Consider the following 72089-nt stretch of genomic DNA (forward strand, 5'->3'; position numbering starts at 1 on the left):
CTTGTAAGCTGAACACAGAATAAAGAAAACTGAGAACTACAACTGCTTATCGTGTCTTGCCTTTCCGCGAAGGACTCAACACTGGCGATGAAGGTGGGATGCCTTACATCGCCTGGAAAGGAAGAAGTGTAAGCTTACCCAAGTGAGTCCTGAGCGGCGGAACGGCGTTGACTCGGCAGCTACTCGCCAATCCAGTGCGCATTCGGGGGTAGGCTGGCTGATAGACCCGTCTCCTGAAGATGGCAAAGGTTGGAAGGCTTTCGGAGTTCGACGTCTCACATCCAGAGCGGTGGGAGTCCTACGTAGCCAGGGTGGAGAACTACTTCAAGGCAAACCAAGTGAGGGAAGAGAGCTTGAAGGCTGCCACCCTGCTTTGTGTTTGCGGTCAAGACGCCTTCGAAATCGCAGAAAACCTTGCAGCACCTGTTCCAGTAGAGTCTGTCAGCTATGCAGATCTAAAGAAGCTACTGAAGGAGCACTTCCAGCCCAAGATGTCCGTCATCGCATGGCGCCACACCTTCGAGCAGAGGGATCAACGATCCGGTGAGTCGGCCAAAGAGTACATCGCTGCATTAAGGAAGGCCGCCAAGCACTGCGAGTTCAAGGACCTCGAAGAACGACTGAGGGACCAATTCGTGTGCGGGTTAAGGCATCGAGATCTACAACAGAGGCTTTTCGCTAAAGAAGAATTGTCCTTCCAAGATGCCTTAAGAGAAGTCACCGCAGAAGAAGCAGCAGGCGGCGCCGTCAAGAACATGCGGCCGATCAGAAACAGTCCAGAAGTTGCATCCGTGCACCAGGAAGACGTCCAAGGAAACTCCGAGGAGGATCCGGACGAGGAAGTCGACCGTCTCCACCCCACGAAGGAAGGAAATCAGAAGGGAAGCTCTTCAGCTCCACTCAAGTGCATCGGCTGTGGAGGTCGCCACAGGAGAACCGACTGCAAGTTCCGCTCCGCTACCTGCCGGGCATGCGGCAAACAAGGACACATTGCAGCTGTGTGTCTGGGCCGACGAAAGGTACAACCTCAGGAAGAACTGCGCCTGAAAGGTACCAGGGTCCCCAGCCAGAATAGGGTAGGTTTTTGCGCTTCGCGAAGGAGCATCCTCAGGACAGGCACACACAAGCCCATTAAGAAAAAGCTGTCACTCAAGGTGAAGCTACAAGGGGTTCCATTAACTATGGAACTAGACACAGGGTCTGCCCTTTCAATCATCTCCTTGCATACATTTAGGAAGATTTGTTCCGATAGTGGAACTCAGGCCAAGTTAAGGCCTTCTGACATTGTGTTAACAGATTTTCAAAATTCAAGAGTGTGTGTTAAGGGGGAGGCCACCCTTAACGTGCAATACAAGAATTTTGAAGGTCCACTAGACTTATTAGTAGTAGGGGGTGAACGAACGAGTCTCATAGGACTCGATTGGTTTGAGGCCCTGGGGATACACGTCACAGGACTCAACAGCTTACAAACACTCGACCTACAGGAAGTCTGCAAAGAATTTGCAGATGTTTTCAGCCCCCAGCTGGGCACATTCAAAGGACCCCCTGTGTCCTTAAAGCTAGACCCCACTGTCACTCCCATTAGAATTAAAGCAAGAAGGGTCCCTTTTGCTTTAAAGAGTAAAATTGACACTGAGTTAGACAAACTGATCCAACAGGGAATTCTAGAACCTGTTGATTCCAGCCCTGGGAGACCCCCATTGTCACGCCTCTAAAGGCAAATGGGGACATTCGCATTGTGCTGATTACAAATGCACTCTTGAATAAGGCATTGCAGCAACATGCCTATCCTGTTCCTGTGGTCAGTCATATCCTGGCCTCCCTCAAGGGGGGGGCGTGTTTTTGCAAAGCTTGACCTAGCTCAAGCATATCAACAGCTGCCTGTTGATGATGATGCTGCTACAGCTCAGACTATTGTGACCCACAGAGGGGCCTTTAAGGTAAAAAGGCTACAGTTTGGAGTGAATGTCGCTCCTGGGATTTTCCAAAGCATAATGGAAAACACACTACGGGGTATACCAGGGGTTTGCCCCTACTTTGATGATGTCTTGATTGCAGGAGACTCCACACACATTCTAGCTGAAAGGCTAAGGGCTGTTCTGTTAAGATTCAGGAAAACAGGCCTCAAGCTCAAAAAAGACAAATGCAAGATTGGGATGCCTTCTACTGAATTTCTGGGGTTCAAAATTGATGCTGCTGGGATTCACCCTGCTGAATCCAAACTAACTGCTATTTTAGAAGCACCTAGGCCAAAGTCTAAGGCCGAACTTCAGGCCTTCCTGGGCCTCCTGAATTTCTACAATTCCTTCCTTCCACATAAAGCCAGTGTAGCTGAGCCTCTTCACAGGCTACTAGACAAGCAAGCAGTGTGGCACTGGTCACAAACACATGAGGCTTGTTTTAACAAAGTCAAGGCCTTGCTCACTTCTAACAGTGTACTTGCACATTTCAATGAGTCCCTTCCTGTGTGCATCGCTTGTGATGCATCCCCTTACGGGGTAGGAGCTGTCCTGAGCCACCTCAGGTCTGATGGAACTCAGGTTCCTGTTACATATTACTCCAGAACATTGTCTTCTGCTGAGCGCAACTACGCTCAGATAGACAGGGAGGCTCTGGCTGTTGTTGCTGGAATTAAAAAATTCCACGATTTTCTATATGGCAGGCATTTCACGGTCTTCATTGACCATAAGCCTCTGCTGGGACTGTTTACCACACGTAAGCAGACTCCCCACATCATTTCCCCTAGACTGCTTAGGTGGTCTATTTTCTTGTCTGCATATGATTTTTCATTACTCCACAAGCCTGGGAAAGAAATGGGCCATGCTGATGGCCTCAGTAGATTGCCTCTGCCAGTAGTAGAAGCTGACCCTGCGCCAGCTGTCAACATTCTATCAATCCAAGCCTTGCCCGAGCTCCCTCATAGTGCCAGGGATGTTGCCGCTGAAACAGGTACAGATCACACACTTTCACGTGTCCGTTCCTGGGTTTTGTCTGGTTGGCCTGAGCACTGCCCTAGTCCTGAGTTTCAGAGGTTCTGGTCCAAAAGGAACGAGCTGTCCCTTTCTCAGGGTTGTCTGCTTTGGGGAAACAGAGTTGTCATTCCCACCTCAATGAGGACTAGGGTCTTAGAATCCCTCCACGAGGGTCATCCTGGCATTGTTCGTATGAAGGCTCTTGCGCGCAGCCACTTGTGGTGGCCTTGTTTAGATAAAGATATTGAGGCTAAGGTGCATGCATGCCACCTGTGCCAACGATCTCGCCCAGAGATGCCCCAAGCTCCCGTGCATAGATGGGAGGAAACACAGTCCCCATGGTCTGGGGTGCACATTGACTCCGCTGGACCCTTTCAGGGCCAGTTCTTCTTGGTCCTTGTTGACAGCCATTCAAAATGGCTTGAGGTTGTACCTGTCTCATCCACCACCACTGCAAAGACTATTCAGGTACTGAGGGGGATTTTTGCTGCACACGGGCTTCCAGATGTCATTGTGTCTGACAACGGCACTCAATTCACTTCCTCCGAATTCCAAGCTTTCTTACAGGCTAACATGATTCGTCATGCCACGTCTGCACCCTTCCACCCGTCCACCAACGGTATGGCTGAACGCATGGTTCGCATCACAAAGGACGCCTTGAAAAGACTCACCTACGGGGACTGGCATCACAGGTTGGCTGACTTTCTCCTTTCTTACCGCACCACACCGTCCACTTCTACAGGGAGAAGCCCAGCTGAACTTCGTTGGGGGCGTCAACTTACTACTAAACTTGACCGGTTGCATCCGGACAAGGTACAGAATCCCACACAAGCCCGGATACAGAACGGGACTTAAGGGATGGACAGCCCTCTGACAGGTCTTGGTTGGACTTAGGAGGGTCTGCAGAAACGCCCAGCAGTGGCTATCACTTCAAGGGGCCCGAGGGCCTACAGCTAGGCAGGCCAACCAGGTCACAAAGTGACAGGAGCCCTGGCCTGACGAGCCCGGTGGGCAAGCAAGCAGGCCAGGCATTGGGGCAAAGTCCTTGGAAGGCACCAAGGCATGATAAGGGGAACAGGCTCTTGTCACCCCTCAGTCAGGGAACACCTGTCAGAAACCCAGAGCTGAAAAGGTCACAGAGAGCAAGGAAATCTCCTAAATACTTAGAAGATTACATAACATTGCTGGCTAAACAAAAGCCAGGTAACGATAGGAGCACTGGGAAGCAGAACACTGCATAAAATAAATGATTATATGTTGGTAGTAGTTTTAGCCCGGGGGAAAGGAGTGTTATGTCCCGAACCTTGCAAACGGCTCGGGGTGTTTACAGGCAGTCCCGGGCAGGTGCAAAGCTGCCCAGGACCAGACAGGCTGTCGCCAGCGCCGTACGCATGCGCGGGTGCTGGCGTGGGAAAAGTATCGCATTGACCCGGGAAATGCCTATATAAGAAGCTGGGAGGTTTTGGGAGCTGCTGAAGCCATCTACTTGTAAGCTGAACACAGAATAAAGAAAACTGAGAACTACAACTGCTTCTCGTGTCTTGCCTTTCTGCAAAGGACTCAACACTTATGATTGTGGGTCATATGGCAAAAGTATTCGGTTCTGCTGAGCTTCAAGCCTGCGCTTGGTTTCTGCCTTGCTTTCTGCCTTCATTCAGTGTGCAAAGAATTCTGGCCCAAGCTCTCAGACTTGTTTAGTCTTTGTTTTATAAACATATCAGTCCTAAATGTAAGATACCTTGGACACTCTTGATTAGAGCAGAACGTATTCACATCGCCAAAGAAAATGAATTGTAAGATGATCCCCCATCCCAAAGGCCAGAATTAGACAGAAAAAAACATACCTTTATTTCTGTTTTTTTACAGCTACATTATAGATGGGATATATTACATTTCCCTTCAGATAAATATAACTTTATAGTAAAATAGATCTACCTCCTTTATAATATGTCTACCATATTGTTTCTCGTTGAAAGATGTTGCCTCTTCTTTTTGCTTTGTTTAATGTCTACAAAGTGCACAACGTAGCTTCATCATTTATGCAGTGAATTTTTCCTAGTATGATCAGTTTCCTTGGCCAGATAAGCTTGCAACGATATCAAGTGTATTGGGAAATCTTAATGGGGACAAAGTGACAATAATGTGAGCTGCTGCTCCAGATAGTATAGTTTTGAGTTAAAAACAAAACAAAACAAGCTTGATATCATATTCTGTAGGAATACAGACAAGCCTCTTTTCAGTTCCTAATGCAATAGACCTTGGCTCTTTTATGACTCGTGGACTTCAACTCCCAGAATTCCTGAGCCAGCCATGCTGAGGAGAAATAGAGAGGTTTCCATGCTCAGCCATGCTGGCTCAGGAATTTTGGAAGTTGAAGTCCACAAGTCATAAAAGAGCCAAGGTTGCCTACCCCTGCAATAGACAGACAAAAACACTAATACCATACCCCACAAATGGACACCTAACTGTGTTACACAAAACTGGCTTACCATCATTAGTATGTCTGGTCTGAAAATTATTCCAACATAATATGTTCTGCTCTTTCAGGAGCCAATATATGACATGACTGATCTATTAAAAGAACCTTATTTGAGAGATGGAGGAAAGCAGCTAGCCACAAAAATAAGGACATTTGGATTAGGATCAATTTTTGTTTAATCCTGTTTATTTGATTTATATTTTGCATCTCTTGAGCTGCTATTTTCTTGCCAAGGCTGCATTTTCTCTACCATAGCAAACAAGAGCTCAGTGCATGTTTCCTCTCTCCCCTCCCCATCTTGGCAAGTTTAAGATGTGTGGACTTCAACTCCCATAATTCCCCAGCCAGCAAGACTGAAAAAAAACACTGACTTAGAGGATGTTGAATAATGTGCCAGTCTGCCTGCAATAGGATCAAAGAAGTCATGTCAAAGACTGAAGGAGAAACCATTAGGGATATTCTTTCTTTCTCTGATCATCAATTAATGAAATTTTCCATTCTTGCTTGTACTTCTTCACATGTATCAGTTTCCCAGATCTGATATCACTGGCATCCAATCAATTATAAACCCAGCAGGGTTGGGTTACTTGCACGTGGGATAAAGAATCTACTTCCCTAGCAACAATTGTTGAGTAAAGGCTAAAGGCCAGGAGAATTTTGAAAAAAAAAAAAAAGTTACAGGATCTGCTAAAATTTAACGCAAGTACTGTAATGATAACAAACATGTACGGTTTTAGAATATAGTAAAATAGTCTCTCAACCACTGAAAGGAATGAAAGAACTGACTAATCATTAGTAAGTAATGAGACAAAAAAAATAAACTTGGAATACTTTACCAATGCTCTTTGATTGTTAATTCAAGCAAGCTTTCTTGGAGGGACTTACACTGGTGAGAGGCACAGCACTGGAATTGTTTCTTTGAAATGCAACAGCTGTTCAGAAGATTGATGAAATATCTTCTGTATCTAAAAAATGCATATGGGAATACCTAACACTGTTTGTGCGAGAAAAGTAGGCAATGTTAGGAAAGCCACTTTTAAAATGTAACATTGGGACTGCGGTTATTTGCAGAAGCAAAGTTCAAACATTTGAAAATTAACTAATTAATTGGTTTGGGTCTTTAACTAGCATAAGTGATAAAATAGACAATACAGAATCATTAATCACCACAAAAAATCAGGTAATTCTTAAAGGGGACTGATAATATTAAATTTTAATGAAATTGTAAAATGCTTAAATCTGTAAAGCTATAAAGTAAGTCAATCTATGAACCAGGGACACAATAAAATTTATACTGTAAAATAAGAAGAATATATAAAACTAGAAAACAGAAATAAGCAAAGCTAGAAATGTAAAAGCTATAAGGTAATTTGTTAAAATGAACTAAAATATCCTAAAATAATAGTCAAATTAAAATAATGTATTTTTTTATTATAGATCTAAATGGCAAAGAAACTGAAATCAAAATAGTATTTCTAGCCCAATTGACATTTATAGGCTAAGAGAACCTGGCCAGTAGCTTTGGTTTGGCCATCCTCACAGGAATACAAGCACTCTATAAAAGAGATCTTCATGTATATTCTCTCTAGCACAACAAAGTGGAAGGTACTGAAATAAACAAAATGAAGGGCCTTCTGTGTTTAGAGGCCTCTAACATATTTAGCAGATATTATTGTGTATTTTCAATTTCACTAGTAGAAAGATTTGGGATTCCAACCAGTCAGACTGATGCTCCATATCCATTATAAATTGCATTTGGAGAGCTCTTACCTGGTCCTATCCCATGAATCATAGGCAGTAGATAACCCAAGTAAAGATAACTTCTTCAATAACAGCATTTTTTTTCTCATAAAGTTTGGCATCTACCTACAAATGTTACTGGAAATAATCTTAGCCAGATTAACCCTAACCCTTGCCTCCACCTTTATCACACCAACCTCCAAACATTATCTAGGACTTGGGACCAAACAAGTGACTGAAAGACCATCTCCAGGGAAGGAAAGTCAGAAAAAGAGCCTCCCTATGTTCCAAATAAAAGTTGTACCAAGGATCTGGCTTCAAAGTTTGAGAGTCATGGGTTCATAATGGCTTCCTTTATCCCCAAGGAAGTTTAAACAGCAGCATCAGTAGTATTCCTCTGATCGTTCTGGGTTACAAATTTTCTATGAGTCTCCCATGACCAGAAGCAGAGAAAAGCATCCCCAGATATTTGAAATGCGGCACTTGTTCAATTAAATTTCCATTGATCTGCCACCAGTAGATCTTTAGTCTCTTGGCAGTTACAACAGTTTTTGTCCCTTTATCATTTATCTCCAACTGATTCTCTTTGCTATACTGAGTGAGGGCCCCCAAGGCTCTTCTGGATCCTATGGGGATACTAGAAATAATTACCATATTGTCTGCATAGACCAAACTGGGAACACATTTTCCTAGTAATTTGGAGTTGTGGAAATTCAAATTATCCAGACTGTTCATTTAATCATTTAAATAAAAGTTAAAGTTAAATCAAAGATACAACCTTCTCCAACAACTTTCTGGGCTAGAGTAGTGTTTAATAAGTGCCCTTGAAGACTGTGTATGATTTTCAGGGAAGAACCACAATGTTGAGTTGTGCATAATATTAACCTCCTATAAATGTTGTTCAGGAAATAAAATCAATGCTGCTTTCATGTCTGAGTATAAAGAAACTCATATTCTTAGATAAAATGCTTCCCTACAATAATGGCTAATAAGGGAGTAACTCTCCCTAAAATCAGTCTTTTTCTCTGCAACAATATGTACTTGTTCTGGTTAGTCCTATTTCCAGCATAAATGCCTAGTACAGAATTTGCTGGGTGACAAAATAAGGGACAAGGATTGTTAACCCCCAAACCTTGAGGATTTGGTTGTATCAATTGATATTCATAAGTATAATGTTGCCGCATTATTTTAGCAACTTTGGTGGTATTAAATTGTTTCCAGGAACATTCCAAGTCCTCAACTAGAAAATCAAATCAAATCTCAATTGCTTTCACTGCTGGCCAATTAAGCTGAATAAATCTGAATCCAGTTCGATTCAGGCTATTATCCTTACAAAATTCACAAAAAGATCTGTCTTAGGCCTCTGGCAAAACACACCTATCCAACTGCTTTTAGCTATAGTTTGGAAGGTCTGAAATCATTTTATTTTTTTTGTCTGAATAAAACATGTCTTTCATACTTCCTGTCTTACACTGAAATAATTGCTTATATTGTCTCCTTTTGCTTAAGAATATTCCATGTAATCAATATTCTTATGTTCATTTTATAAGCATTATAACTGATAAGCCTTTTTGAAAAAATACTTCTGGAATCAAACCATGATTTGAAGTGATACTAAAGCCAATAGGGCTGAAAAATACCAGTACCAATTAATAGCATGGGCCAAGTCTTTAAAAAGGTACCAAGGAGGTTATTAATTTCCTGTGGAGTGTCTTCCCCACTCCTTGCCTTGAGAACACAGAGGAATGAATCTGTGGCAATCCTGACTGAGCTGGTTGAAGAAATTTCTTATTTTGCTATCTTGCTGACTCAGGAGCAATAAATTCAACAGAGGTCCACTAGCCCTCACAGTTAAGCTAAGCTTCATTCTGAAACACTCCATATCCAAAAAAGCAATAATAAAGTAATGAAGCAGAGTGTGGTCTGTAGCATATGGAACACACTAACATTATTTTAAATGTAATGTGGAGCCTCGAAATGTCAGTATTGACACCTTAAATTGTGCTCCTTGTGGGTTTGACAACCACTGCAGAGCTTTTCACCAGGTTTGCAATTTTCAAATACTTTTCAGAGCTAGAAAAGCACATTGCAGGAGTTAAGATACATTGTAACCTATGCCTGGAAATAAGATAAGATAAGATAACCTTTGTTGTCATTTTTTATACTGTGGGCACAATGGCACACATCAAAAATGAAATTTAGTTGCTCGCTCTCAAAGTGAAACACATACATGACATATACCTAAACATACTATGAACAACATATGTATAGACCCACATCCCTACATATACATAGCAATAAATATTAAATATTGTCCATCTTGAATATATAACAGAAGGAGGAAACTTGAGAGTTCGCAAGGTTAATGCTGTATCAAATGAAACTCTGGCTGAATCTGGATGTTCTGTTTCAGAAAATGTTGTAGTTAGTACACTAGCTGCAGTTGTGCAAATGTTTCCCTCACCATAACTAGCCTCTATACAGCCATTGACAGCTGGGGTCAAAAAGCTCTCCTCTCCCTCCTCCCCCCCCCCCCCCCGCAGACCAGCTGTTTCTGGGGGAGTGCAGCACTTCCAAAACTGGCTTTGTGTCAGTCCCTAAGCCCCGCTTCTCCAATATACTTATACATATTTCATCTTGTTCTCTCTCATCCAGCTTATTACTGAGATTAATCAACACACACGGGAACTGATGGTTTTCTTGGGATTAGATGGTAGGGGGCAATAAAGCTTAGTATCATCAGCGTACTGATAGAGCCTGCGCCAAAGATCAGGACAAGAGAATATAAAACCTTGTGGGATATCATGTACATCAATGATTTAGCTTTCAAGCAATAACCCCAGCACCATTTTTCCTTCTCTTTGTTGTTCTGTAGAAGAATGAAAAACTTATTTTAAGAAGTTAAAACAAAATTCAGAATGTAAATTACATAAACCCTGAAGCAAATTCTTAAGGTAAACTTTAGCCTCCAGATAAAAATCAAACCTGGGGAGACAACACAACAAAATCACTAGCATCATCTCACAATCCATCTTCTGCCTACAGTGTTAGATGTATAAATAATTTACACTCCTAAAAGGTTAGGAATTGCAAGCCTGGAGAAACAGACAAAAACAGGGAGCTATAAAATAAGCAAGAAGAGACTGACAGATAGTTTTTCAGTCTGCTGGCAAACTTTACAGCTACTAGATCAGGGCAAGGAAGTCCTGGTACCGGGCACCACCCACCCTTATAGATGTGCATTCCACCATTTAAAAAACATGTTCCAATACAAGCATGCAAAGGTCAAGATCAAGTTATGGATGAGTTACCCCAAGCCCCAATCGTAGGTTTTCACCCCATAGGACTATAAGAGGGGAGGGACCACAACTGCTGGAATTTCCCCTTAAATGTCAATGTATACTTTTTCCCCATTACTTGCAAGAATTATCTGGGTTTTAGGCTAATTTGCTCCTTCCTAATTCCTAGATGATCGGACAGTTTTATCTTTCTTCAGGTCAGCTTCACCTTCCAGTAACGTTAACTGTTAAGGGAAACTTTCTTGTTGAGGAATAAATACTTGGCAAATATTCACATCAGATTAATAGTACCCTTTAAGAAGCTGAGTTGCCAGTCAAAGCGCTTTATTACCTCTTGCTTTTAACTAAGGTTCAAGAATAAGATCTGTTTTTTAAAAAAATTGCAAAAATGTTAACATACGCCTGCAACTTTTTAAAAGCAGATATTGCTGTTTTGCCTTCTAGAAAAGCTTCCGAGTTTTTGACTCTCCATACGTAATTCACCCATCTGGGACATCAATCCATTATTGAAATCAGCTTTTTTAAAATGCTTTGGTCCAAGTGAATAGGATTTTATTATTGAAAACTGCTTTGAGGAGAATATTGTTAACCTAAAAGGAATCTATAAATTATACTGCTGCCATTTTTGAGCAAATGTAGTAAAATATTCTCTTAAACTGGAATGGGAACATTCTAGCCTTCAGCGGAAGAAATTTCCAGTCCAAAGAGGTATCTGCATGGAGGGGTAAAAAAGTGAACATAGTGGCCAAGATGGTGTGATTACATTTCTACCTGTTGTGTATGTGTATCCCACAAATGATACAAGCTGGGTAGATGACTTTGGGCCAGTCACTCTCTGCCAACCCAAACCAACTCATAGGGTTGTTGTTATGCGAAAAATAGAGGAAGGAAGGAAGGAAGGAAGGAAGGAAGGAAGGAAGGAAGGAAGGAAGGAAGGAAGGAAGGAAGGAAGGAAGGAAGGAAGGAAGGAAGACCCAAGCTTAGAAAAGACAAGACAGATCAAGAGAAAAGGATGAGGAAGGAACATGCAAATAAGCAGAGAACCAGGCCTGTTAGCTTCCATTCTATTCCTAATCAGAAGCAAGCCTCTTATTCATTTTATTGCAGCAAAATGTTATAGCTGCAATCTGCTCAACCTCCATTCCACAATCTGAGCAAGTACAGTAGATTGGCCTTTATTGTAGTATTATTATTTTTTGTACATTGTATTCCACAATCTGAGCAGGTAGATTGGCCTTTATTGTAGTATTATTACTTTTTGTACATTGTATTCTGCTAAAGAGGGAAAATAATCAGGATTTTTATTTATTTATTTATTCAATTTCTATAGCTATCCATCTCAACCAATAATTCTGGTTTTATGTCAGTAACAGAGCCGGCTTTAGCCCGGAATTAGTTGAAACACATGTACGTTTAAATTTTCAGTTCTTGCAAGAAACTTGAACATACCACATGGAACCACTTTGCCTATGCTTTGAAGGAGAATTTGAAATGCTGTGGGAGCTCCTCATATTGAAGGTAGACTGTATACAATGAGCAGAGACTGTGTTCCATGAAATGAGTAACGTACCAGAGAGAAGCTTAACTTGGTTTGACTCCATCTGTTTTGGTTCTTTACAAAGGCTTCAAAGGTCAATAGAAACTCTGCATTTGAGGGGAAAGAATTATGATAAACATTCCCTCAGCTTCTCAGCAGATGCAGTCACTTGCCACTTACAGAGCCAGGCTTTTTACTCTATAAATCTCCAAGTTTTTTATTTTAAAAAACACTTTATTTTCTCTGCCAAAGAAAAGCTGAGCAGGTCTTTGGACCTTAACCTTTCAGAATATGAAACACATGTTACTTTAACCAGAGAGATTATATACCAGTAGTGTTCATAAAGCATGAAGGGCAAAATGCTTGTTTGTCTGCTGTAGTAGCCCCTAGTCTCCACTTCTGACACTTGCCTATTTTTGTCACTCCCCCTCTATCAGTTGATGCTAATGAATGACATCATACTTCTCTTCACCCTTTGAAAAGTGTCACCTGCTAATTTCTGTAAGTCAAGCTGTTCTCTAAAGCATAGCAGCTATGCAGAGCAGAATTTTTTAGGTAAGCTAAAAGCCTTACAAAATAAGTAGGCAATGCATCATTCCTCAGGTGTTGCTGATCTCCTATTCCCGTGAGCCAAAGCCAGCAGAGCAAGAGTTACAGTCTAACAACTGATGGCCTGGTATTGCCAATTCTTGTTTTAAAGGAAAAATTCACAAAGATGAATGGTTCCTGCCTCTAAAGCAGTCATTCACTTGACTTCTTTTCTGATTGAGAAAAATAATTCTGGAGGGAGTTTCTATCAGATTCAAAAAAGAAAAGAAAAGGAAGTCTTGTGCAATTATATCCTTAGGATTTTCTTACAACTGGGCAGCACAGATAGTCCTTGCTTAATATGGGAAAAAAAAGAATAGAATAGAATAGAATAGAATAGAATAGAATAGAATAGAATAGAATAGAATAGAATAGAATAGAATCTTTATTGTCATTTTAAATGTACATGAATCAGCATACATTAAAATTTCATCGCATTCAGCTCTCAAAAAAATACCATTATGCACATCCACACCCATATATGACATAGAGAAACATCAGTTTATTCAGTGACTGTTCAAAGTTATGATGCTGAATGAGTTACAGACTCTTTGTACTTGTAGCTATTGCCACAAGGTCATATGATTGTATGATTGGGTGTTTGGCAACCAGCTCCCAATTATGTTGCTTCTGTATCCCAATATCATGTGATCACCATTTGCAACATTCATTGCCAGCTTCTGAAGCACAGTCAATGAGGAAGCCGGCCATAAGTTGCAAATGATGATCACATGACCACAGGGTGCTGCAACCATGCAAAATTCACTTAACAATGGTAGTTGGGACTGCTGGAATATGGTTGACATGGTCTCATGAAAATGAGGACTACCTGTAGTGAGACCTGATGCATTCCTAAAATAGAAGATTATCAAACAGCAGAAGATTATCACGGAAAGACCACCCTTTCTCATGCTAATGAATGCAAAAGCTCTCAAAGGACAGCCAAAGAGAAGGGATTACAGTCCTAATATTAAAGTAAAGGCAGATTGATACTGGGTGGAAAAGTTCTTCAAGGAACTTGGTTTCAAGCAATTTAAGCTTTAAAACACTGACCAAGACTTTGGCTTGGACTTGAAAATACCTTGGTAGTCAAGACAGTCTAGAGACCACATATTCCTACTGCCTCTCTCCTATCAACATTCAGCCCCAGCATCTTGCAGCAGCAGGAGTTAATAATATAATCTGGAAACCTAGGTGTCCTTGAATGGGATGGGATTAAAAATCACCAAGATGATGGCAGTCATTGTGATGTGAGTCTTCTCCCTTTGTGCATAATACACATGTTCAAAAGGAGTGAGGCCTTCATTGTGATGCACCATCTACCATGTTACTGATTTTGTGCCTGAAAACAATAAGGTGCAGATAATTATGGCAAAGATCCATCCCCTTATTAATGGCATAGATGAAGAGTGGGCTCCAAAAACAGATGCAAGTGCAAGCTTTGCACCAACAACTGAAGATGCAGAGATGTTAAGACAAAATCTCTTTAAAAGATACATTGCCTCTAAATAGGATGATGAGTCTTGTTATACCAAAGTTGGTCACTTAAATATGCTGGGTTTGATCTTTCATGCTGGAGTTGTCTTAAGAAGGTAACTATTGCACCCTGCAGGTGACAGACAGATGTCATGTGATAATGGAATGATTCATTACAAGGCTCGGTCTCATCCACACTGTGATTCAGTTCTTCTTTGTTAAGAGTCAGCTTTTCAGAAAACTACCTTTTCAGGTACTCATACAGCAGTGCAAGGCAATGCTTGATTAACAACCCCATTTTCTATCAACAACAAAGAGTTCTCTACAGTGACCTCATTTTACCACTCACTTTCCTTCCCCTATGAAACTTAGCAGGGATATATTGCAACTAAATACCCTGTGGTGGGATTCAAATATGTGAACAACCGGTTTTCTGTGTGGATGCCACTTCTGGAAGTTCATTCTGAGCCTGGGTAATAAAACATTAGCTATCAGTTCTGCCGAAGTGGTGCAAACTGGTTGAATCCCACCACTGTAAATACCCCATCCAAAGTTTTTCCAGCCTTCTTTTCTCAACATAACTGTTATCTTGCTGTCCCTTCTCTTCAGGGCAGCTAAAGACTTACAAGTTGTTAAGCCTTCCCCAAACTGGACCCTTCCACTTGCCCTAGACTCTCCAATCCTGATAGTCTCAACCCTTTGGGATGGCACCAAGCTGGGAAAGACTGTTGAACACATGCCTTTCATCTATCCATACACTTTATGTAGACAGCGAAAGTTGTCTGCTCTAAAGAAATTCAGGAAGTTTGACTTTTTGGGTCATAATGCAAGGAGAAGCCACATCAGTAGAGTTTCTCATCACAGTGTACCATCCAAACAGTTCTGTGCCAGTTTTATTTGTCTTCTCCTGTTTCCTGTCTTCTGTTCTCCCTCCAAGTTAGACAATTAGTGACTCGGCAGAAGCAAATCTTTATTGGCTGTTAATAGGGAGATAATTTTTTTAGGCCTCTGTATCTACTTAGAGTCCAATATTGTTCTTTCTTGGCTTTTTGGAATATCTTCCTATTGAATGAAACCGATTTTTATGTTTTCAATTGACCACTTCTTTTATTATCGCAACCACAGTGAGGACAATTAACCAGTGGAACAACTTGCCTTCAGAAATCGTGGGCACTCCATCACTGGAGATTTTTAAGTAGAGGGTAGACAGTCACTTGTCTGAGATGGTATAGGTTCTCCTGCTTGAGCAGGCGGCTGGACTAGAAGACCTCCAAGGTCCCTTCCAGTTCTATTCTATTCTATTCTATTCTATTCTATTCAGAAGTGCCTGTAGAACCTTCCAATTGATAGATTCAGGCCACACCATCATTCCTCCTTTATGAGTCATACTCACATCATATGTATTGGACATATTGGTTAAGGCTGGGTAAAATCTAAAGAAGAATATCCTTATGAAAGTGTAGCTGTTAATCTTATACCGTAAATACCATCCAAAGCTTTATATCTACTTAGCTCTAAAATAGTTGCTTGCGTTGTGTTTTTGAGTAGTAGAATCTTTTATTTGTTTTTGAAAGAATTTCAGTTGCTGATATGATTTTCCTGCCATAATTACCACTCACAAATGCACCTGCAGAATCAAAACTAACTATCTTTAGATTATTGGCCTGTACAGATTCTTGATCTTATAAACCCCAAATCAGTGGACAGGTTTTTAAGAACTGTTTATATTAATTAGGTATCACTCTTTAAAAAGCATTCCCATTTGTAATAATAATAATAATAATAATAATAATAATAATAATAATAAAGTTGGAAGGGACCTTGGAGGTCATCTAGTCCAACCCCTTGCTCAGGCAGGAAACCCTATACCATTTCAGACAAATGGCTGACCAGTCTCTTCTTAAAAACTTCCAGTGTTGGAGCATTCACCACTTCTGGAGGCAGGTTGTTCCACTGGTTAATTGTTCTAACTGTCAGGAAGTTTCTCTTTAGTTCTAGGTTGCTTCTCTCCTTGATTAGTTTCCATCCATTGCTTCTTGTCCTGCCTTCAGGTGCTTTGGAAAATAGCTTGACTCCCTCTTCTTTGAGGCAGCCCCTGAGATATTGGAACACTGCTATCATGTCCTCCCTCATCCTTCTCTTCATTAAACTAGACATACCCAATTCCAGCAGCCGTTCCTTATATGCTTTAGCCTCCAGTCCCCTAATCATCTTTGTTGCTCTTCTCTGAACTCTTTCTAGAGTCTCAACATCTTTTTATATACTTACTGTAAGTATCAAAACAGGAAAAACAGGGTGAATAACTGAATCCTTCCTGAAGTTTTGGATTGCAGTTCCTATTTTATTTAGCTATTAGGCTTTCTAGATGAGTAGATGAGTCATAATCCAGCAATGGGGGACACCAGTTTGCCTAAGTCAAAAAGAACATTACATAATGCTGATAATAATAGCCATGGGGATGAATCCAGGCATTTCCTATTTAAGAGCTGACCATATACACTGTAAAGAGGTATGTCTCACCTTCTAAAAGTTGCAAAGAATCTCTGGGGGAAAATCTTGCAGAGATCAGCATGCTCGCAAAACAGTGTTTCTGTCTAAATGTGTGGTCAAGTCCCCTCCTCCCATAATCCCTTGGATATTGTGCCAAATGGAAACGCAAAGTGATGTCCCAGTAACCATGCTTAGCAGACAGAGAATCATAACCAAATGGAAAGATTAAGGAACCAGAGGACAGGGTTGAATCAAGTACTTTGAAATTAAAAAAAAAATCCTGAATGATTTTTGAAAGTAATATCTAACATCTTCAAATACTAAGTAAATTTAGGCAATGACTATCTAATATCTATGGAGATTGTTTTTTTAAAAAAAGCAAAACACTTTGCCTAACAAAGAGAGCATGTGTATCAGCATGCTCAGCAGAATCCCAAGCTTTGCAAAAATAGAACAAATGTTGATAGAAAACTATATTAAGTGGGCAAAAACCACCAAGTGAGTCCAAAGAAAACTCTGGGTTTGCTTAGTGCTCCGAAAATGCTGTCTATGAATGGGGGGAAACAGGAGTTCAACAAAATGATGTAGAGTTTCCCAAATTACCATGGATGGTACCAGGCTGCAGACCATATCAGCAAAAAAAATATTCATCTTATATAAGTGTTGTTACTTCTCTAAAGGCAAGACATATCTTTACTGGGTATGTGGTCGCTCTTAAATAGGAAAATAGGAAGTGACTGAATTCATCCCCATGGTTAATACAGATTGAACCCAATTCTCACATGTTCTATACCTCCTGACAATCAAATTCAGTCTCAATGGATCTGATTCTCAGAGGATTTCATATTCTTGATTGTAATTATTTTATGCTGTTTTTCCCAACTTCCTGTTTTGGCTGAATCTTCCCACTTCTGTATAAAACTGTCATCCAAGTATGATTATTTTCAAGATCCTTCTACTCTCAGTGCTGTTACCTAATAATACAACTGATGATAAATTTTCCACAATAGTCTAAGACAAAAATTATGACCCCATTCTGGATAACCATTTATACACTGCATAAAAGATGATGTTCCTTGCTTTATGATAGCATTTTAATAGTAGAGGATTTTTGTCTTCAGGTTTAATTAACCTGGAATGTTGTTACTAACACGAATATCAATTAAAATTGCTACTTTACATCAGGAGCAGTCAAACGTACCCAGTTATTCAATCCTCATAGTTATACAAAGACTTAACAGCAATGATAGTATGACCAGAAGTGTAATTATGACTAATTAAACATCTATCTGAATAAAGCATTATTTGAGAACAGTCCATTTTCACAGATAAACCTTTGCCACCTGCAGGGCCAGCCTTACCATTAGACCAGTGGTGGCAAACCTATGGCACGGGTGCCAGAGGCGGCACTCAGAGCCCTCTCTGTAGGCACATGCACCATCGCCCCAGTCCTAGGCCTTCAGCTGGGTTTTATAAAACCTTTTCGCTTTAGGCCTCCACCCCCTTGTGCAAAAAAAAAAAGGTTCAATCAATCAGTCAATTTCAACTTCTTGCGGGAAAAAAAAAGATCTTGCAAAGTTGGAATTGACTGATTGAACTTTTTAGTCTCACCCAGTCTGCCATTACCACCACAGCCATGCCCATCCAATGGGCCACATCCAATGGGCTACACCTAGCCAATGGGCCACACCCACCTGGCACTCAACGATGCATGAGTGGATTTTGGGTTGCAGTTTGGGCACTCGGTCTCTAAAAGGTTTGCCATCACTGCATTAGACAGAGGAAACAAGTAAACAGAAGAATTAAGTTGGCTTCTCACCATGCATTGAAATATTTCTGTTTGAATGAACGAGGTAGTTCAATGAAAGTGCAAACAAAGGTTGATGTCTTAAACTCTTAAATGAAGGATAGTCATTGGCAAAGAAAACTGCTTTATTCGAAGTCAAACCATTCTACCCTATAATTCAGTATCATCTGCTAGCAGTGACTTCTCAGATGGCAATATTTCTAGCCCAACTGGAGATGTCAATGATCAGACTTGCCACCTGTTCACATGGAAAGGCTATGATCTAACATAAAATGACAACCTTCCCAGTGCAATAATTGAACCTGGAAGCTGGGCACACCAAGGCAGAAAACTACAATGGATGAATTTGCTGGGGTCACAAGGGCTTCTAGCTTCATTACCACTGAAAAGTTGGGAAGACATAAATTACCAATCCAGATGAAGATCCCTGGACTGTTTTCTCCCCTGCAACCACACGCATGCTTTCTACAACATATTTCACCCACCCACCTAGCCACAATCTCTGCCTTTTTTGTACTTCTGCTTTTATGGCAGCAGGCCCCTTTCATTCATGTTGGGGGACCCATACAATAAAAGGTAAATGCCATATAGGTAACCATCAAGAGGTTTTCTTGCCTGTAAAGCTTTGCAGTCTTCCTATCCACCATCTTCCCGTCTACTAGGCCAGAGAGATCACCCAGATTCACTCATTTGGGTGTGACAAATTGTTTCTGTGGATATATTAGGGACAGAACAGCTTTCTTCTGTGTTTTCCTATCGCATTTCGGCTAATTTTATACCAGATACAAGTAGCAATTAAAGTCCCCTATTCCAGATTTCTATATCTAATCATTGGCAAGGACGAAGCCCTCTGAAAGTCAGTCACTGGCTTTCCCATTTCATGACCAGAGGTTGTCGAGACAGTTTAGAAAAACCTGCCAATTACATCTCCAAGACAAGCAGTTTTGCCACTGATATACGAAGCAGTAGTTCTTACAGTAGTGGAATATTCAAAAGATTTTTAAGAAAAAGATTAAGTTTACTCCGCAATTATTTTTGTTGGATATTACTGTAGATTTTGATGTTAAAGAAACTAATTTGATGTTGAACCTTATAACAGCTGCAAGATTATTGGTGGGGCAATATTGGAAGAAAAATTTGTTGCCTACTTTGGAAGAATGGATACTTAAAGTGTCTAATTTAGCAGATATGGTGAAGATCTCCGCCTATTTGAAGGACCATTCACAAGAAAGATATATTATGGTTTGGAGAAGATGGATTGATTATATTCAGAAGAAATATGAAGTTGAAAAGTATTATATTGCTTTTGAGTAGATTTTAGATAATTATTAATAGTTTTAATTATATTATTATTTTTTGACTTAATTTGTTAATATTTGTATTGAGAAGGAGTTAAAGTGTCTTATGGTTTTGATTGATAGTATAGTTGGTTTATGTTAGTTGGATTATATTTGTTTACTATTTTGTTTTACCCTGTAATCAGCTCTGGGAAGTGGGGGAGGGGAGGAAGGGGTGGGGGGGTTATATTGTAATAAATTTGTAAAACTTTTAATAAAAAGAAGCAGTAGTTCAAAAAGTTCTCCTCCACCTGTGTTTTTCTTTCTTTTTAAACAAAACAAATATCAATTCACATTCTCAGTAAGAAAGTTTCTTACCGGTGCTTTCAATGAACCAACACTTTTATTTCAAAAAATCTTGATTTTAAAAAAAAGAGTAAAACCAAGATCATGAAGTGGAATAAAATAGGTAAGCTGTCGATATCACATGTATGTATTATGTGCATATTGTGCCCTTCAAGTCAGTCTCCTGGTTACTACCTGGACTAGTCCCTGCAGTTTTCTCAGCAAGTTTAGTGGGGGGGGGAGAGACAGCAGCTTGGCATTGCCTGCTTCCTAGGGCTTAGAAACAGCTGGCTTGTGCCTAAGGCAGACTAGAAGTCATAGTTTCTGAGATTCTAGCCTGGTGCTTTAACCACTACACCAAACTGGCTCTCTTTCTATACCATGATGTCTTTTAAATGTTAGAGTAAAATTCCAATCTTTCCCAGCCAACATAATAACCAAGGATGAATAATCAACCACATCTAGACAGCTTCCAGGTTAGTTTAGATTCTAATCTTGTCTACTAAGAAAATACTATAGGAGGAATTTCCCAAATTTTCCTCCCTCACACATGTTTACAAAAACAGCAATATTTTCTAATTGAAGTCCCGAGCAATTTCCAAAAATGATCTCCCCATTTGAAGGTATTAACTGTGCTTTGAGCAAAATGGCTGTTCTCTCGTCTCCCAGAGCTCTAAATCCACCAGGCTGCTGTCTTGTAGTCTTGTGAGTAATCTCAAGTCCTGTCCTTTTCTGGAGGGAAGTTATGAAGAGGCAGTCCTTTCATCTTGTAAATTAGCTACCTGGCAGTGTGAGGAAGTACTAGCTTTCAGCCAATGTTTACCACCCTTTGCTGTGATTGGGTGATGATCTCCTGTCACTGGTGACACCAGAAAAGGGACAGCAGCAAACTCAAAGGCTTTAACTAATTGCCTTGTTCAGTTCTGCCCACCTGAAATCTGAACCTCACAATCCTATGGCAAGACAGAATAGAGGTGACAGAAAGAAGAAAAGAATCAAAGGCAGGGATCGAAAATTTTGCTAGTATACTTTTCTACTTTCATTTTAATCTAATTTTACTTCTGTTTTAAGTAATTATTGTAATTCATTGAAAACTAGAAATTGTTAGCAGTCTATTGCTAATCTTCCCAGAAATATACCAGTAGGTCCCAATCTAGTTTTTTGCCCATCTCTGTTACAAAGGGTCAGCACAGATAATCAGCTGCTTTTGTTAATTGCGAAGTCGTGTCCGACCCATCGCGACCCCATGGACAACGTTCCTCCAGATCTTCCTGTCCTCTACCATCTTCTGGAGTCCATTTAAATTCACACCTACTGCTTCAGTGACTCCATCCAGCCATCTCATTCTCTGTCGTCCCCTTCTTCTATTGCCCTCAATCTTTCCCAGCATTAGGCTCTTCTCCAGGGAATCCTTCCTTCTCATTAGGTGGCCAAAGTACTTGAGTTTCAACTTCAGGATCTGGCCTTCTAAAGAGCAGTCGGGGTTGATCTCTTCTAGGACTGACCGGTTTGAACGCCTTGCAGTCCAAGGGACTCGCAGGAGTCTTCTCCAGCACCATAGTTCAAAGGCCTCAATTCTTTGGCGCTCAGCATTTCTTATGGTCCAACTTTCACAGCCATACATTGCAACTGGGAAAACCATGGCCTGGACTATACGCACTTTTGTTGGCAGGGTGATGTCTCTGCTTTTTAGAATGCTGTCTAGATTTGCCATAGCTTTCCTCCCCAGCTGCTAGGGAACATTAACTGCTCAGAGTAAGTGTGCAGGAAAGCCTACTCCCCCACCCCCCATGCACATATAAATATGTATAGAAATATAATGCAAGACCTTCGATAGTGTTGAATTAAAAGTTTAAATTCCCTTATCCAGATAAATAATGATTCACTGTACTGTACACATACACTGCTTTACTGATCAAATCTTGCATTTAGATCAAAGGGTTTTGGGGGGTTTTTTGGTTTATAACTATATGCCTTTTAATATGGCTATATTATTTTCCCCCTCATTGCTACCAGATGGTATGGGATAGCTTGCAGGGCTGCTCAAGGCCGCTGAATTTTAATCAGGCAGTGAGGACAGTGTTCTCACGTAGAATTTTGCCCCTTGCCACCTGCTTTAATCCTCAGAGGAGATGTTATTCTGATACTTAAAAGTACTTAGTACTGATACTCCGTACTTAGTTGATGTTCTATCAACTACAAACTGCATGCACAAAGATATAATTATTTCTACAGTATTAAAAAGGCCTGAAAGGAGAAAATGCTGTCAGGAAACTGCCACATCCAGGGATAGATGGTGCTGTGTTGTACACATGAGTGAGCCCAGCTTGAGCATATCACTGTAACAAACAGGGCTCTATTTATGTTATTAAACAGAATGGGGGGGGGGAGGAAAACAGTAAGAGAAAAGAAACTAAAGAAAAAAATAAATTTAGTATAGTACTTCTCATTACATGTACAGTGTACATATTTTACAAAACAGTTTCAATAAAGTTCATTACCATATGTTATTATTATCCATATAGAATTTGCAGATGTAAACAACTCATTCATAAGTCATGAGTAACATCAGGTCTTCAATTCATTGAATAATTTGGGCTATAAATTTATCTTTTTAATGCTGAGAGACAAGTGTCTTAGCAATAAGAAGGCTGAGAAGAATCCATTTCCGTTGTTCAACCACTGATTTACATAATAGGTACGTAATTCTACAAAAGTGTCAGACCCTGTCTAAAAACCAAAGTAATATTTGCAGTGACTCTTTCCCAGATTTTAATAATATTAGGACATTGCAAAAACATATTTTAATGAAGCATTATTCTTATTCGATCTCCAACAACATAAAGACTTAATCCTTCCCTTTCAATACAAATGGAATGGGATCAAATCTTAAATAAGCTATATAAGATCTACTGACTTTTTTATTTAGATGTTAAGATTGTTTCTCACTGTTTGGACAAAACAATTCCTTGTTTTCATTCATTCTTTAAAATTTGTATCATATTGATTTATCAGTAACAAGTGCTTATAAGGATTAGCTGGTATTTTTTATTTTATAAGACTTGGTAATTACTTTTAATAAGTTCAAAATGCTACTGCATGAAAATGAGATAGATGTTTGTGTTGTAAATGCTACCAGTATGCAGCAACAGATACATAATGTTTATCTTTCCATATAGAAAATGATAAAAATTCATCATCATCATCATCCAATAATTGATTTAAACTAACTGTCCTAATTTATATCTTCCATATAACTGGCATTTTAAAAACAATTTTTAGGTATGGTCCTAACTTATAGATTCAGTATTTTTTTAAAAAAAAAAAAGATTCAAATGCTGTTTTCCAAAAATGCCGCAATTTTTGAATCAATGTAATAATGACAGGAGATATGTTTTTATAACTCTTCCAGTGCTACTTTTTAGACTGAAGATACTTAGAAATAAATATGCATTTACAAGATTTATTCACTTTCAAAGTAAAGACTTTCTCTTTCATACATACAGAATTAATGACCAACTCAAAATCTAGCTGGTTGGGGTAGCTTTCAATTCCAGAAGAATCAAGAATGGAAGGAAACCACCCATGCAGAATACATTTTCTTTAAGATGGCTCTGAAATAATACCATTCCCATCCAGTTAATAGAATGGAATAGAATAGAATATAGAATATAGAATAACAAAACAGAATAGTTGGAAGGGACATTGTAGGTCATCTAGTTCAACCCCCTGCCCAAGCAGGAGTCCCTACATCATTTTTGACAGATGGTAGTCCAGTTTTTTCTTGATAGCCTCCAGTGATGAAGCACCAACAACATCATCTGAAGGCAGTCTGTTCCATTGGTTGATTGTTCTCGCTGTCAGGAAATTTTCCTTATTTCCAGGTTGAATATCTCCTTGATCAGTTTCCATCCATTATTCCTTGTCTGGCCTTTAGGTGCTTTGGAAAATAGGTTGACCCCCTCCTCTCTGTGACAGCCCCTCAGATATTGGGACACTGCTATCATGTTTTCCCTGGTCCTTCTCTTTACTAGATTAGCCATGCCCAGTCCTGTAACCGTTCTTCATATGTTTCAGCCTCCAGTCCCCTAATCATCTTAGTTGGTCTTCTCTGCACTTTTTCTAGAATCTCAACATCTTTTTTTATAGTGTGGAGACCAAAATTGGTTGCAGTATTCTAGGTGTGGTCTTACTGAGGCTTTATAGCAGGGGTGTCAAACTCAATTTCATTGAGGGCCGCATCAGCATTGCGGTTGCCCTCAGGGGGCCAGGTGGATGTGGCCAGGGTGGGTACGGCCTACTGGGTGGGCGTGGATGGAGTGGGTGTGGCCTACTGAGTGGGTGTGGCCAGCTCTACATCATTTGCATCAAGGTTGCCTGTGGGGGCCTGGGCAGGAGTGAGACATATCTAATGGTCTCTGGCAGAAGGGGTGGGACCAGGGCAAGTGCCAAGGCATGGTCCACTGGAGGAGCCTCACTGTTCCTCTCAGGCCATGTGGGAGGGGGGCTTATGGAGCTAAGACTGAATACGTTTCAGCATAGATAGCCACCACAAAATTGTACATTGGCTCCTGGCTGGCCTGGGCCAGGGCCAAGGCAGTGGGGGCTGTTCCCTCACTGTTTCCAGGATGGCTTCGCGGGCCACATGAAACCACTTCAAGGGCCGCATCCGGCCCCCGGGCCTTGTGTTTGACATGTCTGCTTTATAGAGTGGTATTAGTACCTCACGTGACCTTGATTGAATCCCTCTGTTAATGCAATTTAAGATTGCATTGGCTTTTTTGGCTGCCACTGCACACTGTTGGCTCATATTTAATTGATTGTCCACTAAGACTCTAAAATCCCTCTCACAGTTGCTGCTATTAAAACCAGTTTCACCCAATCTATATGTGTACATTTGATTTTTCTTGCCTAAGTCTAAGACTTTATTTTTCTCTACATTGAATTTCATTTTGTTAGATAGGGCCCAGTGTTCAAGTCTGTCAAGATCTCTCTGGATCTTCAGCCTATCATCTAGGGTGTTGGCTATTCCTGCCAGCTTAGTGTCATGTGCAAATTTGATAAGTCCCCCTTCTATTCCCTCATCTAGGTTGTTTATGAAGTTGTTGAAGATTACTGGGTCTATGACAGAACCTTGTGATACCCCACTGCTTACTTCCCTCTATGTAGACATAGTACCATTCTTGTTATTTATATGTTGAAAGAAACTTTTTTTGTTATCTTTGATTTTTGTTGCAGGTCTTTGTTCATTCTGAGCCTTTGGTTTCCTGACTTCTTCTTTGCAAAATCTGGTTATCTGCTGATATTCTGCCTTAGTTATGTGTCCCTTTTTCCATTTTTTGTGCTTGTCTTTTTTGTCTTTGAGTTTATCAGCCATGTGGTTTCTTATTAGATTTCTTGATTTTCTTTTTCAGTGTGGTATTGTGCTGGATTGGGCTTTTATAATCATATTTTTCAGTTTCCCAAGCTTCTTGAGTTGTTTTCCCCTTTTGGATTTTCATCCAAGGAATCTTTTCCAGGTTCTCTCGGAGTTTGTTAAAATCAGCTCTTTTAAAATCTAAGACTCTGATATCATTATGTTCTATTGCTTGTGTTTGCATTATATTGAATTCCAGAATGACATGGACACTCTCACCCAATGTTCCTGCAGTTTCAACTCCCTCTATCACTTCTTCTCTGTTTGTGAGAATTAAGTCCAGTATGCTGTCCTTCTAGTTTCCTCCTCTACCTTTTGGTCAAGAAAGTTGTCAGCTAGGTTGGCAGGAATTTATTCAATTGTTCACTTGGTGCAGAATTAGTCTTTCAGTTGATATTGGGGTAACTGAAGTTTCCCATTACTATTTTAGTGTGTTTCCTACATACGTTTGTTAATTGGTTAGCAAAAAGTGCATCTATTTTTTTTCTGCTTGATTAGATAGCCTGCAATATACTCCTATGGCAATATCATTCTTTTTTTTCTTTTATGTTGACCCATATGCATTCTAGGAGATTTTCGTCTTTGGTCTTGTGCATTTCTGTAGCAATATAATGGTCTTTTACATACAGTGCAACTCCATCTCCTCTTTTATGGGGTCTGGGGTTTTTGAGGTTTTTTTGTTTGTTTGTTTTTTGGAACAGTTTATATCCTTCTATCAATGTGTTCCACTCATGGGTCTCGTCGTACCAAGTTTCAATAATTCCAATTATATCATATCTACCTTCATGTATTAATAATTCTAGTTCACCATGTTTGTTCCCCAAACTTTATGCATTTGTATATAGGCATTTGAGATCTTTATGTCTGACTCTGGGTATGCTTCCCCTGTCTCCTATTTGGTGTTTGAGTTTGTCTTCCTTTCCATCCCTCCTTGCCTCATTATTTGATTTGTTTTCTAGGGAGTTTTGCTTGTAATTAGATCCTAGAGATCCTAAAATTTGGTCACCTTCCCCCCTCAGTTTTAGTTTAAAGCCCTCCTAATAAGTTGAGCCAGGCATTTTCTGAAAACGTTCTTCCCAGTTTTTGTGAGGTGCAGCCCGTCCCTTGCCAAAAGTCCATCATGGAGGAAATGCAGACCATGGTCCAGGAATTCAAAGTTCTTTTGATGACACAACTTCCAACAAGGCTTTATCCAATCCTGTCCCGGTGCTCTTCTCAAATGTCTTGGTCACCTTCCATTCATCCAAAATCCATAGGAACCATATCATGTTTTGAAATTCATCCCTTTAGTCTCCTCAGAGCTCTCTCTCTCTTCAGGTATTTTACCACAAACCACACAGTTGAAATCTTCCACAACAAACCTTCAATCTCTATGGCAGACCTTGAGTGAGTCTCATGTATTCCATCTTTGTAAAGCTCAATTCATACTTCATGCAAATTCATAGCACAAATTGGGAGGGGTGTATGAAAGAAACCGTTACAAATCGGTAGGCCTATAGTTACATAGCAACGCTGGTAGCAATACTGCCACCTCACAGTAGATTATACTGTGCTTTTAGAAATCTGAAGTAGTCATTGAAAACATAGATATTTCAAGTCACGTCAGGCAGCCTCTCTTCTAATTGTACTCTTCTACCTGTACTACAAGATTCTGTAACTTTAAGAGGTCCTGCATCAAAGATACCAGAATCTGTCACATGACAGCTCACCCCATCACCATGCTCCTCTTTAAAAAAGAAGCATCATGCTTTGATCTATACCAGCCTTTCTGGGTTCTATTTAGTCATGTAGAAAATGGAATTTACAAGGGAAACATGATGTGACCGCACATTAATTTAATCTCGGGGGAGGGGGGGAAATGAACTTTTAATTTGGTAGCATTCAGACTGCAGTTTGATTCCTGTTATTCCTGCCCTTTGCTCTGCTGATTTGCAAATGGGAGACTTTAAAATTCTTGGTGATTTTGACACAGTTTCTGCTTTCTGTGTGGATTCCTTTGCCAACAGCACCAATTCCTCCAATTAAAGTTGTGCTGACCTTAAGAAGCATCTTGTAATGTAGGAGAATATTCTTCTGCATTCTTTCTGCTCAATAATCAAGACTCTATATCAGAGTAAAATATCTACAATTTTTATTACAAAGGGCAACAATTATATTTCAGGGGGGGAAATAATGCATGGGTGCCTACAGAAGGGCAGAAATGATTAATGAATGTGATGAAGTCACCTGGATTCCTGTTTGATGCAGCTTCTCCTTTGCATACAGTTTTGCCTCTGTTCCTCTATCCAAAATTTTGACTCATCCTCGAAGGACAAATGATTAGCGTTGCCATGAGGACTGACAATTTGCCCTTTGCTTTGGAATAAAGCATTCCATTTCAATAGCTTTCACTGTACAATAAAGATATTTTGGTTTTCTATATTTAATACCTGAATTGTGGCATCACCAGCCAAAATAACCCCCTTTTGTATTAAAATCGACTGGACTGGCAAGCAATTCAGTGTGCTGCAAAATGGAGATGCATAGCCTTCTGTTTGAACATCCTGCCCTCTCTTTCAGCATAGACACACACTATTCCAGGCTGCAGATTTTTTTATATACGTAATTACTAGCTGCCATTCAGAAATGGGTATATATGTGCAATGTCCGTCTGTGCAAAGCTTGCTATGTTGTACAGTTGGGTGGGTGTCTGCATTGTATTTGTCTTGTTCCTGCAGCAGATTTTCAGGACTGTTCTCATGGATTAGTTGCCATGCAACAAGTGCACAGTCATACGGCTCATGATCATTTGCCTTCCCTCTGGTAATCTGAGTAATGTTAAAATAAAGATGTGGCTTGCTTATGGAGTGGCTGGGTGACTTGCTTAACATCTGTGTAAAGACGGCATCTGTGCCTGACAATTGGAAGATTGCCATCATTGTTCCCCTATACAAAGGAAAAGGTAGCAAGAATGAATGCAAAAGAGCCGGGTGTATCTTAGTTTATTAGGTATTTTGGGGAAGATGTTTGGCGGAATTCTGACTGAAAAGATAAAAGAGGTGACAAGGAACAAAACTAGGGAAATGCCATCTGGTTTGATGCATCTGTCTTTTTTTATGCAGTTAATAGTGTGTGGTTGTATGAGAATATAAATGAATTGCAGCAGAAGTCAAATAGATCATATGACGCAACAAGAAACATGAAAATCATTGTTTGACTGAAAAATGTTACACATTATCCATATGGCAGGTTGATAAATAGATGTACAATAATGAAGTGTATACTAAAATAGGGAAATGGAGAATTTTAAGGCATGCAAATGCTGGTCAAAAGGTGGTGGTTGGCATACGATTTATAGAGAGAAATGAATGTAAATCAAAAGTAGGAGAACCACTGTAGAAGAACAGATTTCTATTTAGCTTATTATATGGAAATGATATTTGGATTTTCCCGGGGGGGAGGGAGGGGAAGGAAATTGAATGCTGTGGAAATTAGAACTTAAGTGTGTATGAAAGAAAAGTAGCAATATTAATGCTTCTTATCTCATATCTTCACTTCACTTCACCCTGGTGGCATAGTGGTTAAATGCAGTATTGCAGGCAAACTCTGCACAAGGTCTGGAGTTTGATCCTGATAGGGCTCAAGGTTGACTCAGCCTTCCACCCTTCTGAGGAAAGTAAAAACGAAAATCCAGATTGTTGGGAGCAATTTGCAAATAAAACTGACATTGTAAATCACCGAGGGAGAGGTGTAAAGCACCATAAGTCTAAATGCTATTGCTATTACTATTTCTTTGGCTCATTGTTAATGCTTCTCTGTACTTTGTATAATATTGTTTATCCTCAAAGGCATGATAAGTATATATACATGCATGTAAGTTGATTGTGCCATCAAATCAATGTTGATTCAATAGATTTTTTTTTTCCAGGACAATCATCCTCAACCTGGTCCTTCAGGTCTTCCAACAATGCACCCATCATCACTGTAACTGGTTCCACCCAGTTGATGCTGTTTGTCATCTTTTCTTTTCTTCCGCTTTTCCCAGTATTGTGTTTTTCTCCAGGGATCTGGGTCTCCGAATAATGTATCCAAAGTATGACAATCTGAGCTTAATCATCTGTGCCTCAAGGGAGAACTCTGGGCTGATTTATTCAACCATCCATTTGTTGGTTTTCTTGGTGGTCAGTGGTGTATTCTCAGCAATCTTATTCAGTACTGAAGTTCAAAAGTGTCAATACTCTTTTTATTCTGCTTTTCAAAGTCCAATGCATATACGTAGAGTTGCCTAAAAGACAAAAGGAAGCATATTGGCTTTTGTGTGACTTTGAATACTGTAGCCCCTTCCCCCAACTGTAAAATATTTCTCTACGCTGCTTGAGATTAGGGTTAAAGAAAGAAAAAGCTTTGTCAACTGCAATGCCTTGGCTCCCTCTCATGGCCAGCTTATAGATCACACTTTGCAGTCCCTCTACAATTGATATTGTACTGAATCCGAAGTGTCCTCAAAGGGCCATATTAGCTGGGAAAATATTAGTTACAATGCAATACATCTGAGAGGCACCAAACTGGGTAAAAGTGGTTTAAACTGAGAGAAAAATAACAATCAAATAGTGGAAGTCCCCAGTTCAAACCGAATGCATAAACTGTCAATACAAGTGTTTATTTGCTCATCTTTTTGAAGCTGAGGTGGATAAAGAAAAATAGGAAATGGTGTAGCAAGAGAGGAAAAAGAAAATATTTAGGTAGCATCTCAGATAGCAATATTTTGAACTAATGCCACATAGGGATATTACTCAAAGATTTGGTTTCTACAGTATGTTAGATGCATTAAGATGTCAATAGAAGATTGTACACCCATCTGGGTGATACAGCCATTCCAGTATAGACATTAGAATAGATTGTGCTAACCCAGAAGACACTTTCATATCATTAGATTACCAGGTTCCTAAACAGGAAAACTTTTTACATTGTTGAGTTCAGCTCAGATGCATCTTAGGCAGACATGTCAAACTCACAACGTCACATGACATCGCGCGACGTATCGGAGCTTTTTCTCCATTGCTGGCAATGGGGTGGGTGCGGTTTCCTGATGACGCATCCGGCCCGCAGGCTGGCAGTTTGACACCCCTGGTCTTAGATGATAATAATGAAGAGAATAAGCATATAGAAACTGCATTCTGCTTCCATCCAAGCCAGTCATGAAATACCTTAAGGGCACATTCTTAGCATAAATGTAATAAAATCATATTAATTAGTGGTAAGTAGGTCAGTGCAAAATATAAAAATTTTAAAAACCTAAAAACTGATGTTTGCAAATGATACCTATAGTATATTGCGTATATCCAACTTGGGTGACTAATCTTTGATTTACTCTACAGTAAGAAGCCAAAACATGGGTTAATTGAATAAAGCGTAATTAGCCATAGGTTTTGTTGAATGAAAGATCTTCAACAGGGTCCAGTCCAAGCTGAGTATAAACAAAAGGGAAACTGCTTTAGAAAGAAGGTTGTAGTTTATTGAAGAGCAGAGCCAGACCGAAATGAGGCTCTGGGGAAGCTGACCATGTTGCTAGAAGTGATGGGTTTTTATACCTTCTGGAACTTTTGAGATTGTTTCCTGTTCCTGTTTGAAGCTTTGTATTTCCTGTGTCATGTACTTTGACCTGAGTCTGAGTGTGCCCTTTTGGTATTAGTGGGTTAATCCTATTATGTTTCCTGTCCTTAAAGTTTGAGTGGGGTATGTAGATTTTAGCGGTCTTTGTAATCTCATCAGCTTCTAGCTTCCTGGCTCCAGCCTTTCTGAAAGAATTATCACTTCTGCATTTCTAAAAGCTGGCCTCTATCTAGTTTCTGCTTGGGGGAGAGGAGCTGGCATTGGTTTCTGAGGGCTGGTTTCTGTCTTTTTTTAAGATCTTCTCCATTGTTCCTTTGGGGAAATATATTCTGCCTTTTTAATATTCCCCAAAATATTTCTTTCTCTGGGTTCTTTCCAGAGTTTAAAAACCAACAATGAAAAAATAGAATATGATAAAATAGTCATGGTTCTTGGGAAAAAAAGAGTAACATCATAAATACTGTGACATTCCAAAATAAAACATAAGTAGTTTTCGAAACCACCAAAAATCTCTTTTGATAGAAATAATGAGTAAAACCCTATTTTGGATAACAGGCCAGTCTTTGATTATCAGGAATGAAGTTAAAATTGTAGCATATTTGGGACTTTTTACATATAGTGGGGTTCTCTGTATCTACAAAGCACTTTATCCAGGTTGTGCCCTAAGTAAGTACTTGGCTATTCACTTAAGTGACCTTATGGGGTTTTCTTTTCTATTTTCTTCTTTGTGCTTTTAGGTCAGTTTTTGACTGACCTGGATAAGTCCCTGTAGTTTCTTGGAAGGATTATTAGGTGATTTGCCATTGCTTCCTTTTTTAGGGCCAGGAGGGAATACTTGATCTAAGGTGACCCACTGGCTTTGTGCCTAAGCAGAACTAGAACTCATGGTCTCCCAGTTTCTAGCCTGGGCCTTAACCACTACAAACTGGCTGTCTCGTTGGGATTTACTTTCATACAAATCTGTCTGCAACTCCATGGGCCATTAATAAGACTTTATCAAACTTCCAACTGCGTATTTCTTAATTATCATGACAAAGCTATCAAGTGTCAAAGTTTTCCCACACGCTCCTGCAGTAAATTGTGTTAATTTGCTCAGCAATAATTTTTCCCTCATTCATTTGGTGGGAAAAAAACTATCTTTAAGAAATGTTATTAGAGAATATAATGTACTGGTAGTATCCCTTGTAGAGTGTGACATGGCAGATGGGACACAGGAAGCAGCTTAACTGTCATCTTGGTGTCTCTCCATGGTGTCTTCCTCCCAGATGATTGCCAATTGTATTTTAGTCATAATATTGCTCTGGGCATATCTGTACAATAATATGAAAGAGTGCAAAAATGATTCTTCTGTCCACCGATAACATTCAAGGGAGTGTTACGCATTTTGGGACTGTTGTGTGTACTAATACGCGTCCTACTAATGATCACTGCAGCCTGCTGTAGCTTCGGGTTGCTTCAGCACATTCAACAAAATAGAGCAAAGCTATCTGCAGAATAATTTTATAATAAAACGTCATTCGTGCATTATCTCGAAAGATTGGCAAGTGCTGGCGGGGGGTGGGGGGATAAAGGAAGGACAATAAGCACTATAGAGCTCTGAAGTTAGTTCTAGATAGTAATGGACTACAACTCCCAGTATCCTTATATCATTCCTCTATCTAAGGGGATGATGGCAGTCATAGTCTAACACAACTGGATGACGGGTACTCTTGTAAATGTGGTAGGACGCGAGCTTTAGAAGACTATTTCTCTGCCTCCGTGCAGCACCGAAGTTTTTCCCCAACGCTGCATCACAAGTAGCCCCGCCCGCTTTCTAGCCAGGCCTGCTCCTACAGTACCCAACATCCCCTCGCCTCTCCCTGCCGCCGGGTGGGGAACGTAATAGACACGCGCGATGGTCGTCTTTGCCTTGACAAGCTTGCGTGTCCCAACCTGCGGCGGGAAACGGTGATGCAGAATTCCTGCGACCGCCGTATGAACAGCGCCAACAGCTGCTGCTCTTTGGACTTGTGCTGCCCCCGCCGCCGCCGCCGCGGCGTTACCTCCTGCCAGGAGTAGAAGGGCAACGCGGCCCCGGGGACCCGCCCGGGGGGGGATGGCGGAGCCCGGCGGGGCATCCTCAGGGGCGGGCGGAGCTGGTGGGAATTCGGCGGGGCCGGGCGGGACCGACCCGGCCTCACTGCCCCCTGGTGACGCGCAGCTCATCGGCCTCATCGTGGGGCAGCTCAAGAGCCGCGGCCTCTTCGACGCCTTTCGCCGGGACTGCCTGGCCGACGTCGATACCAAGGTAGCGCCTTTCTTCGCCTGCGCTGCACGATCCCTCTGCTGCCATTATGGGAACCTAAATAAACCCCTTCCATAATTTGAAGGCGGGGAGGGAAGAAAATGTTTTGAGATATTGAGAAAACTTCGATACACACGTTAAGTCCATCCTATGGGGCACTTCCAACCAGGGCAGGTATTGTTTTGCTTCGGGGCGGAAGTGGGGGGAGGAACGATAGCAACTTCCTTTTGTAGATTTTCCATATTTTCTTGCCCTTTCCACCTGTTTCTTCTCGTTCCTCCCCAAACAGTCACTCCAGTTGTTTTGGCCAGGAGCTGCCCGACCAGAAGCAGCCCCGATCACTAGACAGGCTGTGCTGGGCACGGCGATCTGGATTTGGAGGGAAAACGGGGACAAGGGCATTCTTAGTGGTCTCTGCAAGTAACAATGGTCTGTGCTTTTAGCTGGGCTCCTGTTTGATTTGAAGGTGGGCATCTTTTCTCCTTCACATCTGGACTGATCACTGCATAACTGTACTCTATTTTTCAACTAGAACAGCAGAACTAATCTTAGATAGGGTGTTGTAAATGAACAATTAAAATAAAATTGTAAGCCCATTGGGAAGGTGAGCTTTTGTCCTCTTTCAAGGTGCAACTCAGATTCTTTCAGTATGGTCACTGGTGAGACTTGAAATAGGAGACATTGAGAACTAGTGTTCTGGATGTGAGAAGTTGCTGAACTTTGCATCATGCTAAGGTGCAAGAAAATGCTACATTAAATCTTACATATTAAATTATTATCATAATTTCCATAGCCTAACAATCATGTAGGATCAGACGTCTTAGTGTTCTTTCTGTGCAAAGTAAATTTCAGTATAGAAATCACTGTCTCCATAATAAAGGATTGAAACTACTAATTTGGTTTGCAAAAGTTACCACATTGTCTAACTATCTATGCACATTCTTGATCGGCATTTATACTGTAATGTGGATGGGGAAGGATAAAATTTTGTAAAGTTGTCCTCTTGTTGTAAGCAGCCAAATAAGTTATTGTGTATTTGAGTCAATGCATAAACCTTAGGTTCATAGTTATTTACTGTAATTAGATTAGTGAGTTAATTTGTATGTTGCCAAATCCAAACAGATTCAAGGCAGCTACAGATCTTAGAAAACTGATGGCAGAAAAAGACCCAGTGGTCTATCAAATCTGCACTTTGAGTTTTTTGTTTGTGTTTTTATTTTTATTTTATTTTTATTTGTTTATTCATTTTATTGGACAAGTAAGGAAATACTTTACTAAAACCGAGCTTTCGTTGGGAACTTCCAACATCGTCAGGGTTAAAAGCCAGTTAACAAAGATGACTTAAATAGGTTTAGCTAACATTTGCATTTGGCTCTTAGACCGCGTCACCGGCCCTAGCTGGTCAATTTCAGATCTTCTTACCTGCTCTTTCATTGTCAATACATGGGTTTTTCAACACCTTTATATCATCCTCCCTTCTGATAATATTTACTCTCATTTCATCTTTCCTTCTACTGCGGGTCTCGGGGGCATTTGATTTTCTCTTAGTGCTGTCATCCGTCCCACTAGGGCTCCAGGTACTTTTTCCTACCCCCTTTAATTGTGGATCGATGTTTTCTCCCTGTTCTGTATTCCCCTTTCTCTCTTCCTTACCCATACGGGTAGTGCTTGTCCGAGCGCTAAGCACTTTGGCACTTGTGCTCCCATCCCCCACCCTAACGTTCTCTGCGTTAGCCATCTTCAATTCTATCTGTTGATGATCATTACTCCTGTCCAGAGCGGGCTTCCCACGCTCGCCCGGGGAGAGGTCTAGCTGCGAATGGGGACACCCTTAATCCATGATTTTCTGCCCATCCACAAGAAAAGCTCAGAATATATATTTAATGAACAAATAGACTGTTTCAGGATCAAACTATATGGAAAGTTTATAATCATAAACTTTAACTCTTTTTAATTTATGATGTACAGTAGTTCTATCAGCATTCTGTAAAAGTTAGCAGATTAGATGATGCTCAAAATTTGTTAAATCGTGTTATCTATTAAAGTTTGTATATATTCTTGAAACTAATCAGGTAAGTATTTTTAAATATAAAAACATTGTCATACTTTTATGAAATGAATATTAGAATGTAAGATTCCAAATCTAAATCTTTAAATTTGGGGCCGGTATACTAGCCGGCAATGATAAAGGCTGGAATTCAGCCATATATAGAATTTGCATCCCTGCTCTAAAGTTCTTTTGATATATAATTTTCAGAAAGCAGTACTGTATACTTTTTTTCCTCTAAATTAGGGGTGTCAAACTGGCGGCCTGCGGGCTGGACACATCACACAGAAACTGCACCCACCCCATTGCCTGCAATTGCAAAATAGTCCTGATATGTTGTGCAATGTCACGTGACGTCGCAAGTTTGACATGTCTGCTCTACATGTATCCTTTCCTTCTCTAATAAGCTACCATGTTTCCCTGAAAATAAGACCCGGTCTTTTTTTTTTTTCGGGGTAGGCCTTATCTCACCTCTGGCACCGACAGCCCCACCCAGTCGGTCCATTTCTTCTGGGACCAAAGTTCTGAAGCTGCATTCGGGCCTGCATTTTGCAGTCAGGCCTTTCCAGAAGGCCTAAGCAGCCAAGTACTGAGCTATAGTTTTAATCCATAGCTTGGTGTTCGGCTGCTGAGGTCTTGTAGAACCGAGCTACGGTTCTTGGCTGCACAGGCCTTCCGGAAAGCCCTGTGACAGAAATGCAGGCCTGGCTGCAGAAGAGGCCTCAGAAGAAGAGCCGGGCCTCTGGGGAGAGGCCTGGCTGCAAGGTAAGTGGGTGCAGGGCAAGTGAGGCATCTCTACATCCTCACCCCTGCCTTAGCTTGATTTTTGAGGTAGGGCTTATATTAGGCCCACCCCCAAAAATCAAGCTAGGACTTATTGTTGGTGTAGGCCTTACTTTCAGGAAAACACGGTATATATAACTCTCTCTACTTTCAAGTGGTTTAATGCACCCTTTGCTACCGTATTTCCCGAAAATAAGAATCAGTCTTATTTTTTTTTGCCTCCAAAAGAAGCACCAGGTCTTATTTTCAGGGGATACCTTACCTTAGGACTGCCGCAGCCAGGCCTCCCACGCCCCGACACCTGTTGCCCAAGTTTTTCTGCGGGTCACAAATCACATGGCGCTCACAGCATAAGGCTCATCCTGTCACTCACACTGCGATCAGTGTAACGAGCTGCGCAGCCTCCTGCCATGCGCGGCGTGATCTGTGCGATGAGTCTCGCACCACGATGATCCTCGCGGCATGATCAGTGCAATGAACCTTGTGTGAGCGGCAGCAGCAGTGCAATAAGTGCAGTGAGCCTCACGGCATGAGCCTTGGACCACAACTGGTGGCAGCAGTGTGATGCGCCACATGGTGTGCGGCCGCAGAAGAACTCAGCCCTGCAGCGGTCCTAAGGTAAATGGGTGCAGAGCACATGGGGCAGCTACACCCCCCCACCCTGCCCTAGCTTGATTTTTAGGCCTGCATCTAGGGCTTATTTGGGGGGGGTAGGGTTTATATTAGGCTCACCCCCCAAAATAAAGCTAGGGCTTATTTTTGGAGTAGGGGACACATGGTAATAACATTTTATCTAAAAAATCTTTACTGTTCTACTGTTTCTTCTTGCCAAATAGCAAGCTTTGCTATCATTCTTATACTTATTATAGAAGGATCTTTTGAACTTTATCAGGAATATATGGGGAGCCTTTACCAAAACTCCAGCTTATATAAATCAATACAGAAGTGTACTGTATCAGGGGAAAGGGTGCTTCAGAGGACATGGAGGCATGGATTTAACATCTAGCTGCAACCTTTTAAAGTAGACCTTTTACCATGATTGGATGGCTGCCTTCTGCAGTGAAAAAGAGTTTTAAGAACAGTAACTGACAGGGCCACTTTAGAAGCCTTACAAGCTATGAGGTATCTTTTTGCCTTCAGAGCTAAAGCACTGCATCATCTTATTTGAAGAATATTCTTTGGGTGTGCTGTTCCAAAAGAATGGATGTAAAGCATACGCTTAACAAGCAAAATGTGCCTTAGGAGGCATTCCTCTATGCTTCCGTGCTTTCTCCTGCTTGTATCATTTTCTTATGTTTCAGTTTGCTGTTAGGCTTTGTGTTGTTTTTCTTTTAGAACTGTTTGTCAAAAGTTTGACCAGGATAAATTTTTACCCCCATGGAGGATTTTATAAGAAACCTTTCAAGTTGTATTCATTATGCAATTTTGTTTAGCCAGCTTATCAGAATTTGAGACAGAAAGTGGACAACTTTGTATCTACCCACCTGGATAAGCAAGAATGGAACCCAGCAATGAACAAAAACCAACTGCGGAATGGGCTCAGACAAAGTGTGATTCAGTAAGTAGAAGGTACAAAATATAAAAATTGTTGAAGATAAATAAACCCTTATATTTGGATAGGAATTATAAGAATGCTTCCTGATGCTTTGTGTAGGCCTTCAGCTATATATGTTTTATCTATTGAGGTATTACTTAGGCACCTTTGCAATCTGACAGATGGCCTGTTTGGACATTTTGATATGGTGCAGCTATTTGTGCATCCATATGGACGTGGGCATGCTGCCCCTATAAACTTCTTAAAGAAGACCTGCCTTTTCCTAGGTTCATGCAGTAGTCAGATAGTATCAAGAAAACAGCATGTTTCAATTAAGGAGAGATGACAGAGTTTATATCAGACATGTCAAACACAAGGCCCGGGGGCCAGATGCGGCCCGCAACATGGTTTCATGTGGCCCGCGAAGCCATCCTGGAAACAGTGAGGGAATGGTCCCCGCAGCCTTGGCCCCGGCCCAGGCCGCCCGGGAGCCAATGTACAATTTTGTGGTGGCCATCTATGCTTAAACGCATTCAGTCTTGGCTCCACAAGGCCCTCTGGAAACAGCGAGGAACTAGCCCCTGGGTGCACACTGGGGAGGTGTCACCCTTTGTGAGGAATGAAGAAATGCACCATCACCTGGAAGTGGCCAGCAAATGGCCCTCGCCTACTTCACATATCCGGCTTGATGGGCTCCAGGGGAGGGGTTTCAGCAGGCAGTGGGGCGCTGTTCTCACAGCACCGAGAGGCTGAGCCAGACGGCGCGAATCCAAAAAGAGGTGCAACGCCACCCAGCCCCCAGCCTGCCCGATTTCAGCAGGCAGCAAGGTGCAAAGCTGGCGAGCTTCACATTGCCCAGCTCAGCCTCTCAGCATTGTGAGGAGAGCGCCCAGTTACCTGCCGAAACCGGGGAGGCTGGGGGCTGGGTGGCATCGCGCTTCTTTTCAGATTTGCACTGCCTGGCTCAGCCTCTCGGCACTGTGAGGAGAGCACCTCGCTGCCTGCCTACCAAAACCAGGCAGGCTGTGGGCTGGATGGCATTGCACCTCCCTCTGACTTTGCCCTCATACCCATCATGAGCAACCTGGCTAAGGAGAGCAAGCACAGCAGTAGCAGCCTTGAGGAGGAGGTAAGTGCAGCTTGGCGTCCCCTTGGGGAAGTGGGGCTGGGCTTGGTGCCGCGGGTGCTTGAGGGCCGGGCTGGGCGTTTGACCTCTGCTGCCCAGTGCTTCGGGAAGCCCGTGGCTCCATCCAGCCCCCCCTCGCATGGCCTGAGAGGAACAGTGAGGCTCTTCCAGTGGACCATGCCTTGGTGCTTGCCCTGGTCCTACCCCCTTCTGCCAGAGACCCTCAGATCTGTCCCACTCCTGCCCAGGCCCCCACAGGCCCACGACGCGAATGATGTAATGATGTGACAAGTCCACCCAGTAGGCCACACCCACTCAGTAGGCCATGCCCACCGTGGCCACACTACCCAGCCCCCCCCCCCGAGGACAACCGCAATGCTGATGCGGTCCTCAATGAAATTGAGTTTGACACCCCTGGTTTATATGGAAATCTCCATGTATCTGGTTGAATTTTCAGAGAAAGACTGAACATATAGAAAGTGGAAAAAGGGGCACATAACTAAGTCAGAATATCAGCAAACAGCCTGAGCCTGCAAAGATGAAGTGAGGAAAGCCAATGCTCAAAATGAACTAAGGCACAGGTCGGCAACCTGCGGCTCCGGAGCCGCATGCAGCTCTTTGAGCCTTCCCCTGTGGCTCCCAGCCTCCTCTGCCTTTGCAGAGAGAGACAGAGACAGAGAGAGGCAATTGCGCTTCCCTGCTTCTCTCTCTCTCTCTCTCTCTCTGTGTGTGTGTTTGTGTTTTTGTGTGTGTGTGTGTCTGTGTGTATGTGTAAAAGAGAGTGCACTCACAGTATTCTCCGAGGAGCTGAAAAGCTTACTGGGCGGACCTCCTCCCTTTGCTGCTCTCTGCAGGAAGCAGGAAGGGCAGGAGAGAGCTAGCTAGCCCAGCTAGGCTGACTCAGGAATTCTGGGAGTTGAAGTCCATGAGTCATAAAAGAGACGAGGTTGCCTACCCCTGAGCTTGTTGGACAACAGCTTGAAACTTGCCAGGTGAGCAGCAGATAGGAGGGGGGGGAGAGAGAGAGAGAGAGAGGGAGGGAGGGAGAGAGAGAGAGGAAAGAGAGAGAAAGAAAGAGAGTGGGGGAAGAGGAGTGGCAGACCAAGGGCAGATAGAGAGAGAGGGAGTGAGAGAGAGAGACAGAGAGAGAGAGAGAGAGAGAGAGACCCTTTGACATCTAAAATGAAGATAACAACTGCATATATCCTTTTTTTACCTGTGTGTGTGTGTATATATATACACATACATACAGACATATATATTTACATATACACACAACACAATACATACACACACAACACCACAACACACACACACCACCTATAATAAAGGAAAAAAAAGGATTATATGCAGTGTATTTCATTTTAGACTAGTCAAAAGGGTTTTGCGGCTCCCAGTGTTTTGTTTTGGTGGGAAACGGGTCCAAGTGGCTCTAAGTGTTTTGGGTGCCTACCCCTGAACTAAGGCTTGCGACCAAAGTAAAAAATAACAAAAAAAAAGCTTCTTTCAACATGTAAAAAACAAGAAAAAAGTGAAGGAAATGATTGGTCCATTAGTGGGTGAAAGTGGCAAGAGGGTGACAAGCAACAGGGAGAAAGCAGAACTATTTAACTCGTTTTTTGCATCTGTCTTTACACAAAGGGAAAAAAACAGACCAACCTATCAAAAATAGTGCCATAAAAAAACAGAATAGAAACACAAGTTAAGATAGGCAAGAAAATGGTAAGTGAGCACCTGTCCAGCCTAGATGAGTTCAAATCGCCAGGACCAGATGGATTACACCCCAAGGTTCTCAAGGAACTGGCAGATGTGATCTCAGAACACACTGAACTATATTTTTCAAAGATCCGGAGCACTGGGGAAACTACCAGAGGACTGGAAAAGAGCTGATGTAGTTCCCATCTTCAAAAAAGGAAAAAAAAATGGACCCCAGGAAATTACAGACCTATCAGCCTGACCTCAATACCTGGGAAGATTCTGGAAAAGATAATCAAACAACGAATCAGCAAACACCTACAGGCAAACAAAGTCATTACTAAAAGCCAACATGGGTTTGTCAAAAACAGATCATGCCAGACAAATCTTATTGCATTCTTTGACCAAGTGACAAAATTAGTGGATCAGAGGAATGCTGTGGATATAATTTACTTGGACTTAAGTAAGGCATTTGATAAAGTAGATCACAACCTACTACTTGACAAGATAGAAAAATTTGGGGTAGACAGCATCACCACCAGATGGATCCGTAGCTGGCTGACTGGCCGTACTCAGCAAGTGGTCCTCAATGGAACCGCATCTATATGGAGGAAGTGTGTAGTGGTGTGCCCCAGGGCTCTGTTCTGGGCCCAGTGCTCTTCAACATCTTCATCAATGATTTGGACGAAGGGATAGATGGGGAACTCATCAAATTTGCAGTCGACATCAAGCTGGCAGGAATAGCCAACACTCCAGAAGACAGGCTTAAGATACAGAAGGATCTGGACAGACTTGAATACTGGGCACTATCTAACAAAATGAAATTCAATGGTGAAAAAAGCAAGGTTCTACATTTAGGCAAGAAAAACCAAATGTACAGGTATAGTATAGGAGGTACCTTGCTCAATAGTAGTAACTGAGAGGGATCTCGGAGTCCTAGTGGACAATCACTTAAATATGAGCCAGCAGTGTGCTGCAGCTGCCAAAAAGGCCAACACAGGGTGCTGCATTAACAGAGGGATAGAATCAAGATCACGTGAAGTATTAATACCACTTTACAATGCCTTGGTAAGGACACACTTGGAATACTACATCCAGTTTTGGTTACCGCGATGTAAAAAAGATGTTGAGACTCTAGAAAGAGTACAGAGAAGAGCAACAAAGATGATTAGGGGACTGGAGGCTAAAACATAAGGAACAGTTGCTGAAATTGGGTATGTCTAGTTTAAGGAAGAGAAGGACGAGGGGGGACATGATAGCAGTATTCCAATATCTCAGGGGCTGCCACAAAGAAAAGGGAGTCAAGCTATTTTCGAAAGCGCCTAAAGGCAGGACAAGAAGCAACGGGTGGAAACTAATCAAAGAGAGAAGCAACCTAGAACTAAGGAGAAACTTCCTGACAGTGAGAACAGTTAACCAGTGGAACAACCTGCCTCCAGAAGCAGTGAATGCTCCAACACTGGAAATTTTTAAGAAGAGACTTGACAGCCATTTGTCCAAGATGGTATAGGGTTTCCTGCCTGAGCAGGTGATTAGACTAGATGACCTCCAAGGTCCCTTCCAACTTTATTATTATTATTATTATTATTATATGCAATATACTATATAAGTGTAATACGATGGGGCATCGGAGCATTCTTACAGGACTTGTGTTTCTAGAACAAGTGGCCACATAATGGAGGATTACAAGCAACCTCTCTTTTGAGGAGAAAATGGCATATTAGTGATTTGCAGTATTTTAAATCTCATCTTTTCTCACCTCCAGTCCCAAATAAGACTCAGTAGTTCCATCAGCTTAAAATTGTGCCGTGTACTTTTGTCCAGCAGAGTGCAGTGGTAACACACTTTTTGTACAGTTTCCTGAGTGCATACTGCAGCTAATCAGTTTAAACAGCGTGTGTTCTTTGTAAATATGTAGAGAATATTCACTAATTTAATTACATCCTGTGGTTTAAGTAAAATTAGATTTTGACTGCCTTCTGTAACTTTTTAATTTTAATATAGTAAATTATTCAAGAGAAATGAGACGAACATATTTCTATTTGAAGCATGCAGTAAAGAGCAAATAATGGATTACAGTCTGCCATTATACATGTGCTAAAATGTAGTGTGTATTTAGTAGTAGATATTTAAATCATAACCAAGAAGAAAAACAGAATAAGAAAAAGTGAACAAAATATAAAAACTATACAAACTAAATAAAAATTCAAAGTAATGTTTGATTAGTATTGCATAATAAAATGTCTGGTATCAGTTTAAGACTTTAAAACCATTATGGAATCAAGCCAATGTTCATTATTTTAAAAAGTGATCAATGTAATATAAATCATAAGAATTAACAATTAACCAAAATGTTTAATCTAAAAATGATATATTTATCAAGCTAAAGCTAATATAAAAAAACTATGTTAAGAAAAACTCTAAACTTCAGGTGTACTTCAAATCCATATGTTAGAATTTTATAATCCACAAATGTTTTCCAAGATAAATTTCATTATGTATTTTTCAAATATAAGATTATTTTTAGCAAGATGAATACTCCCATAGCTTAATTAGCCATTCTTCTAAAGAGGGAATTATATGTGATCTCTAGTAAAAGGCATAAAGAATCTTGGCAGCTGTTGTCATATTGAAAGCCAACTTAGTGTACTTAGTAGGATAGAAGTTTGATAATGTTTAATGAAAACAGTTGGCAGAAAAGAGAATTCAGCCTTTAAAGCTGTTTCATTCTGTAATATATCATTTTTCAGAATTGTTGAGCTTTACAACAGTGCCACCAGATAGAAAAATATTATCTGACCTAATTGTTGCATTTCCAGCAGTTTTTAGAAAATGTATCTGTCTTGGCAACCTTCACTGGAATAATATACCAATGATAAAATTTCTTGTGTTAATTTTCTCTACGTGTAACATTCATTTGTCTTCCATTTAACAGCAATCCTATTGTTGCATAGCAGTTGTATAGTTTAAATTCTTTATTCATTTAGTCATATCATCTTTCATTTGTTCGATTTCTAAATCATATTTCAATAACATCTTCTAAATGAGGCCAGCAGATGTTCTGAAATACGTTTTTCACATACTGTCATAACTCTTAACCATTTGCCTTGTTTTCATAATTCCTTTTGAATTATGCTGCTTATTTGGAGATATTAAAAACAGTGAATCTGATCATTCTGAAGAAAGAATTTTGAAAGATTTAATCTTTGGGTTTTTATAAGAATTAAGACTTACAGCCTGTACAAATTACTACACTTATCAAATTTTCATTTTCTTGAAAATTTAACATTGAAACAAGGAATAATAAGTCTGACCTGATTCTTTTTCTATGTTTAGATGTGCTAAAACATGCAGAAGTGCCATAATAATGTGTGCTGAAGTTCAAAGATGGTGCTGATAAAGCCCTGTTTTAAATTCTAACATGCAGACTCCAGAAGGCAAAGGACTTAAGGTTTTAACTGGCAATTTTAAAAATATTTTTTATTCATTTATATCTAAATGCCTGTGGAGATTCTTAGTCATCCAGATCATGGTTGTCCCAGAGGGGCTTTTTCAAAAGATGTTTCGCTTCTCATCCAAGAAGCTTCTTTAGTTCCCACCTTTATCTATTTATTTATTTACTTATATCTACCTTTATTATTTTATCTGCTATACTTTCAAATAAGAGCCCCCACTGAACCCATCTCAAGTCCTCCAGGCCTTAATTGAATGCAATAAGATGTGGGTGTTTCATATAAATAGAACAAGAGCACACATATTGAGCTCAAAATACAGTTCAGTTTAGTTTATTAACTTGTATGGCTTAATCAGGGTAGGGCAGAGACCACTAAGCATGTCTCTTGATTTCACCAGTGATGGTGAACCTTTTAGAGACTGAGTACCCAAACTGCAACCCAAAACCCACTTGTGCATCGTTGGGTGCCGGGTGGGTGTGGCCCATTGGGTGGGCGTGGCCCATTGGGTGGGCGTGGCTTCAGTGGTAATGGCAGACTGGGTGAGACTAAAAAGTTCAATCAATCAATTCCAACTTTGCAAGATCTTTTTTTTCCTCATGAGAAGTTGAAATTGACTGATTGATTGAATCTTTTTTTTTTTTTTTTTTGCACACGGCGACGGAGGCCTAAAGCGAAAAGGTTTTATAAAACCCAGCTGAAGGCCTAGGACTGGAGTGATGCTGTGCGTGCCCACAGAGAGGGCTCTGAGTGCCGCCTCTGGCACCTGTGCCGTAAGTTTGCCACCACTGGTATAAACAGATCTAATAATCATTTGCAACACCAATCAATACTAGTTATCCCGAATTTATTCCAAGATCCATTTTGTAAGCAATATTTATTATTTAGAGATATATTCGGTTTGGAAAACCAAGGAATTTTTAATCTGAGGCAAACCTCGATGTAATAAAATAAATGCTAAGGAAAAAACAGCATCTGTCTCGCTAATTCTTAGCTTTTGCTTGTTGCATGATTGTGAATATCCTTTTTCTTGTTTTACAATAACGTGGGACAAACTACGCACCACATAATCTTAATCCCCTCCTTTTTCATTTAATCAGTTTGGCTCAGAAATAAGATAAATGTAACATCATCAACTGACTTCTGCCTGTGCGAATCTTGTGGATACTCAAAGCACCCAGTGATGGTTTCTAGATATAATTCTGCTACTATAGGGAACTTGCCTACTATAATAGCAATATTGCAGCCTTTATCTGCACTGCATAGAGCTACTCTTGCAGTACAAGGCACAGCTTACCAAGTAGGTAGAAAAGCATTCGAGCAGATCGGAGTTCATGCCAGATTAGACCTGCCCTTCTGAAAGGCTGAGTGTCAAAGAATACTGATCTTTTTAAGTGCCCACGTAGCCTCAAAATAGCAGGTACTGTTAGTTTTCTGCCCAGGAGGTAGGGTCACATTAGGTTTGCATTTGCGTTCCCAAATGCTCTTCGGTGTCTCTGTTTTTGCTTCCTAACTTGTTATAGACATGACTTAACCCAACCAGACAGCTGATTCCCTGCTCTCTTTATCCAGTGCAGCCTTGAAGCAATGTCACTTCTTGGGTTTTGACACACTGTTCTCAAAAAAGCTCTTTGTCATGTGTTGCAAATGTTTGTTTTTGTCTTGTGAAAAAAGTTCCCATATGTCTAGACTTGGCAGATGTCAGAGCAATTGACAGTGGTAGAGCCTGGGGTGAAGGCCCCCTTTCTCTTCTTCTCACGTACCAGCCAAAAAGGTCACCTCCCTCACCCCCCACCTATCTCTACCAATGGGTGGGTTTTTTTTCCCCTTCCTCTGCTTTGTGTGAAGGCATGCTTTATTTGTTTTTATTTGCATCCCACATGTGCCCTACCACAACTTCTAACCACGATACTTTTGAAGTGATTGGGTGATCGCATCTCTGTTGTCCATTTTGCAAGCACCCTTGAAAGTGCAGGCTCAGAACCATCGGAGTTTTCTTTACAAAAGTTGGGGTGCTTCTCCTGTGTAAATGCTACCAAGAAGGCTGTCATTCTTGCCACTGTAAGGCTAATTGCAGTTGAAACGATGGCTCCGGAGGGCTGTAGGTGGGGGCTGCAGGAAAGATTTTGACAGAAGCTGAATGACTCTTTTGTCTTTGCCCCAGGTCAGGGATGCTGGAAGCTGGAGTGGACAGAATTATTTCTCAGGTGGTGGATCCAAAACTAAACCACATCTTCAGGCCACAGATAGAGAAGGCAATTCATGATTTCCTGGCTGCACAGAAGAAAGAGGACTCGGTGCCAGCTCCACCCCCAGAGCCTGAGAGTCAGAATCCTTCTCCACCCCAAGATGCCTCGTAAGGTCTGGTATTTCTATGTGTCTTTCTTTGCACACACTTGTACAAGTAGTCCTCAATTTACAACCACAATTAAGCCCAAAGTATATGTTGCGAAGTGAAACATTTGTTAAGTGAATTTTTGCCCCATTTTACACCTTTTCTTGCCGCGGTTGTTAAGTGAATCACTGCAGTTGTTAAATAATTGGTTGTTAAGTGAATCTGGCTTCCCCATTGACTTTGCTTGTCAGAAGGTTGCAAAAGGCGATCACATGACCCTGGGACACTGCAACCGTCATAAATGTGAGTCAGTTGTCAAGCATCCGAATGTCAGTCATGTGACCAGGGGCTGCTACAACGGTCACAAGTGTGAAAAATGGTCATAAGTCACTTTTTTCAATGCCATTGCAACTTTAGATAGTCACTAACCAAACTGTTGTAGACGAGGACTACCTGTCATCCTTTTGTGAACCACTCATGTAAATTAAATAGCCAAAAGGCAGTATTTGATTGTCAATTCTGTGCCAAAATTACTGCAAAAGTAGAACAAGCTGTGACTTTGAAGTCTATAATATTTGTCATTTGAAGCACTGGATTATTGTACAACAGTACATTTTTTACCAGGCGATGCAGCAATTTGGTTATTGAGTAGCTACTCAAAAGATACAGGAAGGATTGCAACTCAAATGGTCCTTGAATAAAGGCTTACTTTATTAAGAGTTCATTAATTTTGTAAAAACAAAAAAAAGTGGACCGGTCATTAAAAATGTGAAGAATAACATAGATTCATGTATAGAGAATTGTAGAGTTGTTTCAGCTGAGCCTGAATTATCTTAACTGACTGATTTCGGGTAACTTGCACAATGTATAAAGAGTCAATAGCTGTCTCTCATGTAGTTCTCATCTTGTGGGACATTGGTATGTTTTGCAGACTCCAGATAAAGCATCCTAGTGTTGGTAAATACTAGCCATTTCTGTTAGGTGCTCCATATAACACAACTCACCATTCTGAATCAAAAAATAACTACAGTGAGTTTGAATGTGCATTGGTTTGTTACCATGACGTTAGAGATCTTAGAACATAGAGAATTAGGTCTATAGTTCCTATTTTTAGCAGAGATCCAACTTGCTCAAAGACGGGAATAGGAAATTTGCCTTTTGGGTTTTGAGCTTCTCTTCTTTACCAGAATCATGAGTTGCTTGCTACTCTGTGGTCTGCATCCCGGAGAAAATCTGGCAGAAGTTTTCTCTGACTTCACACACAATGTGCATATAAAGTTCAATGCGATATTAAGGACATATCCCTCCCCTTACTTAGTCATAGAAAAAGAATACAGATTCTCTTTTAAAGCTATGCCTGAAGGCATTGGAAAGCACAATGTCTTGTTGCTTCTAGGTTTTTTTTTAAAGGTAAGTCAGATGGGGAAGAGACTCCACTTTTTAGTGTATAAAATAACTCTGTATTTTAGTCATTTGTCAAGAGAAAATACAGTTGCTAAATCCTGATACAAAATTGAGAGCATACTCCTTAATCTTTGTTTGGTTATCATAGCATATTGGCAGCTCAATCTTACCATTGACAAACCGAGTACAGGTAATCGCCAAGTTATGAACATTCCCTTAACAAATGTTTGAAGTTACACAATAAGCGCCCCCTAGTATTTACGAATAAGTCCCAAAATTACTAATGTTGCGGCATCATGGCAGTCATTCACCTTTATGCACAACCGCAGAAGCACTGCAACATTCACTCTGGCTATTCCCTCCCCCCCCCCACTGCCGTAGGAGATCTAGAGGGCCTTCGTTTCTTAGCCTGTTTTGTTACTTCAGGCCTTCAGTGCGTTCACAGAAAATGGAGGCCTAAAGTACCGCGTGATCAGTAGTGCGAAATCTCACCCTACTGATCTTGTGTGATCTCATGATACTTTAGGCCTCTGTTCTCTGCAAACAAAGGCCTGGACGAGATCTGCGGCAAAAGGCTTTCCAACTGGAGGAAAGGCCTGAAACATGAAAGCCTTCCCTCCATTTGCAAAGCCTTTTGCCATCTTTGCAAAAAGCCTTTGCTGCTGAGAACTGAGCTCCGGATTGACATGCACGTCGCTCCCGGCCTCCATTTTCGTCAGCAAAGGTCTTCAGGAAAAGCCTTTGCTGCCGAGAACAGAGCTCCAGATTGACGTGCCCATCACTTTTGGCCTCTGTTCTCGGCAGCAGAGGCTTTTCCTGAAGGCCTTTGCCGATGAAAATGGAGGCCGGGAGTGACACGCAGAGACTGGAACTTTCTCAGCACTATAATCTCGCTGCTAAAAGTCACGCAAGATTACGGTGCTGAGAAGCTTCCAGTTTCGGCACCCAAAGTGTTTGCAATCTGAGCAGACGCTTTGAGGCAGTGATTTTTCAGTGTCCATTTAGCTTGGAAACACTTTGGGTACCAAAACTGGAAGCTTCTCAGTGCTGTGATCTTGTACAGCAGAGGCTGGAGAGGAGACAGCTCGCTAGATCTTTGCAAGGTAAGTGAGTCTGGTATGGCAGGATTGGGGGGAAAGCAATTGTGGAGAGAATGAGGTATATCAGTGGGTTGGGGGAGGTCTTGGATGGTCTGAAGCAGATGGCTTATTCCATCACTAGGCCTCCCATGGCCTTCCTCACCCTGAGATACCTCATGTGCGCTCAATGACCCGCCTATTTGATTAGCGAATGTGTGGGCGAAAGCAGGGAGTGATGGTGTTCAAGGTATGCCATTCACTCTTACGAATCCTCAAGTTACGAATGGAATGGGCAGGCTCCATTCCATTTGTAACTCAAGCACTATCTGTAACCAGGTTTATGCCAAATTTAGAGCTCTTTTGTTTGGTATTAATCTTAATTAAGTTGAAGTAGCAGCTGGTTTAATGAGAGTATAGCAAAACTGATTTTTATCTTTTCCTTTTACAGTGCATTTCTGGATTTAAGGTGGCTGCAGTTTCAAAACCCAGGATGACAATTTGGCAACGGGCTACATATCTGCAGGAATACAGATTGTCAGCTATTACCAACTGTGATTGAAGAATAGGGTTGACAAAAGTCACCAATGGTTTCTGTTTGGTATGGAGGCATCAGCTAGATGTGGCAGAGATTGCTATTTGCTGAAGTAGCATCTGTTTTGCTATTTCTTTTAGGGGAATGGCTTCTTTTAAGGAGCCACAATAGGGGAAAGGGTTTCAGGTGTGATGTTAGTGGATTTGGTGGTATTGGGAAATGTAGCAATAGGAAAGGGTACATTTTTCAGTATGCTTGGTTTCCTTAGGGGCCACTGTGTCAGAATTACCCAGAAGGCTAGTAATTGAGCAGTGGGCATGCAAGTATAAAGCAGTTCAATTTACTAGAAAATGATTCTTAGGGCCTAGATCGTTATTGAATTTAAGTAATACCTCACTTGCAGTGCCTATCCAAGTCTCTCTCAACCGCAAGAATTTTTAAATAATTGGCATTTTACCAGTGTCCAAAGCAAAGTCTCTGCCAGATTTCTGGAGGTGATAACTTTCATACGTTGATGCTCAGCTCCCTTACAGTCTGATCAAAGAAATTGGCATGGAACGAGAAATGGCTTCTCCTGGGGGCTTTGCAGTAGGAGACAGTTGTCTCATTTGTGAGATTCTTCAGGTGCCTGTTCAAAGCTGCTTAGAGAGTCCCCAAAACTCTCTGATGGACATTTGTGCTCAAATATTTGAAAAACAAATATCTGAAACACTTTTAATAATAAAATATTAGAAAAAAATCTCAGTTGTGGAAGTGTTTTTATATATGGATACCTTTTTCATCACAATGAACTCATGTATCAGTTCAGTAGTATCTGTGTCCATTTCTAAGGATTTGTTAGGAATTTGAGAGAGTGAGAAGGCTTCAGAAATTGAGGGTCCTGATCATACTGTAAAGCAGTCTCTTAATACTACTTAAATAAGCTAGTTTAAAGCAATACTAGGCCAGTATGTTAGGGACTATTTGTATCATTCTTACTCTACAATAGGTATTTGTAATGCTTCATTTCACTTTCCCTATTTTTACATGCAAAAAATAATACTAGTTCTATCATTGCTAACAGCGTAGCTTAAGGATAGGGGTGTAAACTTACATTCATTCTAAATATGTTCTTCAAATTATAATAGAACTATAGTAAATTTAATAAACATTTTAGTTTTTTTTTAAAAAAAAATATCCATTATCTCCAGTTTGTAGTATCAATTTTTTGCTTTGAACATATTGAATTTATCAACTTTCAACTGAGGAATATCAAGGTAACACATCTCCAAACAAGTGGAGATGATGTCACAGCCAGGACTGTGGGACGGGTGAGTAGGCTGATCCCACAGAACCTCTCCGGAAAAGGAGAGGAAAGGAGATTACCCACTTGTGCTCTCTCCGGAAAAGGAGAGGAAAGGAGATTACCCACTTGTGCTCTGGATGACTGCTCCTTGCAAGGAGATCATGGGACAGCAGTTTCACAAGGACATGAAGAGAAGACATCAGGCTCTCAACAGCAGTGGAGTTTTTTTAAAGACAATGGATTTATTATCCCCTTTGTAATCACTTTTGGAAATTAACTATTTAACTATCTTAAGACTAATAGGGCACTTCAAAATGACAAGCAAAATCATCTGGTGTGCTTACCTTCGTTGCAGAGTAAAAGAAAAATTAACTATAAATCTAAGATTTAAAGAATTTGAAATAAACCACAAAAAGCTAAATAAGAATTTTAACTCAAAGTTATAAATGAATAAAGGGGACCACACAAATCTGGAATACTAGGACTTTTGCTATAATATTTTGGAAATAATTATATATAAATAGATAGCACTTTTGTGAGAACCAAATTGTTTAATCTAAAGCAGGAGTCTTCAGACTTGGCCCTTTTATGACTTGTGGACTTCAACTCCCAGAATTCCTCAGCCAGGCACGCTGGCTGAGGAATTCTGGGAGTTGAAGTCCACAAGTCATAAATGGGCCAAGTTTGAAGATCCCTGATCTAAAGTCGTAACAGAAATTTGAAACTTTGTGATTTCAGAAATTGGACACTAGAAGGGACTAAAGATTCCAGAGAGAAAAGGAAAAGGAAAAACAAAAAGAGAAAAGCCTGCCTTTTATTTTAGGTCAGTATCAGTACTGTTTTTATGGCTTCTGTTTATATAGTTTTTATTTTTTATCCCTTCGTTGCTAGGCCCTTAATCTTTTGGAAATTCTGCAGTGACTGATACTAAAATTGTCATTTTTAGCTTCCTGAAAGCTGTCTGAAATGTGTTAGGAAGATTGCTGTGAGTACTATCCTGATACCTTTCTGTTGTGGGGTCCTTAGTGCTCTCTGAACTTGGTTGTTTTCTTGCAGATATTTCATTAGCAAACTAAGTAATATTGGTGCTAGAAGAAAGTAGGATTTGCTCTTATTTTTATATGTTAGTGGCTTAGCCTATCGGTGTTGTTGGGAGTGTCCTTGGTGGTTCCTTGATTAAGCTGTTGTATACTGTAAGCCTGTTTATCAGAGTTGGTAGTTCCTTGATTGAGGTATTGTTTAGAATAATAAAGAACAAAAAATGAAGAATAGTCTTGTATTGTCTTCTGATGTGTTTGTGTGTGTGTATTATATATATCAGAAGACAACACAAAACCATTTTTGTTATAGCTACTTGAGGTAGCATTTATAATATTTCCTGCTCATAGTTAGAATTTATGAATCCCAAAAGGATAGTGCAGATGCTAACTTAAGTTTTAAAAACTTTGAAAATTTGCCCCTTAGTTTGAGATCAGCCACAATCCAAGAATAGGGTGGTTATTATTATCTGGAGGATTCTTGTGGCTTTCAGGGACACTGCACTGTAAATTATGGATAGCTTCAACTATGCCAGCTTCCCCACCAGATTTGCTCAAATTTGGCCAGATTAGTAATGGAGTTTCCTAGTATTATGATACTGGGACACTTCAAAATCGCCTTTTCTGGATGCAGAGTCAGAGGTGGCTTTGGAATGTATGTTCACCATGACAACCATAGACATAATTCAGATTATTGAAGGCCTAATGCATAGCAGGGGTCTCTAGAATTGTTTTTATGTTGGGATTGTGATAAAATAATTTGGATATGGGGAAAATTAGGATCAGTCCCTTGTCATAATCAGATCACTTTTAGATGGCTTTGAAGTTCTCCACAGCCGTCTTCCATTTCAAGGAGGTAGGACCTATTAGATTATTCCACCCAAGTGGATCTGTTGAGAAGGAGTTTGAGATTTATTCTGAGGCTATAGTACAGTTTGGCTGAGATGTTAACGACTAGTTGAAATAAAAGAAGGATACCCTCCTAGACTTGGCCACTGCTTGAAAAAAGCTGATAGCTGCCATAGTTTGGAAGGATTTTGTATATATCCTTCTTAGATGCTAATTATGCATGCTTCTAGACTGAGAGGCACTATTCACCATCACTTATGTTTTGGTCACCATCTATCTCAGGGGTCCCCAACCTCTGGTCTGTGGACCGGTACCAGGCTGCAGCATGCCAGCAACTGGGCCACACAGACAAGCAAAGCCCCATCCGTGGGATGTAGGGAGCACCCAAAACCACACAATCTCTGGTCCGCAGAAAAACCTTTCTCCGCGGAACTGGTCCCTGGTGCCCAAAAGGTTGGGGACCTCTGATCTATCTGGATTGTGGCAGTGCTTCCTAATAAGATTGATCTTGAGGATCATTTGAAACTTGCAAATAATCTTGCAAGCAGAGCAGATAATTCTGGGGGTGCCTCAATATTCCAGTATAGCCTCTACATTATGAGCTGCATTGGGTTTCTGGGTGCAATTCAAGTTGCTGGTTGTCAAAGACCTTCATGGCACAAGATTGGGTAATTTGCAAAACTGCCTGTCTCCAATTATTTCTGCATATTCCATGAGATCTGACAGGGTGAGATTCTCCAAAGGTCTTTTATTAAACATTGTCATCTGATGGGAATCCAGAAGTATGCCTTCTCTGTCCCAGAACCTGCCCTATGGAACAGCATACCCTCTGAGATTTAGATAGTCCTGAATCTATTGGCTTTTCGTAAAGTGTTGAAGACTAGTTCTCCTTCTAGATTGTCTTTGGTTGATGTAATTGTATACCTTAGAGCAGTGATAGTGAACCTTTTAGAGACCGAGTGCCAAAAAACTGGCCCCACCCCCACTCCACCCCCTGCCCCGCCTGCCTGCAGGGGCCTGCCGCAGATCGCCCAGGCAGCTCAGCAGCGCTATGGTGGTCACACCCTCTGCCCGTGCCCTGCAGCATCAACTGCACGATGGGGTGTGAGGGCAGAGTCTTGTCTATCCTGCCTGGCTGCCATGTCCTTGGCTGCGCTGCTCCATGTGGGCCACGCTCAGGGGTGACTCTCCTTCAGGGGGGCTGCTGGAGAGGAGGGGGTCGCGAGGAGGCAAGGCTGGGGCAATGGCACGTGTGCCCACAGAGAGGGCTCCGATTGCCACCTCTGGCACCCGTGCCATAAGTTCTCCACCACTGCCTTAGATCACCCGGAGCGTGATGTGTTTTTTTAACTTTTTTTTTTATTTACAGTTATTTTAAGAAATGGTTGTGTCAAGTGGGCAGTCCTAGAAACTGAATTAATAATTAATTAATGCTAATCCCTCAGGCAGCCTTCGGCAATTGTATTAGTATTCTGATATCACAAGTAATGCTGCATCAAATAGCTCTCTTAATTATGATTTTTTAAAAAAAAAAAAACCTGCAACTTCTAGGAAAAGTTGGTCCTTGGATGGATTTTGTATTAAGTCAGAAATAAGGGACAAATTCATAAACTTTTCAGGGAAAATAAGTAATACAAAATGCATAAATAATACAAAATGCATAAATTTGCCTAATTAATATGAATATCTTTAAAGCTATTCTCTCAAGTTTTCCAGGATTGATTAATCCTGCACTATGATAACGCTGCTCATCCTCTGTAAGTGTCTTTCCCAACCTTTTCTCTCCAAATGTATTGCTCAAATTGGTTAAGAAAGATGTAGTCCAGTGCATGTGGGAAGGTTGGGAAAAGATGTTCCAGAAAATAAAACATGCTGGTTATTTAGATGATGTTAGCCATGAATGAATGAAAACCTCCAAGACAATATAGTGCTTTCTTAGATGTCATGAAATAATTTCAAGTTTTCTTTAATATTTTAAAGATATTAAACAGCCAATGGTGCATGTCAATGCCCCTTATATTTGCAAAGATCAATTCTTGTAACAAACTGAGTTTTAACTAAGCCAGGGTAGGCAGTAGTACCTGCTGTATCTGCTTATATTTTTTTTAACACCTAGTAAGATCTTTGTCCTAGTTTAATTTGGGTGGCCAAGTTATTCTTAAAAACAAAATTCACGTTGAAAATTGTCTCTACTTTCTCAGAAAAAAAGCCTGTGAAGCTTGGATAATGAGTAGAAGATATCCTTAAGCACCTAGGAGTAGCAGAGAGTAACTCACCAATTTACCTTCTACTAAATGTGTGGCATGGGACGAGTCAAGTAATATTGACAATGGCCGCCGCTTCTTAAAATCACTGGTTTTGTGATGGTGCTAGCAACATCTTCTCAAAATCCCAAAGTCCCTACTGGTTCAGAAGGATTACTCAGTCCTGCCAAGAGCTAAGTAAGTTAGTTTGAGCAAGGTTTGAAACATTTCTGCTGGACTTCACTGTTATATTTCGGAAGGAAGCAGCATTTGGTCAGCCTTCAAAGGAAACTGTAACAAGAGAAGCAGAGGTACTGTATCTATGGACTGCGATCAAAACAGTCAAGAAAGCAGCCACAATGATACAATCAAAGCACTACCTGTTCCTTTATGTGCATTGCCCAATACCTCATGGGAAGCTAACCAATGAAACATTGATCTTGTCTGCTTGTCTTTGAGCAAAAGCATAAATTTAAAATGACCAAACAGGAACACTATAGTTCAGTGGTGGCGAACCTATGGCATGGGTGCCAGAGGCGCCACTCAGAGCCCTCTCTGTGGGCACACGCGCCATCGCCCCAGTCCTAGGCCTTCAGCTGGGTTTTATAAAACCTTTTTGCTTTAGGCCTCCACCGCCATGTGCCAAAAAAAAAGGTTCAATCAGTCAATTTTAACTTCTCGTGGGAAAAAAAAGATCTTGCAAAGTTTGAATTGTGAACTTTTTAGTCCCACCCAGTCTGCCGTTATCACTGCAGCCACGCCCACCCAATTGGCCATGCCCACCCAATGGGCCACACCCACCCGGCACTCGACGATGCATAAGTGGGTTTTGGGTTGCAGTTTGGGCACTCGGTCTCTAAAAGGTTTGCCATCACTGCTATAGTTTGTCCGCTCAAATGATGTAACTCGGAAAGAAATGGATGTTTTTCCTTCCAAAAAGTGTCCAAGAAACAGGAGGATATTTCAGATGAGGGGGCTCATAGGATCAGATGGGCTGCTTCTTCCTAGAAGGCTTCATAGGTTTTAACTGAATTGGTTCCTGTTTCTTGGAGCGGTCATTTAATACCTTGAATGCGCTCTCTTGGAAGAGTATGCTAGTGCCATTAATAGGCCTCAGGAAATTGCTGCATTTTTTCATCTGATACATTTATAATGTGAAAGAGCTTAAAAGATTTTCTGCCTTCTCAGCTTTCTCCTGTCATGGTCATATGTACTAGCCTGCTGAGTCATGAGAAACCAGCTGCGATTTAATTTTTAATTTATAAATAAATAAAGTAAACCTTGGGCACAAACTGAAGATTGTATGTTTCAAAAGTAGCACAGTTCCTTTGAAGGTTTGATAGGAAACAGCAAGACATCTTTGATATTATAGCTGCAGATTTTGCTAGAAACTTTTCAGCAAAATGGAAAATGTAATTTTACTGTAATTGTATCTCTTTCCCCCCCCCCCACCCCTTCCGTTCAGAAACTTCTTGGGCCTTTTGACTTTTTAATTCACCATATTTAAAAGTGGCCAGTGTGACTGAGGTTAATATATAATCTGTTCAAAGTACTTTACATACTCAAATGAACTCTGCTTGTATTCATTTTCAAGCATTAAAACTCACTCTTTTAAGGAAGGAATGGGATGAAAAATGTTTTATACACCAGACTATTAGAATTCCTTTTAATCTAAATAACAAAGAAAAATCCAGCAGTATTCAATTTTTTAGCAATTTGGATATATGACGTTGTCATCCATCTATGTCATATAGCACAATGACAAAAATAAATGTGATCTACGTTCAGGGATAAACTTGATTTGGATAAAGACACAAAAGCAGCCCAAGTGTGAGACCTTGTATCAATTATGCATGTTTGGAAGCAGGAGAACGAGTTGACGTCTACATTAAAATGAAAATAAGTAAATTTAAGTATCAGATGTGGGGTGGGCCCATGAAAATCTAGAATGTGAGAAATAACCTTTATAAATTGATCTATTTTTTTAAAATGTGAATATTGATAAGATAATGTTTCTAGGTCATCCTTGTGGATATAACTATGGACTAGAGCAGGGGTATCAAACTGCCGGCCTGTGGGCCGGATGCATCACCAGGAAACCATGCCCACCCTATTGCCAGCAATGGAGAAAAATTCCAATACGTCGCGGGATGTCATATGATGTCGCGAGTTTGACATGTCTGGACTAGAGTCAATTAAATTGCAGTTGGGCCATTTGTGGTTCTCGTGGGAATCCAGTTGTTGATATGTGTTTTGTACATTTTATTTATTTATTAAATTTATATGCTGCTCATCTCACTGAAGTGACTCAAGTATTATATTCATCAGGCCATCACATAGTGCTAAAATGCAAAATACAACTTATCTGGGTATAGAATGTTACATGAACACATTAAAATACAAAATACCACTTAAAATGCAGTACTGCAGGCTAATTCTGCTGACTGCCAACTGCCAGGAGTTCAACAGTTCGATTCTCAATGGCTCAAGGTTGACTCAGCCTTCCATCCTTCCGAGATCAGTAAAATGAGGATCCAGCAATAGACCAACTTTATAAATTGCTTAGAGCAGGCTGTAAAGCACTGTGAGGTGGTATATAAGTACTACTGCTATTTGGGCATAAATGGTACATGAACACAGCAACTTGTATTTTGTTAACTTTGGTTGTTAAGGGTTCAGCTTACAAAATGTATCAGCCAGTGGTTCCATCATTAGAAATCAGTTGTGCAGCTAGAACATTATAACAGTGTGCTTCCTAATGCATCCCTTAGTATTATAACAATATTTCTTCTAATTTATTTATAATTTAATAGCAATAGCACTTAGATTTATATACCGCTTCAGCAGTGAGCCGGTGAGATTCAAACTCCTGGCAGTGGAAAGCTGAGTTAGCCTGCAATATTGCATTCTAACCACTGTGCCACCACGGCTAAAATAGATACAAAAGAATTTCTATCTCTCAACTATTCAAAATGTAGTAATGGGGAGCTGTCATTCATGCATGTGTAAATTCTAAGCACATTGTTGAAATAAACAAAAAAATGAGCTAAGGAACCGTGTGAGGAAGTTTGGGCAATCCCATCTATATCCTTAGATCAATTCTTACCTTGTCCTTTGCCATGCCTAGGCAAGCTAAGCAAGATTTTTTTTTTTTTTTATCTCAGGCTATGAGTGGCAATTTGAATAGGGGAAGACTTACATAGGAAGACTTTGTGACGTTTGGTAAAAGGATTATTGAAATTAGGTATAAGAGGGACTTTGGCCACTACAAATATATATGTTGTTGTTGTTGTTAATTGCGAAGTCGTGTCTGACCCATCGCGACCCCATGGACAACGTTCCTCCAGGTACAAATATATATATATGCTTCTAAATGAAAATGTCCATGGCAAAAGGAAGGGCAATCTTATCTGCATCTTCACTGCTGCTTTTCTCTTGTTCTTTTTTTAATTAATATTGGAGATTGTATCATTTCTGCTTTGATGAACCTATTTGAGCACTACACCCAGGGGTAAGAAAGAGAAATGAGGGGGGAAAGTGTCTCTTTCTCACCTGGACTATTGTTATTAAAATAAGTTGTATAATAATAATAATAATAATAATAATAATAATAATAATAATAACAACAACAACAACAACAACAATAACAATAATAATAATAATGATAATAATAAAGTTGGAAGGGACCTTGGAGGTCATCTAGTCTAATCACCTGCTCAGGCAGGAAATCCTATACCATTTCGGACAAATGGCTGTCCAGTCTCTTCTTAAAAACTTCCAGTGTTGGAGCATTCACCACTTCTGGAGGCAGGTTGTTCCACTGGTTAATTGTTCTGACTGTCAGGAAGTTTCTCCTTAGTTCTAGGTTGCTTCACTCCTTGATTAGGTTCCACCCATTGCTTCTTGTCCTGCCTTCAGGCGCTTTGGAGAATAGCTTGACTCTCTCTTCTTTGTGGCAGCTCCTGAGATACTGGAACACTGCTATCATGTCCCCCCTCATCCTTCTCTTCATTAAACTAGACCAGCGCTTCTCAACCTGTGGGTCGCGACCCCATTTGGGGTCGAATGACCATTTCACGGGGGTCGACAAACAACGCAGTCCACCATTTTCCCCCTTTTCCTTAGCTGTGCTACTCCCTCTTATTGGATTTCGAAAGTGCCACAGGTGGCATGCAGAGCCGTTCCTGCCTCCCTCCTCTTTGCGCATGCGCAGCTTTTTTCTATATAAACTAAGGAAGTTTCAGTTTCGGAGCACGTGGCAGAAAGCAAGAGAGAACAAGCAGCAGAAAGCAAGAGAGTCCTCCACCACCACCGCCATTTCTGTTTCTCCCGCTTGGCTTGGCTGACGGAGGGAAGGCGGGGTGGTCGAAGAAGGACCAGCTGGATGCTAGAACCGCGCTTGCCGCTCAGAGACTGAGGCAGCAGCATCACCAGCCGCAGACGCCTTCCGGAGCTGCCCGAGGATGCCCCGGTGCTTTTTGCTGAAGAGGAGTCTCAGACCTATGCCCATCTCTTACTGGACGCGTTGCTCCTGCTACCCGGCCGCTGGGTTGAAAGGAGGAGATCTGGTGCAGCTCTTGGTTCCTCCACCTTTTCCCGCCCCTCATTTCCCCAGCGCGGCTTCTGCCTCGGAATCCGCCGAAGTGGCGCTTCTGCCTGCGCCCGCGGTGCCGCAGTTTGGGACACCGGAGAGCCCCTCTTCGCCGGCGCCACTGCACAGTCCAGTGCAAGCGGTGAGCAAGGAATGTAGCCTCCACCTGGCCTTGCCCGTCTCAGCCGAGTCCTTCCCGGCTCCAGAACCATTACTCTTGGGCCCTGGAGGAGACCTCAAGCTTTGGGCAGTCACCGCTGCCGCCATCGCTTCTGGCCCGCCTCTTGCCCCTCAGCGCAGCCATGGGCTGAGCCCAGGCGCACCGAAGTGGTCTCAGGGCAGAAAGGCCAAGGCAGCCCACAAGTTGCACTTTGAGGACGAGGTAGTACGTTGCCGGTGCACCGACCAAGGCCAAGCCTGTTCCGGAGGAGACTGCCAAGGGAGGGGGTGGCGGCAGCGGCAACAGTAGTAGCAGCAGCGAGCAGGATACGCCGAGTCCCAGGAGCAGTGGGGGTGGCAGCAGCAGAGAACCGGAGGCTGCCAGAGCCGAGGAATTCACCTGCCCGCATTGCGCCAAGTGCTTCCGACGTCAGAGCGCCCTGCGCAAGCACCTGCCGCTCCACCACAAGCCCCTTGACGGCTTGTCCCAGGCTTGCCCGCTTCCCAAGGCCCATCTGGAAGAGGTGGCCCCGGACGGCCACAGCCCGCTGAGCTTGTCCGGGGAGTGCCACTTCTGCCCAGTGTGCAGGGAGACCTTCCCCAGTAAGAGCGGTCAGGAGCGTCACCTGCGCATTCTCCATGCTGCCCAGGCCTTCCCCTGCAAATACTGCCCAGCAACATTTTACAGCTCGCCAGGCCTCACCCGCCACATCAACAAATGCCACCCCTCAGAGAACCGGCAGGTCATCTTGCTCCAGGTCCCCGTGCGGGTGTGAGAGGGCAGCCGGCGGTTCCAAGGCGTGCGGATCCTCCTCACAGCTTCCAAGGCCCCGGATGTGCCGCTGCTTGGCTCTCCACCAGAGCCTCCTCGGGCAATTGTGCGGAGCTGCTTGTGCATCCTTGGCAGCGCCTCCCCTCTTCAATCTCTCTCTCCTTCCTTCCTTCCTTCCTTCCTTCCTTCCTTCCTTCCTTCCTTCCTTCCTTCCTTCCTTCCCCCTTCAATCTCCTTCCTTCTCCATCTCCTTCCTTTCCCCTTCAATCTTCCTTCCTTCCATCCATCTCCATCTCTTCCCTTCAATCTCTCTCCTTCCTTCCCCCTTCAATGTCCTTCCTTCTCCATCTCCTTCCTTTCCCCTTCAATCTTCCTTCTTTCTTTCTTCCTTCCTTCCATCTCCATCTCCATCCCTTCCCCTTCAATCTCTCTCTCCTTCCTTCCTTCCCCTTCAATCTCCTTCCTTCTCCATCTCCTTCCTTTCCCCTTCAATCTCTCTCCTTACTTCCTTCCTTCCCCCTTCAATCTCCTTCCTTCTCCATCTCCTTCTTTTCCCCTTCAATCTTCCTTCCTTCCTTCCATCTCCATCTCTTCCCCTTCAATCTCTCTCTCCTTCCTTCCTTCCCCTTCAATCTCCTTCCTTCTCCATCTCCTTCCTTTCTTCCTTACTTCCATCTCCATCTCCATCCCTTCCCCTTCATAAACTGCTTATAAACTGCTTTGATTCTTTCATTTATTGTTTAAAGTGGTTTAATACTTCCATTTATTTCCTTTTATTCCCTTAAAACTAGTTTGAATCTTCCATTTGTTGCCATTTATTCTCTTAAAACTGATTTAATTGTTTTATTTATTTTTGATCCACGAAACCTATAACCTCCATGCCATTTCTCACTCTTCTTATTCCTTTCTGCTTTGCTTTTTATTCCCTCTCTTTCATATACTTTCTTTCATCTTCAGTGAAAGAAAATCCCTCCAGGTCCCCATTATAATCTATGGTTCAAATGAAAGCAGCCTGTTCTTATTTATTATTTACTAACTTTCTGTAAATTTTGGTCCCACATTTAAAGGCAGGGTAAACATGGATTAAAATACATGCAGCGGCGGCACAGAATTAATGGTGGCTGGGGCTGTCTTTCTTGCCATGCCCACTTGGTGGCCACACCCACTTGGTGGCCACACCCACTCGGCCATGCTCCTGGCACCCGGCGATGTATAAGTGGTTGAGGGTCACCACAACATGGGAAACTGTATTATGGGGTCACGGCATTAGAAAGGTTGAGAACCACTGAACTAGACATACCCAATTCCAGCAACCGTTCCTTATATCTTCACGTTTAAGAGAAAAGCATGTTCTCTCTCTCTCTCTCCCTCCCTAGTTTTCATTGCAGTCTTCTGTTTCATCCTAACGGAGTTTGAAAGAAGTGAGACATTTTCTTCTTCATTCTTAATAAATCTACTTCAAATGCAATGAATAACTGCTAGCATTCATTGAGAGAGCTGGGCTCAGTTTTATTTTGCATCCACAACAATGTTTATTCTTCGGTTATTATAGTCTCTAGTGAGATATCCTGCTATTTAATCACTCAGTATCCTTTTAATACTCGGCTTAAGTCCAGGAACATTTTCTTTTAACTATTCTTTTAGGCCTCTAGATAGGTTCTTTCTGATCTTTGAATTCTTGGAGGGAACAACTTAGTCAGCTTGTACATGGCAAATAATAGTCAAGAATGACAATGAACCAGGAAGTGGGATTCAGTGAAAAGAGACTGGCAGGTTCTTTCAGCAATTTAGACACTGGGTGGAAAGGGAGGAGGGGGAGGAAGAGGCAAATGCCTGCTAGTCGTGCCAAAGGAAAATGAACGAAGGGCCTCTGTTACGGATCTCAAGAAAGCATAAGTACAGTATTAAGTATAATCCTCAACTTACGACCACAATTGAGATAATCCTCAACTTATGACCACAACTGAGCCCAAGATTTCTGTTGCTAAGCAAGGCAGTTAAGATGTCACAGGTTCCGACTAATGAAGCACTTCAAAGAACTTTCAGGCATGTTTCCTAAAGTTTTATTTCAGAGCTACAATTTTGCCAGTCACCATGATGGACGTGTTGGATTTTGGCATGATGTCACAGGTTCCGACTAATGAAGCACTTCAAAGAACTTTCACATCATGGATGTCACACAGCTGGGTTCAAGTGAAGACCTGATGCTGGGGTGGATAAACTGTACAACGCTTGCGTTCTTCAGCAACAAATGCCATCAGCTGAGCAAAATACGATTTGGAGAACTCTTTGGCCAGGGAGACCTTCCAGCTCTGCCCCATCTCAAAGTATATTCTTGCTTTGACATAAGTAAGTCACGCACAATTCTACAACTTTTTTTTGCCACAGTTGTTAAGGGAACCACTGCAGTTAAGGAAACTGTGTCAATCCAGCTTGCCCCATTGACTTTGCTCATCAGAAGCTCCCGAGGAAAGTTGCAGATGACAATCTCGGGACCTGGGATGCTGCAATCATAAATACATGCCAGCTGCCAACCATTTCTCACAGCAGGAAGCACAACTTCTGGGATGGCACGAGTGATTGGCTTGCCATCCCACTGTACCAGTTTTTACACTAAACTCATTAAATATATACAGTATGTCTCCTAACTCCCAGCAACTATGGGCATTGATTTGGATATTGGCTTTTTTAAAAAAATAAATTAAATCTCCAAACACACATCCCACTGCTGTAACTCTTGAGTTACAGTAAAGCCCTTCCCAAAAATGTTCTGGCAGTAGATTGAACTGGAGCAAACTCAAAAACTGAATGATCTTGAAAGGGTTTTGGAGAAGTTGTGACTTTTGCTGATCCCGCTGAACTGCACCACTGATGAGGTACCCCTCAACTGGCTTTCTCTATTGTCTTTGATTTTCTCTTTTTGTATTGAATTCCTTATAAAGAAGAAAGCGTCTTTTTTCCAGAGATACTCTAAAATGATAGCTCTACGTTTATTCATTTCAATTTATGTGATCGCCTTTCTGAAAAACCTAACTCTAGGCAATCAATAACAATTAAAAAAATGATAAAAGCACAACAATAACACAGACGATCACAAAGATAAAAGACCAAAACAACAACGCAGCCAGGATACAGGCTTAATCCCAAACCCAGGGACCCAGGCTTGGTAACAAAAACCAGGTCTTCAGAGTCTTGCGGAAAGCCAGTGAGGTCAGAGAAGTTTAAATCTCTGAAGAAATGATGTTTCAGAGGTGGGTGCCACAATAGAGAAGAGAACCAGGGAAAGATGGTCTTGACAAGAGAGGGCTTGAAAAGGGACCACCAGCAACTTGAGCCCAGAAGTATTCTTCAGCTGGCAACCACTGCAGCTTGTGGAATAAAGGTCAGTGTGCTGAATGAGGAGTGCATCTAACTGCCCACCCACTGCATTTGATACTAGCTGAAGCTTCTGCGTACTTTTCAAGGACGGTCCCATGTATAGCACATTGTAGTAGTCCATTTGGGAGGTGACCAAGGCATGAATGACCATGTTCATGGTCCAGAAACAGGCATAATTGGTGCACAACATGTAACTGTGTAAAGGCCCTTGTTGCCCCAGCTACTATCTGCTCTTGGAGCAGGAGCTGTAAGTCCAGGATGATCCCCAAATTGCACACCAGTTCGGTCTGGAGTACTGCAAGGCCATCCACAACTAAAGATGGAAAGTCTCCAGACCCATCTGCTCCTGCTGGGGTTGAGTTGAAGTCTCTTGTTCCCTATCCAGACCCCTGCAGGAAAGTGGCAAAAATGCTGCCCTCTGGATACATCTTTGGCAGAAATGGAGGCAGCCTTGAAAAATGTAGTTCTTGATGCACAAAAGTTGAAGTGTCAGCCCTCTCCCACTTACCTTTCCTACACAGATAGACAGAATTTACAAATAGAGAAAAGGAAATGGTTTGGTGTCCGCAGCTTGGATCAACTGCTTTCTCAATGTTTCATGGTAAGATTGGTCCCTATAGAAAGGAAGTGGGTTTTCATGCAACAAACTGCACTTAGCCCTGCTTGTAGAAACTCATGAGTAAAAACAAAGCTGCACCTTTGTTATCTGAAGCAGTTCATCTACAAGCATGTGCTGACTCAGCTCAGTTGCCAGGATGCAATTCAAGCAGCCCACAGCGGGTTGTGATTTGGTCAAGGTTGTCACAATGATAGCAGGGAGAGTATGCTAATTAACTTTCTCCAGCTGGTTCTCTTGGCAAATATAATTCTTCAAGACCTGAGTCAGCTGGACTCCAAGCATTTGACCTACATTTTTGTGGCATTCTTGCTGAGCAGAATTTCCCAAAGTTGCGAATTCTCTGAGTCTCCAGTTAATTTAAGATTTCTTTTTTCCTGGAGATATTTCAATTCTCTGCTATAATTGAATATTGATTACTGAATGTGGGAATTCCCTTGAATGTTAGTCAAAGGAAATATGTTTCAAATACACATTAGTGATGAATGTAAGCTAAAGTAAACCACTTGTTCAGATTCTGAGAAAAAGAATGAATTCAAGGTATTTTGCTGTAGAATGAAATGATTATACAATGTATAATGAATGCACAATTATTAAGTACAATTAAGTAAAATGTCAATATAATGTCCTCATGTGGATGTTAGGTTCTGAATATGGGATTAAAATTCATGTTAAAATTGTAATACAGCTACAGTGCATAGTATATTCAAAAAATCAGAAAAGTGCCTTTGTTTCAAATGATATCTATGAATTCAAGCTGAAGTAATAATATTCTAATATTAATATAATGTTCTAATATTAGGGACAGTGATGGGCAAACAATAAGAATAAAATTAAATAAAAATGAAGAGAGAATGGAAACCCATGCTGAGAAAGCAGAGGATTGAACTACCCTCTTCCCATATCCCAATTACTTTCTGCTAAAAACTAAGTTGGTTATGCTACTGTAAAAAACAGTAGAATTGTTGAGACTACTTCCCCAGCTTTCCTACTCTTTAATGGCAAATGCAGCCACTGTAAATGGAAGCTGCATAGTCCCTGGTGTGTGTGTTTGTGTGTGTGTGAGAGAGAGAGAGAGGGAGAGAGAAAGGGAGAGAGAGAGAGAGAAGAGAGAGAGAGAGAGAGAGAGAGAGAGAGAGAGAGAGAGAGAGAGAGAGAGAGAGAGAATCATCCGCAAAGGTCAAATGCACAAAAATCAACTATTACCCACACACATACCCTCATACTTGCTGGGGGTTCTTTCATCAAGTAGTGGGCAGATAGAGTAGCTAAGCCTCCCCCAAATTGCCACAGGCTTGGCATGTTAAGTTTTCTCAGCAAAAAGCATTGAGGAAATCCTTAGTGGAAATCTTAACAGGAAGAGGAAATGAGCGGATGTGATGAATCAAAGCACAGAACGAATAAAGGAAGGAACTCTATTTACTCCCACTATTGCCCTTCAAATAATTGACACAAGTGTTGAAACTCACGCTCCCAGGACACTGACTTCAAATTTCCACCACCCACCTTATCTCAGGAAGATATGAGCTGTACGGGTAGGATCTGGCAATAGATTGACTGCAGAGAATGTTCAAAATTTCTAAATATACTCATCTGACTCTTAAAATCTTAAGAAAATTATATGGCTGCCTGAAAGTTCAAAGCTACACTATCAAATCTTAATAGAAAACTAAATGGGACTTCTGTCATTGAAGTTGCTTTTCCACAAGTTGGTGCCTTTCACGTACATACTTAACCTATACTTTTCCAAAATTGCTGATTGTCCATCATTTCCCCATTTACATTCCTGTGAAGTAGATTATATTCAGAAATGGTGGTTACTCAATGGTCACCCTTCACAGCTGAATGGGGTTTTAATCTAGTACTCCCCTCCCTCTTCAAGTTCAGATTTAACTGGACTACACTAGTTTTGTCTGCCACATTTAGGTCCCCAAAAGTACCGGTGGTAGAGACTCACTTCCTATTTAGTTACGTTTAAAATACTTGGATATGAAATAGGTGTTTTGCTTTTCCAGCAGGCCTTTTAGACTATGGTGGATATAAGGGTGTCCATGTGTTTTGCCATATTACCCGGAAAATATATTAAAAGAACAGCAGAGAGCTGCCGGAGATACTCCCACATAGTTAATCAAGGAGCAGGGGGTTAGGGGGTTTGCGACTTATAGCTTACTACCTCTTTGCCTCCTCTTGCTTCAATGACTTCTTCAGTGGCTGCTAAGGTGGGAAGTTTGAGGATATGCGACTAGCCCTGGCCTCTGAATCAATCACAGGAGACTTGCTAGATATGGAGAAACAACCTGCTACGACATTTGCTCCAAGGGCTGGATTTTGCTGAAAAGATAAGCAGCTTTGGTCCTTGAATTAGTCATGAGGGTTTCAGCGAAAAGGGCTGCAAAATAAGTGCATCTTATGGCACGATTCTTCCAAATCCTATTCTTCATTCTATCCAGCTATCTTCCTCTTCTTTCTTCTTGAGCATTTTAAAGGTTATAAAGAGCTGAATTTCAACAATTGTGGAAGACCGATTGCTTTGCTGTTTTGACATACCTTGTCTTCCTCGCTCTGCTTAATAGCTTTGACAGGAAACAAATGATGGATAAAAAAAATAGGGCAAATTACCACCAACTGCTATTGTGGATAGTTGCTTTAGGTCAGTCTGCCCCAAACAGACTGCCCCGTCCTCCAGATGTCTTGAGGCTGCTACTCCCAGAATTTTAGCCATCTTGACTAGGATGGAGAATTTTATGTGTTATGGTTCAACTCTGAGTGTCATGATGTTCATTTGGAGGATACTTGTAACCTCTAGATGAGATGGGCAGCACATAAATCTAATAAATAAAATATCAGTTTGGAGAGTCTGATACAGACAGCAGACAGGAATTTTATGCTTCTCCCATGAATCATTGAACTGGGCCAGTTGTAACGGGAAAGGAATATGTTTTGGTGGGAACACTAAAAAGGATTCCATTGATCTTTCATCTAATTCCCAGGGGATTGAAAATAATCCAGAAGAGTACAAGCATTGTGTTTGATCAAACTCTATGCTAAGTCAGCTGTTATACGAGTACCAATTGCTTGAGTGACATCTATCTGCATACACCTGTTGACAAAACAGAGAAAGGGGAGAATGAATATGCCTAAAGGGCCTGGACTACAGTGAAAGAACTAAAGGAGGAAAAATACGTACTTTCTCTTCTGTTCTTCTCTCTCATTACAATGTTTCAGACCAAGATTCTCTCCTCAATGCTGAGTTCAACTGCTCTCCACCCTTCCTTATCTCAGTGAAAGCTAAAATTATCGCCATTGCTGGTGCCCATCATGCTGAGCAGATTTTACACATCCTGAAGCTATGCTCAGTACCAAGATGAAGACCAAAGTAGTATCTTCTAGTTTGTCTCACTCATGAGTTGGGCAACATCATACAACTATGGCAAAAAAAAATATTTTGTATTGTGGTTAGTGGGGAAGGGCCCTGCATCTAACTGTGCAAAACCTTTGGAGCGGCACTCAAAGTCAAGTTCAATGACTGGAACTCATTTCCTTCTGTCTATATTTTAAATGTAGAACTCCACTTGATTTTCTCTCCAACCTGAGGCCAAATAAAGGTTTTTATCCAAAATAGCAAAGCTAATTAACAAGAGATAAGTACCGCAGATAAAAACACAAATTCCAGATGCAGAACATCCAAATCATATCTATTATAGGTATGCCAATTAATCATTCAGCCTTCCAATTCAGAACTTCATCACTGAGGTGCAAATTTTATGCACTCTTGGCCAACATGCAAAAATCTAAGAATGTATTCCAAGAAGCAGCAAAAAAAGGTTCCTGTATTACTTGTGGGCTTGCATGAGAAGAGTATTAACCTTGTAGGGATACAACGTAGATATTGCTTAGGACCACGACCCTTGTTCTTTCTCCTCCTCCTCCTCCTCCTCCTCCTCCTCCTCCTCCTCCTCCTCCTCCTCCTCCTCCTCCAAAGCAGATAACAAAGTATGGACAACAAGTACTGTTACATTCTTAAAGTTTTAAAGACTGTGTGTTTTTATGAAAGGGCTATTTTGCTATTTAAAATTCCACTTGATTTCGTTGGCAAAATACTTTTTCCAATGTTAAAAAGTTTCCTTTTCCTCAAGAACAGGAAATTTTATCAGAGCATGGCAAATAACTTCAGTCAAGTTTTATGGTCTACTAATTTCAAAAGAAGACAATTCCCTAACAGGTCAGGTTGTAATTTGGTACATTTTTACTGAAGATTTCGAAATAAACATTTTAAGAATGGACTGCAATTAATTGAATTCTTCTGATTGTGACATGGCGATGTTTTTGCTTTAACTATTTTGGCCTTCTACCTATGTTAGAAGGAAAGCTATTTTTTTAATGGTGGAAATTGAATTAGGCATAAAGAAAAAAAATAACATTGCTCCTAAACATTGAAAAGAGAGAATAGTCTTGGAAGTGACTAGTAAATGAGAATTCTTTTTCTGGGTGGAGAAATTAGCTATTTTGAATTCTTGGCAAAAGATCAATCCTTTATAGTAGAATATTTCTGTTTACTATTTTGAAATACAGGATTTTTTTCCCTAGCCAAGTATAGCCATTTAATAGGCTTTAATGTCAGGATTTGGCAATGTGAAAATAAAAATTCTTTTCTGTTTTTCAAATTCTGATCATCTTATTTCCATCTTAGTTGCCAAAGTGGATAGAAACAAAGAGATGTCAAGAGAAATTTACATGACAGAAACTCGGAAAATACTTGATTAAGGTTAATAAGGGAGCACATTCTTTTTTTTTTTTTAAGAACATTTTATTGATTTTTCTAGTTTTACATTTCAATTTTTAAAAAGCAACGTGGCGGTTGAGTTAATCAATAATTCAATAACATACAAAGTATCTTTAGTACAGATCTCAAACTATTACATTATATATTTCCTCACTTTTCCCCTTATTATTTACTGTCTCATATTTAAACTAATACAATTCTTATTATATCAATTAAATAAAAATAACTTTCTTACATTTATCAATAATTTTTAGTTTATACATATCCTACTTATTTTAACATTCCATCTTTATAGACAATCAATGTCCTAATTAGTTTTTCCCAATTTTTAGTTTTCCATTAATATTTAAATTTAACATTTAATATTTATAATTTCCAAGTTTTAAGTAATCCTAATTCCCTTTATCACAATTCATCACAAGATCTAATATTCAGGATACACATCTTATCTATTTGAATTGAATAATACAATATAACATTCTTATTTTCTGTTAATTTCCAAATATCTTAAATTTAGTAACCAAAATTTCTCTTATTTCAACATTTAATACTTCCTCTCTTTTTCTCTTGATATCTATTATCTCATATTTAAGTTAATAGTTTTTATTATTACAGCTAAGTAAACACATATTTATTACATTCATCAGTAGATTTTAACTGATATATATCTTAATTATCTTTATATTTAACCTTTATAAGCAAATTAATATTCAGATTTAACTATTAACATTTATAGTCCCAAGTTTTAAATGACCAAAGTTTTCTTTATCTCAACTCATAACAATATCTAGTATTCAAAGTACACATCTTATCTACTTGAGTATATTTTATTTTAATTCTCACTAATAGGTCAAAACCCCCACCCCATTTCAGTCTTATTCTAGCTTTCTTTCTTTGCCAAGTCATCTTCCATGTCCATGCTTTTTTTAAAAAAAAAACAAGTTTTATTGTTTTGTTTTTTTCATTTTACAAACAAGTGCTTAAGAAACAACATGGTGGCAGGGCAATCAATTGTCCACAAAACAGAGTCATGCTCATAAAGTTTAGATTAAATCATTTAAAAAACCCTCTCTTTTCCCTCTAATGACATATTATATTCAAATTGACATATTTCAATACAACTAAATCAATCCTAACAATCCTCAATAATCTTTCATCCAAATAAATCCACAAATCCAGATCCTGTGTTAGACTTAACTATTTCAATTACTATATTCAATATTTCTAATCAAAATACATAATTAACACTTTGGGAGTCTTCCCATTACCTTTTTCCTTAACATATTCAATAAATATTTATTAATATCATTTCTTCCTTTTTCTTATTCTTCTTCCATTACAAAGTGACTATCAGTTCTAATTAAAAAAAATATTAGTTCAAATCAGAAATGAAAAAAGAACAAATAAGAAAAAACAAAAACAAAGCAAAAAAGGAAAAGAGAAAAAATACCTTTCTATTTCTATTATAGTTTATAATCTAACAATCAATCCCTCAATGTCTGTATCAAATTTCTTTAACCTCCTCCCAAAATTACTATATCCAAAACATATTAATACATAGACAAACAACTTATTATTAAGTTCAAACCTTTAATTAATTTTTATTCAATCTAACATCTTATTTAACTGTCTTAAGACATAAATCAATCCATATCTAATAAGCCTTTTAAACCCATTACATAAAGCCTTAAGTCATAATCTTAAATCTTATTCTAGCTTTCCTTTTATGCCAAACAGGTTTCCATAACAACGCCTCTATATCAATGAACAAGTCACTTTTTATGCCTTGTAATATCCTTTAAATCAAACAGAGACATTAAAGACCTAGCTCCTTTGTAAGTAATCCCTTGTTGTTTTGAAAAGTCAAATCTCCACGTTTGAAACTGTTGAATAGCAGGCTCAATTATGTCCAACTTTGTAGATGATAGTTGTTTATCCAAGCTACCATAGTTCTCAATTTGTTGGGTTTGTCTGTCCATTTCTGTTGGTTTTAGGGCTGTAAGCGGTTTAATTGCAGTCCTTTTTAGTTCCTCAGAGATCTCATCAACATGCATATGAAGTAGAATGGAATCTTCTTTACCTTTAGTTAATACCGCTTCCGTTGTTTTTTGATCTATAGAGTGCTCAGATAAAGTCTGGAAGTCAATTTGTAAATTCAAAGCAGAATTTCTGTTTTTTATTTCCATAGTAAATTCTTTTATTTGCAAACATATTTCATCAGTAGCTTCGTAAAGTTTTTCCAGTATATGTTTATAGTCAAGTTGAACCAAGGGTTGCTCCATTTCAAAGATAATTAGAAATAGTCTGTATCATTTAGTAGAGGCTGTGTTCAAGGAACATTCAATCAGTGTCCACCCCCACCAGTACAGCTGTTAATTTTCTTTGTATTTTTCCTTTTATGGTAATCTAAAAGTCAAGGTCAATCTCACCATAAGAAGAAAGAGAAAGTTGCAATTTTACCTTTTTCCACAAGGTGTCCTCAGTACATTGTAAAATCTTCTCCCAGAAACCAGGAATCTCATAAACAAGATCAGGAAACACAGAAAAAGGAGAATCCAAGTCCAATAGCAGATTCAATATTTAAAAAATTTTCCAAGACCCCAAAGTGAAGAGAAAATAAAAATAGAAAAAAAATCACTTTGAATTAATTCAGTCCATTTAAGCTTCTTTTTTCCACACTCACAAATGCTGCTTTCTTAGAGTAGGGAAATCATTTCAAAGGTTCTTTTTACAGGCACAAAAGAAAAAAGAAAACCAAGAGAGGAAGAAAAAAAAAGTCTCACCCGGCTCAGCCATGGTGGTTCCTGTGCTTAGATGTTCTTCTGACTTCTGGTTACAGCGGCAAGGTGAACGGCCATTTTACTGGCCGTTCTTTCCACCATTGGCCCAAAGGAGCAATCTCGAGCCGCTCTCCCACGGACGATGAGGACCTCCTCAGCGGTAGCTGTCCCTCCAAGGTGGCTTTTCGACCCGATTAAGGGTCTACCGGCAGCGGAGAATCAGCTGACGAAGAAAGCAGTCTCCTCGTGCAGCTTCGAGTGCCGCGATCCGGAACTGGAAGTCCATGTCCATGCTTTTAAGTCATCA

At 40.7% G+C, this 72089-nt stretch overlaps 2 protein-coding genes across 2 annotated transcripts; both read left to right on the top strand.

Moving 5' to 3' along the window:
• Positions 1-32887: 32887 nt before the first annotated feature.
• BOD1 (biorientation of chromosomes in cell division 1) lies at positions 32888-50028 on the top strand. The gene is made up of 4 exons (XM_039352064.1): positions 32888-33305; positions 37566-37690; positions 46104-46300; positions 49206-50028. Exons 1-3 carry the CDS (start codon positions 33114-33116, stop codon positions 46297-46299), a joined length of 513 nt encoding a protein of 170 aa, XP_039207998.1. The 5' UTR covers positions 32888-33113; the 3' UTR covers position 46300; positions 49206-50028.
• An 8809-nt stretch (positions 50029-58837) lies between these two features.
• Positions 58838-60368, top strand: LOC120311450 (insulinoma-associated protein 1-like). The gene is made up of 2 exons (XM_039350968.1): positions 58838-59544; positions 59681-60368. The coding sequence occupies exons 1-2, from the start codon at positions 59167-59169 to the stop codon at positions 60227-60229; spliced, it is 927 nt and encodes a 308-aa protein (XP_039206902.1). The 5' UTR covers positions 58838-59166; the 3' UTR covers positions 60230-60368.
• Positions 60369-72089: the final 11721 nt, after the last annotated feature.

Source organism: Crotalus tigris, unplaced genomic scaffold, assembly GCF_016545835.1.
Source record: "Crotalus tigris isolate CLP2741 ecotype Arizona unplaced genomic scaffold, ASM1654583v1 scf7180000017568.12009008, whole genome shotgun sequence".
NCBI classification, from domain to species: Eukaryota; Metazoa; Chordata; class Lepidosauria; order Squamata; family Viperidae; genus Crotalus; species Crotalus tigris.

What these genes read in the sequence shown, in the direction of transcription:
- BOD1 (XM_039352064.1), top strand. Translation starts at nt 33,114, where the DNA reads ATGGCGGAGCCCGGCGGGGCATCCTCAGGGGCGGGCGGAGCTGGTGGG. An exon ending in TGGCCGACGTCGATACCAAG is followed by an intron (nt 33,306 to 37,565) that starts GTAGCGCCTTTC and finishes AATTTTGTTTAG; the next exon opens with CCAGCTTATCAGAATTTGAG. An exon ending in CTCAGACAAAGTGTGATTCA is followed by an intron (nt 37,691 to 46,103) that starts GTAAGTAGAAGG and finishes TCTTTGCCCCAG; the next exon opens with GTCAGGGATGCTGGAAGCTG.
- LOC120311450 (XM_039350968.1), top strand. Translation starts at nt 59,167, where the DNA reads ATGCCCCGGTGCTTTTTGCTGAAGAGGAGTCTCAGACCTATGCCCATC. An exon ending in GAGACCTCAAGCTTTGGGCA is followed by an intron (nt 59,545 to 59,680) that starts GTCACCGCTGCC and finishes AGGACGAGGTAG; the next exon opens with TACGTTGCCGGTGCACCGAC.